The sequence below is a fragment of the Zea mays genome, chromosome 7, assembly GCF_902167145.1.
Source record: "Zea mays cultivar B73 chromosome 7, Zm-B73-REFERENCE-NAM-5.0, whole genome shotgun sequence".
Taxonomy (NCBI): Eukaryota; Viridiplantae; Streptophyta; class Magnoliopsida; order Poales; family Poaceae; genus Zea; species Zea mays.
This window is the reverse complement of record NC_050102.1, coordinates 179,175,384-179,246,788: the sequence shown is the minus strand read 5'-3', so window position 1 is coordinate 179,246,788 and position 71,405 is coordinate 179,175,384. Positions and strand designations below refer to the sequence as shown.

Here is a 71,405-nt window from a genome sequence, read left to right as displayed (position 1 = left end):
GTCGGAACCTCATCTTCATCTACATCATCGAGATCAACTTGCTCTCTTGGAGAGCCATTAGTCTCATCAAATACAATATCGCTAGAGACTTCAACTAATCCTGATGATTTGTTGAAGACCCTATACGCCTTTGCATTTGAGTCATATCCTAGTAAAAACCCTTCTACTGCTTTGGGAGTAAATTTTGAATGTCTACCTTTCTTCACCAGAATGTAGCATTTGCTCGCAAATACACATAAATAAGAAACATTGGGTTTGCTACCAGTTAGGAGTTCGTAGGAGGTCTTCTTGAGGAGACGATGCAGATAGAGCCGGTTTATGGCATGGCAAGCTGTGTGTTGGGAACCTTTCTGTCCGGGCAGGTTAATCCAACGGGGAGACGGAAAGAGTGTTTATAAGGTTTAGTATGGAATGCCAAAAGCTTTTCTCATTACTGTGGCGGGCACTGTACGGGGGTATCTATAGGCACTCGATGTCACACCCGGGTTTTAGGGGTCTAAAGCCCGGGCGCGAACATAATCACCAGGTGTGCTGGGACCAAGTCTCACACATATGATGAATCATGGCACATGATCGAATGTCACATCTTTACTATATAATAGGAGTTCTGTACAAAATAAATAAATAATTACATTATAAGGAGACAACGGTCCAGCAACCTAAAGTTGACTAGGAGGCGACGACCTAGACCTCTCACGAACACATCACAGCATCCTCCAAGCACCTCATCCTGCGGTACCTGTTCTTGACCTGTGGGGGGTGAGACAGCAAGAGTGAGCTCACATACGTTCATCGCTCAACAAGTTGTGGGGAATAATGTGCATGAACTCGCCAAAGGTGGGAGCTCACGTGAAGTGTAAGGCTTACCAAAGAGGATGGTTAGAGCTGAGCATTGCTTTTAAAGTTGGTCAAAATTTTATTAGCAATTACTAAGTATAAGTAAATACCAACCCAATTAAGTAGTAGAACAAAAGTAATAACATCACCTGCGATGCAATGCATATGACAAATTGAATTTAGGTTCCATAAATTAATCATGTGAGTGTCCGAGCTGCTCATGACCGTGAGCACGGCTAGTATACCAGTTTTACACTCTGCAGAGGTTGCACATCTTTACCCACAAGTCATGTTACCCATCTGCCAAGAGACGGCCAATCCCATACACCTCTACCGAGGAGGCGATGCAGGGTAACACTACGAGGCCTTTACAAAGTTCCACTAGCTTCAGAAAACCCGCTACAGTTTATAGGAAGCTCCAGTGCAGGAGTCCCTCGACTGACCGCCATCGCAGCAAAATCAACCAAGGACCTCCCTACACTGACCACTCCCCTACTGCCCTTGCCCCTTTCGGGTAAGGTAATCATCCACTAGCTTTCCTAGTTAATCAGCCAAGGGCGTCCATAAACCCTTGTGGTAGCACTGTTTTCCCGGGTGGTTCTCCATGTTCCCATTAACATAATGATCTTATCATAAACAGTAAATAATGAACAGATAATAAAAATATAATCATGAATAATGTGTATCTCTATACCCAAAACCACATAAAGCAATAGCAAGTACTACCCAAAAAGTTCAGTGGTAATCAAGGTATAAAGATAGTCAAACTGGGGTAACCTATTGGGTCCCATCAAAATTAACCTATGCAGATCATTATGATTAATAAGAACATGACTGGGTAAAAAGAAGTGATCAAGGGCACAACTTGCCTGGGACTTGAGATTCCAGGTACCAACTTGCTCATCAGGTGACTCGTGACCTCACGCTAGTTGTAGCAATACAAACAAACATGGTATAGACAAATTTAACATCACACCAAACATAAGAATAAACAACATAATAATAATCTATGTGTTGCTACGAGATCGAGGGTTCGAGAATCGTTAAATTTGGAGCTACGGTTAAGAAATTATGGTTTTTCAAAGATCGACGTGGTTAAGTATCTAATAGACTAAGTGCAACATTTTAACCTATATCTCATGACAAAACAAAGTTACCAGATGATAATAGATATTATTGTGAGACTAATGCAACTAGAATGGATTAAAACGAAGTTACGGTTATTGAGTTATGAATTTCTGAAATTATTTAGCATCTAGAATAGATTAATTCAATTGAGCAATTTTAATTCAAGTTTCATGGTTAAACAAATGTACTAGGTGATAAACAATATTAATACAAAATTATAGAAACTTGAATGGGTCAATTCAGAGTTAGAATGAATTAAATACGGATTAAACAAGTTTATGGATTTATTTTTATACTAAAAACCTATTTCTTTATTAATTTCTGAATATCCTACGTGTTCTGGACCGAGGACACTAATATCAGAGAGCCTAGGGTTAAATTTATAAAACTCTACCAGACTCAGACTACTCCCACGAGGACGACGGGTTAATTATGACATTCTGCGGGGGCTCATTTGTAAATCTGGCTCGGCTGAAGGGGTATCCGCGATCCTCGGTCGTCCGATCAAAAGCCAATGGTCGCGATTATATTTTAATCTTTATGAATCGGTATGAAATATAGACCACCGGATCAAGATCCGATGACCCAGATCATGAGCTGTGAAGGGGTATCATCTACTTCCCCCAACCGTTCGATTAGAATCGGACGCTCAGGATTTTAAAACGTTAGGATCTAATCCCCATCGTCCCTCCTAGATCAATGGACGGAGTCGTTTCTTCCCCATAAAATACAGAGCGGCGGCGGCCTTTAGTTTGTACGGCGGTGAGCCCTTGTAGCTGGAGGGCGAGGGCGGCTCGGTAAGTAGAAGGGCAACATAGGCTGCTTGGGCGTCTGAGGCACCCTCACCGGCGACACTGGCAGGCCAACGCCCAGCTTTGTTGTTCACCTCTGCTATCGCTGGCTCCCGAACTGCAGCCGACTTGCCGCAACAGGGGCCCTTGGCACCCGACGGATCAAGAAGCGGTGGGAGCACAAAATTTGGAATCGAAAACTAGGCCGGTCAAAGATTTACCTCGTTTTCCAGAACCCACCGTGAAGCACTCACCGGCCACCTGGGCACCGCCCTGGCGCAGCTAGACCATGCGCGACCGGCGGTCGGATGAAGCGTGAGCGGTAGACAGAGGCGCAGAGGTAGAAGTGTCAGGGCGCTAGGGTCCCAGTGTGGGCGCCCAACGCGGCCGTGAGGTCCCGACTTGTTCGCACTGGCTGTCGTGCGGTGGAGTTTTGGAGACACATAGCAACTTCCTCCCTCGGAGAGCGACGAACGGAGTCCAACCATTACACCGCGCTCGATGAAGATCCACAGCACCGGTCGTTCTCTATCTCTCTCTCTCCGTCCTCTTCCTTTGGTTTTGATGCTCAGCTCTACGCTACGATCTCCCAGCCTCGATGCCATACGGGATTGTTGAATCGCAGAGCACCTCAGCCGGTATTTAAAGGCGCAAGGAGATAGGATTGAGGCCCACGAATCCTAACCACCATGATCCGATCGCAACAACCTACTGCAATACCCGATCGAGCTCGGTCACGGTAGAAGATAGAGCTGTCAAATATGGCCCACACGTCAGTGGCTTTGAGTGGATGACGATGCGGACCCTGCGCAATAGAAGAAACTGGAGCTGGCGGCTAGGGTTTTGGGGCTGGTGCGGACTGGGAAATTGGGCCAGCGGGGTGCATTACGGCCCAGGCGCAAGGAGATCTTTCTTCTTCCTTTTTTTATATTTTTTTGTTCTCTATTTTCCATTCCCAAATCAATTCAAATGCAGTTTTAAATTACAAATTTATTTAGAATGCACAGTTCAAGAACTCCAGCATGAATATAATTTGTTTAATTAATTTATTTATTATATTATTTAATCAAATTCTTTCAAATATAAAATTCATACACACTAACACATAGAATGGGTATTTTAAGAAATGTAATCTCTAATATAAAATTCTTTAGAGAATAATTATAAATATTCATTTCAACCAAGGGGTAACAAATTCATATAGAGATTCTTTTATTAGGAACGTGTTTGTTTTAGGTGATGTTTTTCAAATGTAAGAAAATTTTATTGGAAGGCATTCTAATATCAAAATCTTTGGAGAACTTTTACTAAACTTTCAAAGTAAGATTTTGGGTGTTACACTCGAGTGGCCGCATGTCCCTTGTCAAAGACGTTTATGCCCTCGAGTACCCGGTTTATCCCCAGAATATTCCCACGAGAGGAGGTTATAGACAATCATTACGTTAAAGGTTATTACAGACACGACATGGGAGACCCGTAGACTTCAACAAAGCCTTCGTCTTGCAACCTGAGGGCGAAGGGGTCTGCGTAGGTCTCCGTCCGGTCGGCACCTTTGGCTTGTTCGGGCGCGCTCTGTGGATGTGACCATCTACGCGATGGGGAGGCGAAGTCATGGAGCGAAGGGTAGCGTGTTTGCCTTCGCCCCAACACTAAGTTCACAGCTTCCGACCAAAACCGCTCAGGCGTCTTGTACTCTCCAAGCATCATTCTCGCCATGTCTATTAGCGTCCTGTTCTTCCTCTCTACCACACCATTTTGCTGTGGTGTGTAGGGAGCGGAGAACTCGTGCTTGATGCCTTCCTCCTCAAGATATTCTTTAGCTTGTAGATTCTTGAATTCGGACCTGTTGTCGCTTCATATCTTCTTCACCTTTAGTTCAAACTCATTTTGAGCTCTCCTTAAGAAGCGCTTTAGGGTTCCTTGGGTTTCGGATTTGTTCTGCAAAAAGAATACCCAAGTGAAGCGAGAAAAATCATCAACTATAACAAGACCATACTTACTTCCCCCGATGCTGAGATAGGCAACGGGGGCCAAAGAGATCCATGTGTAGAAGCTCCAATGGTCTTAATGTCGTCATCACATTCTTGTTGTGACGAGTGCTTCCCACCTGCTTTCCTGCCTGGCATGAGACAATAAATTATACCCAAGCGACTCTACTAAAAACACATTTGATATTGAGTGCTCGGTCGTGATGGCTATCTTGCTCAATCCTTTAACCTTGCCTTGATTCCCATCTCCAAAAATGATGGTGTCTTGAGAATCTCTGTTCTTGACGTAGGAGGTGAACATTTTCTTCTCCCCCGTCACGTGGTTTGTGCATCCGCTGTCGATAATCCAGCTTGAGCCCCCGGATGCATAAACCTGCAAGGCAATTAAGCTTGGGTTTTAGGTACCCAACTCTTGTTTGGTCCTACAAGGTTAGTTACAACAACTTTTGGAACCCAAATGCAAGTTTTGTCTCCCTTGCATTTAGATCTCAATTTTCTAGCAACTACTTTGGCATTTTTGCATAACAATACAAAAGAAGCATTACATGTTTGATACATAGTAGTTGGACCAATGTAAACTTTCCTAGGCGCACGAGAAATAGTATGGTTGCGCCTAGGCCTACTTTTATCATGAACATATGTGGAACTAGAAGCAAACATAGCATGAGAATCATGATAAGTAGGTAAAGCAGCGTGATTATAACATTTATGAAAGCTCTCTTGTGGGTTTTGGTGTTTAGATGACAACCCAATTAAAGGACTAACAAGTGTGCTCAGTGTTGAACAGGTGCTTAATGCAAAGCTAACAGGGTTCAACACAAGTGAACAAGTGTGATGGTCCAAAGACTGGACTATCTATAGATAATGGGCATCACAAGTAAGATGGACATTGCTTAAGTGAGACTCGATGTGCGTAACTCAGAGACAACCGATCAAGCCAAGGATGGAGGCAAGAAGAGCTTCGAGGTATCGAGTGCACGGGAGAAGGTTAAGGAGACGAGGAACCCAAAGCCATGAGTGAAGAAGAAGACTTGCAAAGTCAAGGTTGATCGAGTTAAGAAGAGTTATGGTGCATCAAGGATCACTACATAAGGACATGACTTACAACCAATGAGGCAACATCTACAGTTATGTGGTATAAGTCATAAGGCTCAAGATCAAGCTCGGGAAGTAAACAAGGGGGTTGGAGCTCAGATATGTCAATCTAGATCAAGTCAAGTAGACTTGATGGTTTAGAGTCCAACATCGACCTCAAACATGCCAAATTGGGTAAAACGATGAAAAAGGTTAAGTATGTAAGGTTTGAGTGTTCAACCATTTTGCATAGACCTCTTACTACAAGTTTGGTGCCTTGGTTTGCTCTCTAACTCTTTCTGTAGAGAAAGTGTCATTCTAATCTCTACTTGAGGAGAAACAGAAAAGCTAGGAGAAGAATAAGAAAGAGGTAAGTTTCTAGGACTAAATCAATTGGATTATACTCTAAATGTGTTTGTTTAAGTCTCAGGAAAATCCTCCCAAAAAGTTGAAGTCAAACGGAGAAAGAACGGAGGAAAAAACACTTAGTGTGCTGTTGGTTGGTGCGCAGGACAGTGAATAGTAACTGTCCGGTGCACAAGATAGTGAATAGTAACTCTGTCCGGTGCACAGGACAATGAATAGTGACCTGTCCGGTGCATAGGGCAGTGAATATTCACTCTATCCGGTGCACAGGACAGTGAATAGTCACTCTGTCCGGTGCATAGGCCAGAAATAGTGACCTGTCCGGTGCACAGGACAGTGAATAGTAACATGTCCAGTGCACCAACGGCTAGCTCTTCCAGAGAAGGAAACTGTCAATCAGATATGTTACTGTTCACTGTCCGGTGCGCCACTGGACAGTCCGGTGCACCCGCAACCAGGGAAGGCTGTGAGCTTCCAAATGAAGCTCCAACGGCTCCTAGGCCCTTTGGGGCTATAAAAGGGACCCCTAGGCGCCTCAAACAAGTACACAAGAGCAGCCAACAAGTGCATACATCATTTTTTATCAATTCTCTCTCTCCCTCTCTTGTGTATCTATCTAGTTTGTATAGAGGCAAAGTTATAAGCCTTTAGAGAGAGGGGAAGTGCTGCTGAGAGCTAGAGCAAAATCTTGAGCGCATTGTTACTCTGCCGGAGTGCTGTCGAGAAGATTGTAAGCAGCCACGGCATCGTTGTAACTGATATCAACATAGTGGAAGGCTCTATCTGTCGCACTGACATATCTGAGCAAACGGAGGAAGGAGTTGAAATAGACTCCAAGCCAAAGTGTGGCTAACTCCAACAAGGACTAGGCAAGCATTTCAGGCTTGGCCGAACCTCGGGATAAATCCCTGTGTCTGTGTGCTCTGCTCTGTGTTGTGTGTTGTTTCTCTGTTTTATTTGTTGTTTATACTTGCACTTCAATATTTATATGTGGTTCAAGCTGTCTTCGATGTGCATGGTATTTTAAGACAGGAACTTCTATTCTGCTGCAACCTACTCGAAGGGTCTTTCATTCCACTGCGATCCAGCCTTCGAGTAGAGTAAGAATTTCCAGTTTTAAAGTGATAATTATTATCCGCCTATTCACCCCCTCTAGGCGACATCCAGATTCTGTTCCCGGGCATAGGGAACTTTCAATTTATCATGATGAGAAACTTGCTTGACATGAGCATAAAGATAAGCATGGTTCTTTTGATCATGTGAAGAACTACTAGCCATAGGAGCCTTCCCTTTCTCCTTGTTGTGACTGAAAGTCCTTTGGCTTGTTAAGTTCTTGGTTTCCTTTTGAAAACCAAGTCCATCCTAAATTAAGGGGTGTCTACCAACAGTGTAGGCATCCCTAGCAAATTTAAGTTTATCATAATTATCCATGCAAGTCTTAAGTTGAGCATTAAGACTTGCAACATCATTGTTTAACTTAGCAATAGTAGAGGCATGTTCATTACAACCATCAACATCAAGGTCTTTACATCTATTGCAAATAACAACATGCTCTACACATGAACTAGTTCCATTTACTTTCTCTAGCTTAGCATTCAAAACATCATTTAAATTCTTTAAGCTAGAAATAGATTCATGACTGGTAGACAATTCGGAAGACAATAGTTCATTCTTCTTAATTTCTATACCAGAGATTTTTGAACACTAACAAACTTATCATGTTCCTCGTAGATTATATCTTCTTGCTTTTCTAAAAGTCTATCTTTTTCATTAAGAGCATCAATTAGTTCATTTATCTTATCTACCTTAGATCTATCTAGTCCTTTAAATAAATCACTATAATCTATCTCATCATCGGAAGATTCCTCATCGCTATAAGAAGAATACTTAGGAGTATCTCGAATGCGTACCTTCTTCTCCTTCGCCATAAGGCACGCGTGTCGTTCGTTGGGGAAGAGTGAAGACTTGTTGAAGGCTGAGGCAGCTAGTCCTTCATCTTCAGAGTCGGATGAAGAACAGTCGGAGTCCCATTCCTTCCCGATGTGCGCCTCGCCCTTGGCCTTATGTAGTTCTTTTTCTTTTCCCTCTTCCCATGCTTTTCTTGTGCCTGGTCACTATCATTATTGGGGCATTGAGCTATAAAATGACCAATCTTACCGCATTTGAAGCAGGAGCATTTTCCCCTTAACTTTTTCTTGTTGGGGTACTCCTTGTGTCCTTTTAATGCGGTCTTGAAGCATTTGATGATGAGCGCCATCTCATCCTCATTGAGCCTGACAGCCTCCACTTGTGCTACCTTGCTAGGTAGCGCCTCCCTACTGGTGGTTGCTTTGAGAGCAACGGGCTGCGGCTCGTAGACGGGAAGTGGACCGTTCAAGGCGTCATCCACATATCTTGCCTCCTTTACCATCATGAGCCCGCTTACGAATTTTCCGAGGATTTCCTCGGGCATCATCTTGGTGTACCTGGGGTTTTCACGAATAAGATTTACAAGATGGGGGTCAATAACCGTAAATGACCTGAGCATAAGTTGGACGACGTCATGATCCGTCCATCTTGTACTCCCGTAGCTTCGGATTTTGTTGACAAGGGTCTTTAGCCTGTTGTATGTCTGTGTTGGCTCTTCTCCCTTATCATTGCGAATCTCCCCAGCTCGCCTTCCACCATTTCCATTTTGGTGGTCATGGTGGCATCATTCCCCTCGTGAGAAATCTTGAGGGTGTCTCAGATTTGTTTAGCGTTGTCCAAGCCGCTGACCCTGTTATATTCATCCCTGCATAGAGATGCCAACAAAACAGTAGTGGCTTGGGCATTCTTATGAATTTATTCATTGATAAACACAGGGTTATCAGTACTATCAAAATGCATTCAACTTTCTACAATTTCCCAAATGCTAGGATGGAGGGAAAATATGTGAGTACGCATTTTATGGCTCCAAAATGAGTAATCCTCTCCATCGAAGTGTGGGGGTTTTCCAAGTGGAATAGAAAGTAAATGAGCATTTGAATTGTACGGAATACGGTAATAATTAAAGGAGTAGTTTTGATTAACCGTTTTCTTTTTGGACGAGGAGTCGTCGTCATCATCCCTTGGTGAAGAAGAGGAGGTGTCGCTGTCGCAGTAGATAATCTTCTTGATGCGCCTTTTCTTCTTTCCGTCCCTCTTCTTGTGACTCGAGCCTGAGTCAGCGGGCTTGTCCTCTCTAGGCTCGTTTAGGAGGGACTACTTCTCCTTGTCATTGATCACCATCCCCTTGCCCTTAGGATCCATCTCTTCGGTCGGTTAGTCCCTTAGATGAAGAGTACGACTCTGATACCAATTGAGAGCACCTAGAGGGGGGATGAATAGATGATACTGCAAAATTCAACACTAATAGCAAAAACTTCGTTTATAAAATGCTAGTTAGATTAAACCAAATTGCTATAGAGAGAGCTTTTGAGAATAAATCAATCACAGAAAAAAACACAAGAGACACGGTGGTTTATCCCGTCGTTCGGCCAAGTAACACTTGCCTACTTCCACGTTGTGGCGTCCCAATGGACGAGGGTTGCACTCAACCCCTTTCAAGTGATCCAATGATCAACTTGAATATCACGATCTTTTTCTTTAGAGTTCTTTTCCCGTTTGCGAGGAATCTTCACAAGTTGGAGCCTCTCGCCCATACAATGTTGATCACAAGAGAAGCACAAGAGTAAGGGAGGGAAAGCAACACACGCAAGACTCAATTCGCAGCAAACACACGCACACAAGCCAAGACGTGAGCACAAAACACGGCGCAGGGAGTTTACAACTCAAACGATGCTCAAATATCTAACACGATGAACCGATTGCGTGATTGCGGAGTCTAGGCGTCTTAGAATGTTTAGTGAATGCTTGGTGTACTGCTCCATGCGCCTAGGGGTCCCTTTTATAGCCCTAAGACAGCTAGGAGCCGTTGGAGATCCAATTGGAAGGCAATTCTTGCCTTCTGTCGGGTGGCGCACAAGACAATTCGGTGCACCACCGGACATGAACAATAGATGTCCGGCGTCCAATCTCCTTCCTTATCGGGCGCACCCGACCGTTGGACCTTCGGTTTCGTTGGCGCACCGAACACTGTGTTTTGGAGCTTGGAGCAAATGAGTTGATTTTGGAGCAACAAAAGAAACACAAATGATCCTCTCTCAAGTCTCTAAGCAAATGAGTTGATTTTGGAGCTTGGAGGGGATTGAATGCTTTGATTGTGTCTTTGGAGTGTTTGCCTTTGCTCTAGTATTGAATGTGAAGATGTGAAGGTTTGCATGGCTTGAATGGTGGTGGTTGGGGGTATTTATAGCCCCAACCACTATTCCAGTCGTTGTTGTCGATGGGCATACTGGACAGTCCGGTGGTGCACCGGACATGGCACTGTTCACTGTTCGGTGCGTGCCACGTCAGCTGACCGTTGGGGTTTAGAGCAATTCACCATTGAAGTGCTTTGTCCTCTTGCGACACCGGACATTCCGGTGTGTTCTGACTTTGCAGTTCTGACTTCTAACTTCTGCACTGTTCATTGTGGCGTCATCATCGCATTTGACCGTTGGGCGCATTTGACCGTTGCTCCGTTGGGTCACCGGACAGTCCGGTGAATTATAGCGGAGTGACTCTGAGAAAGACCCGAGAGCAGCTAGTTCGCGAGGTGCCTCGGCCTGGACACCGGACAGTGTCCGGTGCACCGCTGGTTGCACCTATACTTGTTTTTGCTTCAAACTTTGTAAAGTTCCCCAACTCATTTTCTTTGTTGATTTATGTTAAACTTTATGCACTTGAGATAAAAGACAATTAGGCAAACTAGTTAGTCCACATGGTTTGTGATGGACGTTAAACACCAAAATCGATTATAAGAAATGTTTGAGCCCATTTCCCTTTCACTCACGATTAAGTGAGCATCGTTGGCTTCTCAAAATGAAATCCAACTTAGCCTTACCATCATATGTCTTCTCTAAATCTCGTGTTAGAGTAGGGCTGGAAATGAGCCGAGCTCGGCTCGACGCGGCTCGGTGCAGCTGCGAGCCGAGCCTAGCTCGGCTCGGTCATGTTACGAGCCTGATCGAGAGGCTCGGCTCGGTAACAGCTCGCGAGCCAGCTCGAGCCAGCTCACGAGCCTCACACTAAATCACGTTTAGAGTATAAATTATATATTTTTTTATTATATATAAGATAAAAAATTATGTATAATATATTTTTAGACTACAATATAAGTGTATCATGTATCAAGTTCAAGAAATTCAATAAAACAGTTCAAAACATAATAATAATAATATTCTATAGGGTTAATACCAGCTACCTCGTTCTATAGGCTATGGTCATGTGGGAAAATGGTAGGCGAATGGAATTTGTTAGGGTGAGTGTAGTACATTTGTTTCATGTTCAAACATACATTCCAGTTATATAATACAAATTTGATTTGATAATCTATTGTCTTATGTCTTTGTGTGTAGGATGCAAATATTATTCGAAGGAACTTTGTGATTGATCTATTAAGTTACGAGGACAATTAATGCCGCTATGCCATCCCTGCAAACATACAACATAGACTTATCAATATCTCTACAAACGAATAGATTAGTGTATGATTGTCGATATATTGTTTGTTTTCATGTAATTGTTGTGCACTCGCGTTTTAGTAATAATTTGTTAGTCGTCGCAACGCACAGACACCTAACTATCATATATATAGGTCTGCATGATATTGATGGTTGCAATGTAGTGGTGAAACAGGTACATTAAAATAACAAAATTTATATGTATAGTCATGAACACCAATGAATTACAAAACCTTTTCTCATAACAATATAACACATTTATAGAGCGAGTTGTTCATCAAGCTAATTACCCTCAGTAGTGGACAACTTTACATGGAAGCGAACAACTCACCATCCAGCCTATTGGTGGCCAGGTTTACAGACTCTAGCCTCCTCATTTCTCCAAAGACATCAGGGAAAGAGAGGTTACCAAGGTCACTGCCGAGTTTGCCAGCGAGCTGATTTTCATGTAAGTGCAGCCTTCTCAGGTTGGGCAGCGTGTACAGGTTGTCGAGGTCCCGATGAAATAGTTGTCATCGAGGGAGAGCTCTGTGAGCACCCTACACCGACATCAGAGATGCATGATGTACATGTGTGCTGGTTTTTTGTTTAACCTTGTTTATAATATTTGCAAGTTGCTTTAAAATTGGGTGCTAGATGTAGTTTTGTTGACGCATGACTACTATAAAGTTCTAGAGACAGCTTTATTTTGATTAACAACACAACACATGATCATATATATATATATATTATTGTTACACTCTTTTTTCCGTTGCAACGCACGAACATTCACCTAGTAGTATACTTGACGTTGTTAGCTCGGCTCGGCTCGCAGTTCTGGCGAGCTGTAAAACCAGGCTTGGCTCGGGCTCGTTTTGGCTCGCGAGCCGGCTCGAGCCGAGCCGAACCTCACCGAGCGCGAGCCAAATTTCCACCCCTATGTTAGAGCATTGACCTTTCTTACTAACACATTATTCTCAATAACAATTTGTGAGTCATCACAAACAACATTATCATTAATGAGATAAATATTGCATTTATAAAAAAGAGTGTTAGTAGGACGTGGTTCATATATAGGACTATCAAGTAAGTCATAAGTGTCTTCAACATCTACTAGGTGAGTACCCGTGCATTGCAACGGAACACAAACTATTCGTTAAAATGTTAGCCCACAATGATTACAGTAAGAAAAACAACACATAATTTATAATCAACATCGTAGTCCTCTGTAGAGACAATGTATGCATAGATGAAAAGCAAATGAGACAAAATTGGCAGAGATATATACTTGTAGTTCTATTGTAATTTCTCAAACAAATGGCACAAGCGAGTACACATTTATTAATATAGCAGAAAAATAACACAAAAAATAGCCAAAAAAGGAAAGAAAAAGAAAAACAAATAAAAACTACCAATAGCACCCAAAATAAACTAAGTACTTTGCAATATGGAAATATGGATTCCATTGCACGTAAACCTTTCTATCTAAATAAAAATGATCTGATGAAAGAGTGGAACATAGGTACATAACCTGACCTGAAACCATACTCATAACTCTCAGTTTATCAGGTGAGCGGTCAGTATAATGATAAAGCCAAAATCAGAATTAGCTTGTTACGGGCATCAAAACAACAATCACCGTCACCTTGTTCACGCTACATCAGCCATAGGGCGGCAACATCGTAGCATACTCAGGGTAGTAGAAGCAGCACGCGGGAATCGACTCCACAGCGGGCAGCAGGGACCCGACCTTGTAATGTCCCTCATTTCTAAATGATGAATGTGGTAACCTTTTGTTGCAGCATAGAAATTAGTTTGAAAGCAGCACAAAAAAGCTAATACATATAAAAGAGTTAACACTATAGATTAAGTAGGTTACAATTTGATTTGGTAGAGGCAAATACATCATTGTGGCAGAATCAGCATATGTCCAGGCGGTAGGCACTTCATACATCATATTAGCCTCCTCCACAATACAAAGAGCATGTCATTACAGACAACAAATTCCACTATTAAAATCACAACAATCCTGAACCAAATGTTGACTACTTTAAATTAAGAGGAAAGATGCATAAAACACAACTATTGGAACATGTCATTTACAAGTCTTATAAAGCCATGCAAGTTAAAGCATTGAAACAGAGCATGCTATATGTGGACATATAGAACCTACAAGGTATGCAGGCAAGACAGGCTTCTCAAATATGTGGATAGAATCAATTTATGGGCATCATTTTTAGCCTTACCTTATGTGCTTATTAAAGAAAATAGTATTTTTAATGTCTAACTTGTTCAAACTTGATCCTTTGTTCTCCTGTCAATTTTCATTGTTATATTAAAAGCAAACACATAGTAGAATAGTTGAAATTGGTTAGTAAGATCGGTGAAACAGAGAGACAAGCATATTAGTGAAACCTCTTCGCTCCAATTCTTCACTAAATTTAAAGAATAAAACTTAGAACTAACTTGCAGTAAAGAAATCAACAAAAGGACAATATATTCAAATAAATGAAGTTAAGCAATATATGCAACATCCTTCTGAACTACATATTCAGTAAAATGGTTGGATCATTGCCCTAAAATTCAAGAAGCTAGGTTAAATCAAAGCCAAGCATTATAGTTTTTTATGCTCAACTGGACAAAAGGGTCTGCAACTATATCTATATATTATTAATATGTTTGCATCACACAAATCTAAAAATGGAAGGGAAGTAAACACTTATTGGTTGTTATTTATAAAAATGGGAGGTTATTACATCACAAATCATCACTCAAAGGCAGGTTATTATCAACTACATAATTATTAGATACACATATAATCGATCTCTGCTTGTTTTCTTTTATGCTTCCTAAATGTGAAAGTTGTAGAGTAGTATCCTCTCTCCTGTCCAAAAAATGAGTACTCATACCTGAGCTCAACAGTTCTAGAGTATGAAAGATAAATATAAGAAAACAAGTACTATTCTTACCCAATGATGAGGCATGATGCCACGGATTGATTGCCTCCTCATGGAAATATCTCAAGGCATACAAATTACTTTGAATTGCTAGATATTTTATCCTGTTCAACTCCTGATGCCTAGATACAAGGTGGTTAACTGAAACAAGATGGTATGTGTTTGCAGGGGACGCCAACAAGGTTAATGTCATGTACATACATATTGATTAACGAGCATGAACCAAACCTCTTTGTTGAATGTGATTTTGAGGTAAGAACTTTTAGTTCATGTAGTTTCAAACCATGGTTTGTGAAGATGGATTCCAACACAACAATAGAGAGGCTCGTCTCCCACGACTATTTGTAAATTCCATTTGGTAAGATTTAAGAACCATGAAATAACTGTCACACAGATTAGTCATTTTTTTGCTGAGACTATATGCTCATGATGCGAAATAACTATGGTGATGTCTATTTTGTACTTGCATTTTTTAGTCACATGCAATTCAATGTAATTGACCTTTTGTACTTGCATTTGTTTCATAGAAGCAATCTACTGTTCCTCGCAAGACAAAAGTTTATTTTGTATTGTAAGGTTAACCTTCATTTATTTTTTTCAAATGGTGAAATTCTGGAATCAATAGTGTGTGTTTGTTTGGTTTGGAGTCCTCTGGATTATTTTTAGGCATACTGTGTGTCTAGGGTTTGTGTTTTTTTGTTAGTAGCATAGATGTAATTTTGTTATTTGGTGGGTCTCATCCTCCCTTTACAGGAAGGCTTGTACTTCGGACATTCTTTTCTTTCTTATAAATACAAAGATTTACGGCTCTATTGCAAGTTAGAGGAAAAAATAGTGTATTTGTGCAAGTATAAACTATTTTTTACATAGCATTCACGTTATCGATTCTAGTATATTTTTTGCAGACTGAAAGTTACTGTCGTATGATGGTATATGTGGGATTTGCTTGTCAGTTTTTCCTTTCGAGGTTGCGGGGGCTGCTACCTCAGGTGCTTCTTCTCTATAAGATTCACAAAACCCTCCCCGATCATCCTCGATAAGATTCACATTTTCCCTATGCAGCGTATTTTGTGGTGCTCGAGCTCGAGTGGAGTGCCTTTCTAACCTGGGGTTTCTTTGCTTTCCTATCAGTCGTTTAAGGAGATCACACAACTTTTGACATTGGAGAACTTTAGGTAAAGAGTTGACTGGACAACCTTGTCTTTTTGTATGCATGATCTGTTGTCATTGTTGTCATGGATTTTAGCTGTTTCTAGCTTGCTCAACGAGTGATTTCTGCTCTTGCCTTGTTATTAGGAAAAATGAGTAGCTTTCTAAGTATGGTGTGCAAGAGCAATAATGCTTGTTGGGCCGAAGAAGCTGATTGAAGCTAACCCCTTGTTGCATGACAAGCTACAATTTTCCAGCCCGAAGAATTCTAGGTGGGTTTGGATTGTGGAAATAAACTACTATAAGGATATTGATATGAAACAAATAGCAAGTGACCGATGCAAGATATTGACGTACTCTCAATTGACGTACTCTCAAAGTGAGTGCCCCTGCGTTGCGACGGGAGTAAAAAATTTGTACGAAACATATAAACGGAATGGCAAATATCACTATGATATGCAAAATCCGTGTGGTAAACATTATCAATATCTCTACTACTAATTATGTGTGTAATGTAGGCGTCCACATCTCCGAGATGGTGCACGTTCTGCCTCTTGCGCACCCCGCCCCGCATCGTGGCCGCGGCCGCACCCCGCCCCGCATCCCGCCGGCGGCCGCACCCCGCCCCGCAGCCCCACCGCCACGTTCTGCCTCTTGCGCACCCCGCCCCGCATCGCGCCCGCGGCCGCACCTCGCCCCGCATCCCGCCGGCAGCCGCACCCCGCCCCGCAGCCCCACCGCCAGCACTCCCACGCGCATCTCCCCTCTAACTCTCTACCTCCTGGCCCCCCTCTCCCAGGGACGTCTCTCGACCTCTAGCTCAGGGCGTCGACACCGCTCCCCCTCGGCGCTGCTCCCCCCGCCTCGGCAACGCTCCCCCATGGCCCCATCGACGCTGCTCCCCCCCCCCCCCCCCCCCCCCCCCCCCCCCCCCCCCCCCGCATTAGCGGCATCCAGTCAGTGGTTGTCTGGATCTGGGGGCTCCAAGTGTGGATCCAGTCCTACCTTCTCCAGATCTGTTTTCCTCTCACCTGGGTGGGCTTCGTCTTGCCACTGGTCTCCTCCTCGGGCTCGTCGGCGTAGCCGCGGTGGGCACAACCCGCGGCGTGCAGAAGAACCGGAGGCTCGGCTGGTGTTGGTACCAGAGGAGGAGGCGGTGAGTTCTTGAAAGATGATGGAGGGGAGACAGACTTGGACCACCAACATATGCACGAGGTGGTGAATGGGGTTCCCTATGAGCTTCTCCATCGGCTGGCGTCTCAGCTCCCGTCAGTCGCACTTGGAAGCGGATTTCATTTACCCTTTCTCCTCAAGGTGGCCCTCGATCTAGAGACGCCGTCTATCTCCAGCAAGAGCGATACCGTCGAGGCGCCTATCCACGCCAGACACAACGTCCGCAGTGATGGGCGACCTCTAAGGCCTGAACGGTGCCACCATAGGCTTCTCGGCGGCCGGCGGCCCGGAGGAGGCGACTGAAGAGGAGGACATGCGGGGCTGCGAGGGATGCGCTCGCCGGTGGCCGAAGTTGGGGCTAAGCTGGGGCTGTGCACAGTCGAGAAGACGAAGGCAAGGCGAGTCACTCCATCACGCTATGCATGTCACCAAGGCGCGGCCTCCCAATCTCGGTAACCACCATCCCCTCCTATTCAATGTGAACTCGCCTCAATCCGATCGCTTGCGCTGATCAGTGAATTAAAATCTTGGAGATAGGCTGGACGAGGTAGCTATATTCCTATATCTCACATAGTCACATGCATTACTCTTTGCTAGGCTTTGGTTTTGGATGTCCAGGATAATGTAAGTGTAAAATAATCTGGGCCATTAACCGAGTCAATTGTGATGTGGAGAACTGACGAAGTTGTCTGCATGCACGGATTGAGGCCAAGTCATTCTTTGTTTGCGAACTGCAAGGAGAAACAGGTCAATGCTCGATGTCAATGGCGGCTGGTGCATGCATGTGTCTTTCCTACAGGTCTACAATTGCATGCACTGCAAACTAGGCGTCTGTAGAGCATTAGATATGCATGTAGAAGGAAAGTTCTAATGCGATGGTGGTAATGTGATGCATGGTCAAAGAGAGTAAGGTTTAGTTGTTCGTTTCAGAGAATAAAAGTACCAGTAGAGGTTCATCCCTCCTGGGCAGGCAACGAGCTAATTAGATAGGCACCTAACTTAGGTTAGTAAGTTTTAATTATTACCTTAACACAACATGATAGCGAACATGATGATATTGTAAAGTATTTTGGCAACAATGGTGTATTTAAACTCCACAAATTTATTGGAACTTGAGCTAGCACCTGTATGAGTCAAGGTAAGACCAATTTAATTAATTGGACAAGCCGACAAGCTAGCACTCTCCTAGAGCATAATCTAAATTGTGTACGCCCTTGTTCAAACAATTAATATAGCTAACTGGTTTTTTTTAATATTATCATTTAACAGAGCCTATACTTTTCAATGAGGGTTATGGATTTAGCAGCAGGGGAACTCCCGGAGATTGTGCCTCTTGGAAAAGGCTTCTTTCTTGCCAACTATCCTATTTCAATTTTGGATTGACCATTATCGTTCGCGTTCCTTTGTTCTCCATCTTCAGATTTATTGGAACTTGAGCTAGCACCTGTATGAGTCAAGGTAAGACCAATTTAATTAATTGGACAAGCCGACAAGCTAGCACTCTCCTAGAGCATAATCTAAATTGTGTACGCCCTTGTTCAAACAATTAATATAGCTAACTGGTTTTTTTAATATTATCATTTAACAGAGCCTAGACTTTTCAACGAGGGTTATGGATTTGGCAGCAGGGGAACTCCCAGAGATTGTGCCTCTTGGAAAAGGCTTCTTTCTTGCCAACTATCCTATTTCAATTTTGGATTGACCATTATCGTTCGCGTTCCTTTGTTCTCCATCTTTTACCTCTTGTAGTTACACAAGAACAACTTGATTGTGCTAAACATGCAATCAAATCTGCAGTTCTGATGAACTTGGAATCAAGGGTAAATTATTCTTGCTCCTGATATAATGCTAAGCTGGGTTGTTGATTTTTTTGATCACTTCGTTTCTAGATAGTAGTAGTTCTGATTAAAAGTGAGTTATGCCACAGTGTTTTGAGTCTAAAATAACTTATGTGTAATAAATATAAATATTTAGTTTCTTTAATAAACATGTGTTACATATCACTTCTGCCATAGTTACAACTGAATTTGATATGAGCTACAGATGATCTACCATATCTTTTCAACTTGGTTAAATAATTTCTCTATCTTTGTATATAGGCTCAAGTAACCTGTCTCTTTTTGGTCATTGTGCTCCAACGTGACATCACAACAATCATTGAGGAGGTGACCAATTTTTCTAGAATGCATTGGGATTGTTTTTGTACTAAACTGTAATATGTGCTTATCTTTGTGCTTCATGAAATGGTGTATCTATTAGGCTCTTGTTCAGTTAGTACGTTCAGTTCTCTTAAAATGGTGATGTTAGTGTCTTGTTAGTAGGTGGAGATGTTCTGGGGTCGGGGTTGTGATCTATGCTTATCACTTAAATTATCTCAAGCATAACCATACAAAAAGATGTTCTAGAGTTTGCCACAAGAAAGTATACATGCTTTTTCTGTTAAGTGATGATTAATGACATGCTTTTCTATGATGAGCATAGAAACTATGGATTATTCTAGGCCAAATTCAATAGAGGTTCTAGAGTCTGACATAGGCTATCATTTTGGAATGCTTTTGGACACTCGGTGTAGATGTTATTTTAGCGTAGCAGTATATTGTGTATTGATGCCCTTCAATATTGGATTATGAGTGATGATAACAAACTGAGCATAAGTCATTCATTGCTTTTGTTTGACCTGTTAGTAAATTCTGTGCATATATTTTAGCTCGATCAGTATATTGTGTACCATATTTTAGCTGACAGAAAATATAGGCATGCTGTTAACTGAACCTTTTCATGCAATCACAATGAAGGTACCAATATACTGCTACATATTGTCTTGTTACTGATTTCTTCTTATTTGTTGTCCAATTACATAGAGATAGATATGATTAAGAACTGTTCTTGTTGCACCAGTTACTTAGTCATTTTTGTGGTCAAAGCAATAAAGTAGTGCAGTTTTTAAAACGTGAACATCAGTCAAAACAAAGCACATCTCTAAAAACGATGTATAGTACATGACTTCATTATTAACCGATCATGTGTCAGTTACTTAGTTAATCCCGTTTCATCGTCTGACTGGGCTTTCTTTCTTTCTAATGACTTTCAGTGTAACCGGCAACCTCAGCTCTGAAAGAACCCTAGAGTAAACACTCACATCAAGACACTCCACTGTTCACTCTTGTGCTGCTCCTACCAATGGAGCAAGAGCATCTCCACCTGGCAATGGTCCACTCGTTGTATTCATCACTAAGTCAGCTCGATTCCACCAATGGGTGTTCATGCTGTAAGTATTGTCACAAGTAGGCCATTTATATTATCCTGGCTATCGATTGTTTATATGGCATTGACCTTGCTGCCATTTCAACCTATGGTGTCGCCATCTCTTGCAGGTTGGATGGAAAATGACAACCCCTCTTTGCATCATGCACTGTTTTGTCTTTCTAAAATATTTCTGTTTGCTCCTAGCGGCTTGAACCCCTACAAGTGCACCTGGCATTGGTTACCAATCTGCAGATTCATAACATCTCATGAAAAGGATACGTGTTGGACAACCAGATAAGGTATTACAGAGAATATGAATAATCTGGAGGTTCTACTGATGCATGTAAATTATGGAATTATGGTTTCAATTCTAGATTATTTGATAATGGCACCTCTATATGCTCATTGGGCAATGATCAGAAAGTTGGAGGTCATAGAAATACTGAGAATGGTGAATTTTGTTTACATTTATGGGCACTTTTGAAAAGAAATTATTTTGTATGGTAGTATTGTTGAAAAGATCAATAATTTTAGAGACTTTGATGATCGCTATGTGGATCATTGTGCACGGAATAAGCGGAGCTGCTCATATCTTCTACTAACAAGACACTTAGCATTCGTTGCCCACTCTTAGCAGCTGCCAGGTTTATTTCCCCTCTTCCGATCTCCTGCCCTTATATGTGAATTCCTTTCATCCTCCCAATATTTGTTTCCCTGATCGACTGACTTGTTTCCTCTCTTGCACACCATTAATAGTACCGGTGATCTCTTTCCCCCGACGCCTTCGCCTCTCTCTGCTCTATAATTACAGGATCACGACCTTCTTCCGCCACCACAACCGAGCCACATCTGTTGCTTGCTTCTCCTTTTTGCATCGCTTGTTCCTTGATGCCAGCTCGACGTGTGCCCTTTGTTCACGATGTCAAAAGTCTTGCCGAGCTCGTTGCTCGTGTGTGCCCTCTGTTCATGACGCTAGAAAGTCATTGTCATCGTCCAAGTTCGTCGTCATCACTCACTGCTGCGTGGTCGAGCCGTGTGCGCCTGACGTCCGAAGCTGTGTCGAGTGCCGCTTCTTCGTATGCTGCTCCGCGTCAAGTTCGCCCGCGCTGTGGACCCCGTGGTTGAAGCCCCGACGTGCTCCTCTATCCTGCTGATATTATCAAGATTGGCAAGTAAACTCTCCTTGCTGCTCGCAACAAATTTGTCTCCTGCATATCGTCATCAACGAATTCGTCTCCTGCATATCGTCGTTCTGTTTCTATGTTTAATACAATTTTAATACTCACGTCGCAACGCACGGGCATCTAACTAGTTACACATTAATTCTAAAGAGTTAATTTAGAATTTTGTAATGACAGACAAATATGTCGACAATCATACACTAATCTAATCATTTTTAGCGATATCGATAAGTCGATGTTGTATGTTTGGAGGGATGACATATCGGCACAAATTGTCCTCATAACTTAACAGATCAGTCATAAAGTTCCTTCGAAGATTTTTTGCATCCTACACACAAAGACAACAGAGAACAAAACGTCAAATTTGTATTATGTAACCGGAATGTATGTTTGAACATGAAACGAACGTACTACACTCACCCTAATAAATTGCATTCGTCTGTCATTCCCCCACATGGTCATAGCTTGTAGAACGAGGTAGCTGGTATTAAGCCTATAGAAGAATGTTTGACCAACTATGTTACATACAATGATTATCATAGAAAAAATTTAAACTGTTGAGAAGGTGGTACGAAGAAAATACCCTCTTAAGTCAATAGGAACACCATTCCGAATTGTATGTTCCCACTTAAAAATATCCTTTGCCCATCCAGAACGTTTCTTGTTGTAGGCAATCTTATATTTATTTGAGGCCATGATAATCGCTTCTACGAACCTCTTGTATGGCATGTGCTTATACCAATCTTGGGTCGGTGTAAAGTCGATAAAAGTCACTTGCTTTTTAACATGATTTATTACGAAAAGGGTGTAACATCCGTTGAATTTCCATGGCATAAGAACCTGCAAAATATCAGTCATTAGAAATGCATAGTCCCCTTTATAAATACATTCGAAATGAACACATACTTACATATCTACATCTCGTGATATAATAATTCATTGATGGCCAACAATCGAGTGTTTTGGCTAACTCTTCTGTTGTAGGGTCCTGATGGTACTTTGGAAGTTTACCATAACCAACCATTCTCTGGATAAGTATATATACATTTTCACATAGTTGAGTGTGACATGTCATCCTACAAATAATATATAGCAGCCATTTTTTTCCTAAAGTGTGACATGTCATCCTACAAATAATAAGAAACAATTATTTTAGCATTATATAGTGTACACAAACTGACTGTAGATGTGCATATATATCGTAGTAGTAATAATATACCTGGGTAAAATTGTCAGACAATTCATCCCCTGTCCAGTATTCGATATAGTTCAAAAGAAAGAGGCCACATGAAGAGCTACAGTATACATTAATAAAAACATCAAGATTAGTATGATTGAAGAAATTGGTAAAGAAGATTTATATGCGTACTTATTTGTCTGCTTTACATATGCCATTTCTATTTCTTTGAGCGATCAAGAAGCATCTTGGAGGTCTGGCCACCTGTTGTCTTTTAACTCCTTACGTTGATATATCATATCAATCTGTCTTTGGAGTCCTTTAATCTTTATATATTGTAAAACAAAATCAGAGATTGAGATAAGTTAATAGTGAATTAGTAATTAGCTTGTGCATACTCACAGAGTCAGTGAGGTCGTTGCGGTCTTGTGAAGTACCAAGTGAATCAAGCACTTATATCTCCATATTTCTTGCATTGATCACTTGAAGATACCAGTGCATCTCTCGGATGTTTATCGGAATAAACACCTACAAAACAATTATGAATACTACATAAGAATAAAATACATGTAAACACTAATTGTTTTGTTTAGATTGCAAACTCATATGTACCATGTCATGGTCAAGGTAAAGTAAAACCCTTCGTTCAGCTCTACATATTTGTGCCATGTCTTTAATTGGATATAGCTCCTTTGTTTTAATTTCAACATCACCGTCTCGCTTCAGAAAATTGAACCGAAAAGCATTTTCTATGTGGAAAAGACCTCCAGATCAGTACTTTAGATGCTTTTGAGCTTTTATTAAATTCATGTAACAGTCTATAACCTGCAAGTGTGTAAGTTATGGTTAAAAATACCAGGGTGAGTAAAAAAACTTATACATAACAAGGTTGCCAAATTTAAAAACTAAGCATGGATTACCTCGTCACCTAGATATGCATTCGACTGAAATAAACATTCCATCGACTTCCTTTCAACAAAGGCATCATCAATAAACACGACTTCTACCCTTGGTTCACAGGTAATTTCCTTAATAAAATCGATGAGGACAAGATCACCCTGCGTGCAAATATAGTCTAGAGCAAACAATCGTGAGATAAAACTAACAATATCGTGCATAATCCATTAATCGCTACACCCAAAGCATAAGCACGTGAGGTGAGCTAAATATATTGATAAGGACAAACTAACAACATCGTGCACTAATGTCACCAAAAGAAAGCTTCGAGCAACATGATGTTGTCAAATGCGAAATTTAAGTTTATGCATACCCTTGTAAACATAGGAAAACACTGAGTTGGATGATTCTGTATTAGCCATATTTCTTCTACTTATACATATGGTATAATAGATAAAACCACATAAATTCGAGTAAGTTTGCGGAGGAAATATATGGAAGGGGAACAAAGCTCCAGTACCTATGACTGAATGAAAGGTGGTGCGTCCAAGAAAGAGGCAAATTGATATTTCTCCAAAAAATCTGACGGATCTAATATACACAAGCTTATGCTCCATGACAATATTGATCAGTGTCGTGCTGTTCCTCTTGCTCACACTAATCTCATAGCAGGCCGATAAAACCACAAAAATTCAAGTAAGTTTGTAGAGGAAATATATGGAAGGGGAATAAAGCTCCAGTACCTATGACTGAATAAAAGGTGCATCCAAGAAAGAGGCAAATTGATATTTCTCCAAAAAAATCTGACGGATCTAATATACACAAGCTTATGCTCCATGACAATATTGATAAGTGTCGTGCTGCTCCTCTTGCTCGCACTAATCCCAGAGCGTTTGTCCTCCAGCTTGGCGCCCATGCCGCTGTAGTTGCACACAATTGCTAAATACACAATTGCTAAATACACAATTTTTTACTTCCGTCGCAACGCACGGACAAGATTGCAACTAGGGCTGGAAACGAGCCGAGCCGAGCCAGGCTCGGCTCGGCTCGGTGAGGCTCGGTGGAATAGCGAGCCGAGCCAGGCTCGGCTCGGTCACTTCGCGAGCTCGGTAATGAGGCTCGGCTCGGCTCGATGTAGGCTCGCGAGCCGGCTCGGCTCGCGAGCCTATACACTCAAGTACTCAACAACAGTAATTACAATCATTAGCTTAAATTTGAAGCACAATATGTTCTATATAATAAAAAATTATGTCCATGCACTCTAGTTCCTTGTGAGTTGTGACCAAAATAACACACTGGTCACTGGATTTAGATGACTGGACACTGGTAAACAAACTGACAACTGACAAGTGATAGCTGCAATAGTTTGGACCGAGCCTCGAGGCGGCTCGCGAGCCTCACCGAGCCGGCTCGGCTCGGCTCGTTAGTGTAGCGAGCCATGGAATTAGGCTCGGCTCGGGCTCGTTTAGGCTCGCGAGCCTCACCGAACCGAGCCGAGCCCGAGCCGGCTCGCGAGCCTCGAGCTTTTTTTCCAGCCCTAATTGCAACTGTAACTGGTATATGGACCATCATTCCAAACTATTCACTTAGCCTAACTTGAAAGTTGCATCAGATAAATTTAAGTATGAATCCTGAACATGAACAAAGCAAAATGTTATTCAGGTTTATGATGATAGCTAATCGGTTGAATAAACATCAGACAGATTCAGACCTTGAGAGAGGACAAATAGTGAGCATCTAGCTGGCGTATATGCAAGTGATATTTACAACAACAAAAAACTTATATTATACTAACATAAATTTAGAGCTCTTACCTTGTTAAGTAAAAGAGGCTGACCTGTATCTTTCCTTTAATATCAATAGACTGCAACTCATAATTGAATTCTATAGTCCAAACTGAACGACAACTGCCATTGCTGGATGACATAAGGCCTTCATTAGAAGCTAATTGATTAAAAGATCAAATCCTTTTGGAGCATGCTTAACAGATCTATGGAGATGATACAAAGCAATTCCTTTGATAGAGAAATAGAAAGAATGTGCATGCATTAAACATGTCACAACAGGCAATGCAGTTGAGCAGACCTTGGAGTCATAGCAAATGGGAAGTTTGCTGGTACTGCACATGGATCGGTGCCTGCTTCTTATAGAGAATGTGGTAACCACATTCATGGTACTGGATGACATCTCCTAGCTTCAAGGTGTTCTCAGCTCTGCAATCTGAAGAAAGAACTCAGTTGTAAATTGAAACTATAGGTGTACAAGCTATTGCTCCAGTCTATTTGGACAGTTCACAAGAAAGGAGCCCTCAACATACATCTGTGTGTCAGGTAAAGGAACTCTCGGGTGCATCACAGGGCATACTTACAAAATCAGCCTGAACAAAATAGGTACATAATCTATAAACATGACAAGGGCACTAATATACAATTTCTTTGTCCAAATTGGACAAAGTCAGCATGCATATGCACCACAGGTCTTACTGCACAAACTCAGTGTATGTACAAAAGCAGGGCCCTCAGTTGTACGCATGACAGAGAAGACTGCACAAAATTACTGAGTGGTCCGAACAGGACCAGCATGTATATGCATCACAGGTGTTACTGCTCAAACTCAGTATCTGTACAAAAAGCAGGGCCCTCAGCTCCATGCATCATAGGGCAAACTACACAAAGTCACTGAGTTAACAAAATAGGGTCATCACATCTCCAAGTATCACCGCATTCTCTAAAAGAAGCGCACATGCTGGATTAAGACCACATCATTGCTTATCTTTTCATTCGAATATGTAGTTTGGACAGTTCACAAGAAAGGAGTCCTCAGCATACATCTTTGTGTTAGGTAAAGGAACTCCCCCAGTGCATCACATGGCACACTTACCAAATCAGTCATAACAAAATAGGTACATCATCTATAAGCATGACAAGGGCACTAACATACAACTTCTTTGTCCAAATGGGACAAGGCCAACATGTATAAGCACCACAGGTCTTACTGCACAAACTTAGGGTGTGTTTGGCATGGCTCTGCTCCACCCCAGAGCAGCTCTACTCTAAAACTCTGGGTGGAGCAGCTCTGCTCCAGAGTTTAGATTGTTTCTCATAACCAGTGCCAATGGCGGGTAAATAACTCAAAACTCCATGACTAGGTTGCTTTTTTGGAGTTTTCAGAGCAGCAAAAGAGGTACTCCAAAAAATTGTACTGCAGCTCCAAAAACTCCATAGAGTTTACAACTCTGGAGTTAGGGTGTTTGGCATGCTCTGGACAGCTCCTCCTTGGAGTTTTGCTCTGGAGCCATGCCAAACAGGCCCTTAGTGTATGTACAAAAGCAGAGCCGTCAGTTGTACGCATGACAGAGAAGACTACACAAAAATACTTGAGTGGTTCGAACAGAACCAACATGTATAAGCATCATATGTGTTACTGCTCAAGCTCAGTATCTATACAAAAAATAGGGCCCTCAGCTCCATGCATCACAGGGCAGACTACACAAAGTCAGTGAGTTAACAAAATAGGGTCATTATCTCCAAGCATCATAGGGCCATCACAGGGCAGACTACATATACAAGGATAGGATTTGTGCAGCTTTAAAAGCACAAACTCAATGGCTATGCAAAGCAGAGCCCTCGGCTATATGCATCATAGGCAAACTGCACTAAATGAGTGACAATGGAAGCCATTGGGTACAAGCAGATGGCAAAGAAGTGAGCTTTACGGAGGTACCTTTTCGTCTATCTAAAACCAATGGTACACAAGTTGACAAGCATTCTCAGATGGCATGTGCCTGTAGCTGTTGACTATCTACCTATCTATCTACCCGGGCTCGTTGTGAGGCGGGACCCAACCCTCCTCTTCACTCCACTGCTTCAACAGAAATGGATCCATCATCTGCTACCCATGAGTAATAACCATGGTTATTAAAGCGTCGTTTAAACGACGATTAAGCGTCGTTTAAGCGCCAAAACGTGATTAGGAGTTAAAACGTCCGTACGTTTTAAAAAAATCGCGTAGAACGTCCGTTTTGGACGTTTAAGCGACGTTTAAAAGTCGGAACACACGTTTTGGACGTTTTAACCGTTCTGCGGACATTCTAAATGTTTGTGGGCCTTAATGGGCCTTTACCCAACCAGCCACCAACTCAGACGCCAGCCCAGCTGCCTTGCCTGTAAGGATCACGCCCAGCCGCCAGCCAGCCGCCAGAGCCAGCCGCGGGATGCCAGACGCCGGCCGTCCTCTACCGCCGCTCTGCAGGTAAGCGGCCGGTCCCCCTCCTCCCTCCTCTGGTCCTCCCTCTTCCCTCCACCTACAGGCGCCATGGTGCCATTGCTTCAGGTCTAGGCGCCGCCGCCCAGTGCAGCAATGCTCCAGCCGTTGCCCTTGCCCCCAGCCAGTGCGCAGTGCTCCAGCCGCCAGACACCAGCCAGTGCGTAGTGCTCCAGCCAGCCGCCAGCAACCAGCCAGTGCGCAGTGAAGCAGCCACCAGCCAATTCGCAGTGCTCCAGTTGCCGCTGCCCAGTGTAGCTGCAATAGTATAAATGTATAATACAATTCTACTGTATGTGTTGCAGGAAGCCACAAGCTAGGCATTGTCTGCCATTCTACTGATTTTGGGGGCATTTAGCTAAAGTGTGGCAGTGAATTTCAATTTCAATGGCAACAAATAGCTAAAGTGTGGTTGAACTTGTGTTGTTGAACTTGATCTGTTTCTTTTTATGCTAATGCTATTTGGTTTGTGAACTCAACTTATGTATGAACTTATTCTATATTTGAAATTCTTGGTCAAGTCTGAAAAGACGTTTCAACGTTCGCTTAAACGTTTAAACGTTGAAAAGTTGGTTCATAACGTTTTAACGTTTTACCGCTTTAATAACCAGGGTAATAACGTTACGAATCTACCACTGATCCCGAGGGCAAGTATGAAAAAGAGAGTCAAGCAAGGTTGGATTCGTATGTTCCATTTGAGTAAGCCTCTGATGCCCTGCGCACATAGCTTCTTGCATGCCCGATGGCAGATCTCCCAACCTGGAGTATATTCCCGGCCCCGTAGCTTAGCTTAAGATCTTCGTATTTCAAGTCCAAATTAATATCTGTCTGCATTAGCTGCAGGAGATTCCAGTTGCCAAGTGGTCATCATCAGAGAGCTCTGACAGAGGGCTGATTGTGGCGTGGAACAATCCAAGCAGTGCTTTACATGTTGGAGTTCTGCCTTCTTTTCTGTATGGAAGAGGAGCACAGAATTGGTGGCTGGCTCACAAGGTTCTGTCGTCTGAGATGAGGCTTTTCTTTGATGCAAGCAGTTTGGTTCTTGGACTGTATCCTGAGAGCATTAGCTCCATGCAGCATGTCATGGCCTCGAGTAAGAATGGCAGGTTACCTTCTGTATCCTAGGAGTACGACGTCAATCACCATCTTGCTGCGGTTGATGGCTCGTATTGCTGTCGATCACCAGCGAGACACTTTCCTATGCTGCAGAGTGGTAAAGCAATCTGAAGATTATATGCTCAGCAAAGTTGACACACTCGTATCATCAGATTTCTTCATTAGTAAACATTGTGGAGAAAATGAGAAGCACAAAACCTATGAGGCCACCCATTTCATTGTCTATACGATTCTGAAGTATTCTATTGAAAGCTTGTGTACTCAGCGTCTAGAAAGGAAGAAACGAGGGTCTAGCTGTACATTACTTGCAACTACGGTGATCCCTTGGTCCTTATACCGCTCAACGAATAGTTCGATGGTGTCACCAAGCAACTGTACGCTCAATTAGAACAAAAGGGATCGAGTATGGAAGTCGGGGTGACACCCACCTGGCTTGGGGAAGTCAGGGATTTGGGGGTCGGCGGACGCAATCGGTACCGCCACCACCGCCTGCCCTCGCCTCTCCCAGGTGACACGCACGCTCATTGGAGACACAACGCTGATGCGGGGGCGAAAAGGCGGTGCGGACACGGAGAGACGCGTGGCCTTACTCGACGGCGAGCTGCTTGTTCTTCTTCTGCTGTGCCGAGCCCGCCGAGTGGCGAAGCAGATGAGAGCAGATCCAGATCTCCGCCTGCCCACAAACGTGGGGACGCAAACCTAGATAGCCATCGTCGATGGCTCTCCGGGCGTGCGCGGCGACGAGAAGGGTGGGGAGCAGACGATGGTGTAGGGATTTGGGGGTTGGGGCGTGGCGAGGGACGCGGAGGCGGCTGTTACGACGGGGAGACACGAGAGCGAGGGAAGCGCAGAAGCATGATGTGTCCTCGACGCGCTCGCGCCGACACAGAGGAGCCAGGCTTGGTCGTCAGCGTCGGTCTTGAGCAGGCCTGGCACCACCACTGTCGCTTTGCCTGGGGGCCAAAGCCGTGCAGGAGCACCAGGACGCTAGGACCTCTTGGGCAGCCCATTATTGTCGGAGGCAGGGCGTGCCGCGTGGGGCAGAGGTGGTCGAAGACAACGACTAGGGTTCTGTTGGAGGAGTGTAGAGCGAGATTGTCGCGGGGGCGGGGGGACGCGAGGTCACAGAGGCAGGACGTGCCGCGTGCGTGGAGGGGCATTGGGGCGAAGCCACGGTGAAGCATGTGGACGTCTATGTTACACCCTTATAGAGTAGTAAAGATAAAGATAATGATTTATAAGATGAAAATATTGAAATAAGAATAGGAAGTAAGAATTTGGAATCAGAGAATTTGGAAGAGGGAATGGTTCGAGACCGGTCCTTGTATAACCAGAGGCCCATCGCCCTCGTCTTCCTCCAAGTCCGTCCCCGTCTCTACCCCCACCCCAAACCCTCGGCTCGCGAGCGCGAGGGAGACCCCTTCCTCCGAGTCCATAACACGGGGTTGCCATTCGCGTCGGGGGAAACGAGCCCGCGCCTCCTGCCCCTGCACTCTTACGGTCCTACCTCCAGCCATCCGCTCCTCCGCCCAGCTCGCGGAGTCTTCCCAGCGCCGATCTTCAAAACCCTAAGCTCTGGCGCGGTAAGGTTGGAGCCGGACGCGCACGGGCGGGGCGCCCGCCATGGCGCCCATCAACAGCGGCAACATGGAGCAGCACTCGCAGCGGCTCCTCGAGCCCGACCTCCGTACGTCCTGTGATCCTGTCCCCTGTCCCGACTTCCTTTCCCATTGCGTTTGTTTTGTTCTCGGTGTAGCTTCGCAGGTAAATTCCCGACTACTGATTTCCTTCCCATGGGTGCTGTGTGTGTGGGTGGGGGGGGGGGGGGTGAGCTTTTGAGAATTTTCTGTCGTTTGATTTAAAGGACATTAGATGCCTCTTGCTGTTTCCTCTTGTCACTATCACTCCGGCACTTTGTTTTGTGAATTTTGCTTAAACATAAGTCTTGTCTATGTTGTCTTGCAAAACAATCGCGCACAATCTTCGCTTCAAACCATAATGCTTTATCTATCTAAATGGCCTGATCTGATCGTTTCCTCTAATACTCTGCAGCTGTGCAAGTCCGACTGCAGCTTGCCATGGAAGTTCGGGACAGCCTGGAGATGACGCACACTCCAGACTACCTCAACTTTCTTCGCTGCTATTTCAGAGCCTTCTCAGCAATTCTCACCGCTTACACCAAGCCACAGGCCACAGAGAATGCTGAGCACAAGCTACGGAATGTTGTGATCGAGATACTCAACCGCCTTCCACACAGCGAGGTGCTCAGACCATTTGTGCAGGATCTGCTCAAGCTTTCTCTCCGTGTGTTGACACAGGACAACGAGGACAATGCTCTCCTTGCCATCCGAATTGTGTTTGACCTCCTCCGTAACTTCCGCCCTACTGTCGAGGCGGAGGTGCAGCCATTTCTTGACTTTGTGGTTAACATATACCATAAATTTCCCACAACCGTTAGCTACTTCTTCGATAATCCCAACACAAGTGCCAGTATGGCTGCCTCCATGCCCATGCAGCATTTGGACCCCACTGCCGATGCCTCAGTCATGATGCAAGTGCCTGGTGGTGGTCAACTCAACCCAAGCGCACGTTCCTTCAAGATAGTCACAGAGAGCCCTCTTGTTGTGATGTTTCTCTTCCAGTTGTATGCAAAGCTTGTGCAGACAAATATCCCGCACTTGTTGCCACTCATGGTGGCGGCCATCTCTATCAAGGGTCCCGACAAGGTGCCGCCACACCTTAAGACACCCTTCAACGATTTAAAGGGTGCACAGGTCAAGGTCGGTCTTCAGATTTTGTTTTTAGTTGCTTTTCTTTTAGTTCATGATGTATTGATGATTTTTCTTGCAGACCTTGTCATTTCTGACGTACCTCCTGAAGAGCAATGCAGATTACATAAAGTCATATGAGGAAAGCATATGCAAGAGCATTGTGAACTTGCTTGTTACGTGTCCTCCTGATTCTGTCTCCATCAGAAAGGCAAGATACGACCTGGTGCTTTCTTGAAATCATTTAACTATATGACCATTACTTTGAAAATGCTAATATCCTTATCTCTTACACTGGATTTCAGGAGCTATTGGTTGGTCTGAAACAAGTTCTCAACACCGAGTACAAGCGAGGGCTGTTCCCCTTGATTGACACACTTCTTGATGAAAGGTAAACCAATTTTCTTTTTCCATCAATTCCGTGATCCAACTTTTCTAGTTTGTTTTCAAATGTGCTATTTCTGGGATCTCATTCAGATTAAGTTTGATATGGCCACATCTTGATTTCCTGATACTATGTACTTGCTTTGTAATGTGTAACTGGTAAACTGATTAACTTTCCAAAGTGCTTCATTTTGACCTATGATCAACTCATTTAATCTATTTTCCCCTTCTTTTCGTTGGTGTTTTGCTATTTTTAGTTACTTTTGGTAGGCTGAATAATCCTACGATAAAGAATGCCTGTAAAAGTTAATAAGATTTTCTCCATTGACCTAACGGGTATTGCAAAGATGAACAGCACATGCTAATGAACCAGGTCTACTTTTCTGCCTGAAATATGAGGAGTCTAATTTTCACCATCAAGGCATCAACAATAAAATAGCTTCAAATAACTGCCCATACTTAAAACCACTCATGTGACAATTCAAGGGGAGTAAATGAACTTGTTTAAAAACACAACCTTTCCTGATTTGTATCTATTCGAAATCAATCGGTTTTAGTTGTACTTTTCAGGAACTTACTATGGAATTGTAATTAGCAAAAGACTTCATCCCTTCACGATGTCTTGTCGTTTTCTTATGACAGTTTTGTATTGTTTCCCTTTACTATTCTTGTAGCATTTATTGTTCTACATGTATTAACTCTTAGAGTTTCTAGTCATGCTTGACACCTTACTTTTGGCGTGTCAGGGTTCTGATTGGCACAGGTCGAGTTTGCATCGAAACTTTAAGACCTCTTGCTTACACCCTTCTTGCTGAATTGGTGCATTATGTTCGAGAAGATATTTCTCTTCCACAGGTTGAACTCGCCTCTTGTATCATTTATATTGCTTACAGATTTGGGTTAGCATTCTATTTGTTAAAATTGCATGTACAGCTGTCACTTTTGTGCCCCCTTCCCCTCCCCATAATTATACCCAAACACATCCTTTGGGAATTTTAGGATAGATGCATCACTTAACGGACCTTGGCAAGCGAAGCTGTTATCTGATTTCTTCATTGCAGACACCAGACCATATCCAAACAGTATTATGGATGAGACATGCATTAGGCATTGGATTTATTAGTAAAGCTAGGTGGCTTGCCAGATCTCTGCCTGGTGTTGAGCTACTATATAACTTTCATGGATATGATATGAGCTACTATATGACTTCAATACATGTGGTATTACACGACTATTTAGTCACTTCAATGATACTGTGATCCTTAGTAGATAAATCTCTCTTTAAAGGCTTACATAGTTCCACTTATCAGTATTATTTATGCCTTGGTGTTGATCATGTTGCTGCTGAACTAATGTAAGTTCAACTTATTGCAGTTGTCACGGATCATCTATTTGTTCTCTCGGAATATGCATGATTCTTCTTTGACCCTTATAATTCATACAACATCTGCCCGCTTGATGCTGAACCTGGTATATTTGATATTCTGAAATTTTTTATTAGTGAAAGTAGGATTATTACATTTTGGTGCAGTTTATGATTCTGAACTTTTCCTTCTCTAATATGTATGAGTATAAAAATCATCAAATTTATATCTATAAAATAAGGTGGTAGTGTAGTGTTACCTAAATCAGTACTAGTAAGTCACTACCTTTTGCTTTAGGTTGAGCCCATATATCAAAAAGGTGTTGACCAGCAAAGCATGGACGAAGCACGAGTTTTATTGGTAAGAAGTAACTTTCATAATAGAATGCAAGTAATTTTTCTTTTTTCCTAATCAACTATACTTATTACTTGAAATGATCAGGGGCGCATATTGGATGCATTCGTTGGGAAGTTTAGGACCCTGAAGCGAACAATCCCTCAGGTATACAACATGTTTTGTGATACTTTCGGTTGATTAGGTTTTAAAACGTGTTCCTAATTTATTAGCTGATGACATGCAAACTTGGGCACTTGCGTTAGATGCTGCTACACCGCAGAATATAATTTAAAAAATTAATGTTTGAAAGAAATGGGGATTGAAAACATATAGAGAAAATATACTGTTACATTGCAACATGTCGTGTGATTCTATACAGAAACATCAGTGTTATCTCCTTGTGTTTTCTTGCTGATATGGTCTACCTTACTCCTCTCACTCTATAGTTGCTTGAAGAAGGTGAGGAAGGGAAGGAACAACCGAATCTGAGAATGAAGCTTGAAGTCCCATTACAGGTATGCTATGTGAATGTCTCTTGGAGGTAGCATGCAGCAATACCATTCTTTTTTGGCTGACTGCACTCCTCTTTCCTGAGAAAATCACAAATTTATGCTTTATTTGATTTTTTTGGCCATATAGCTGTCTAGCTCAAATTTCTCAAGATAAAAAGACACAGCAACTTATAAATATCAATAGCCTTGGCCGGTTATGAAAACCATAACTAATCTCTTAGTCATGGGCAGATAGATAATTTATTTAAGCTTTGCTTGTTAACAAAATGTGAGAGGGCTTAGTCGCGTTGTACTTATAAAATAAATGGATTTTTTCCTGAGATAGGTTAAGTCTGATACAAATTGAAGTTGTTTATGACTGATGATTTGATGGCCTTATTTTTTTGGTGAACTTTGCAGACTGTGCTGAATTTGCAGCAACCTTTGGAGTATACTAAGGAAATCAACGATTACAAAAGTCTGATAAAGACTCTTGCTGTCGGTATGTATTAGTTGTTGTAAATTATTGCTCTGTTCCTTGTCTTTCAGCATCTCATTTCAGTTATTGTTTAAACTGCTATTTCATACTGACCTCATACAAGGAATGAAGACAATAATATGGAGCATAACCCATGCTCACTGGCCACGCCCCCAGGTATTATAAACCTCCCAAATGCGTGGATATCTTTTGGTGATTGTGATATTATACTTGAGATCTAATTAACCCTTTGATGCTGACATTTCTATTATGTGGTGAACAGCAACAAAATCAACAGTCTTCCAATTTGTCACTTCAACACTTCAGGGGGCTGAGGGAGGATGAGGTCCACCACCTTAAAACTTTCTTCCTCTTTATTTGGCTGAACTGTTACTAATCATTTTTAATTGTCTATTCTAGGTGCGGAAGACATCTGGTGTTCTGAAGTCTGGCGTTCACTGTCTGGCTCTTTTTAAGGAAAAAGACGATGATAGGGAAATTCTGCAATCATTTTCGCAGATGCTGGCTATAATGGAAGCTCGTGATATTATGGATATGTTCTCCTTTTGCATGTCTGACCTCTTTGATTCTATGATAACCAACAACCAGCTATTGCACATATTTTCAACCCTTTTGCAAGCTCCCAAGGTTCTGCGGCCTTTCACAGATGTATTAATTAATTTCCTTGTTAGCTCAAAGCTTGAAGCCCTGAAGCAGCCAGATTCACCTGCTGCAAAGCTTGTTTTGCAACTTTTCCGGTTCTTGTTCATTGCTGCAGCTAAAGCTCCAGAAAGCTGTGAACGCACACTTCAGCCACACGTGCCGGTTATAATGGAAGTCTGCATGAGGAGTGCCACTGAAGTTGAGAAACCCCTAGGTTACATGCACCTTCTTCGAAACATGTTTCGTGCATTGAACAGTGCTAAATTTGATTCATTGATGCGTGATCTTATACCATCTCTGCAACCCTGCCTCAATATGTTACTCTCCATGCTTGATGGTCCGATAAGTGAAGATATGCGGGACTTGATTTTGGAGCTTTGCCTGATTTTACCTGCCCGCTTGAGTTCTTTATTGCCCCACATACCTCGTCTAATGAAACCTCTTGTTCTTGCTCTAAAAGGTAGTGATGACCTTGTGAGCTTAGCTCTACGTACACTTGAGTTCTGGATTGATAGTCTGAATCCTGACTTTTTGGAACCTAGCATGGCAAATTTAATGTCAGAAGTCATTCTTGCTTTATGGTCTCATTTAAGGCCTCCTCCATACACATGGGGCACAAAGTCTTTGGAACTTTTAGGGAAGCTGGGGGGACGAAATAGGCGATTTTTGCGGGAGCCTCTTGCACTTGAATCCAAGGAAAATCCGGAGCATGGATTACGTTTAGTTCTGACTTTTGAGCCTGCGACACCTTTTTTGGTTCCTCTGGACAGATGCATACACCAAGCTGTTGGTGCAGTTATGCAAGGCAATGGCTTGGAAGCATTCTACAGGAAGAAGGCTCTTCAATTCATTCGGGTGTGCCTCGATTCTTTGTTAAATCTGAGGGAAAATGTACCTGGCGAGGGTGTGAGCCCTGGTGTTCTCGGTACATTGCTAATCTCTAACCTGGATCCCTCAAGACGTCGGAATGATGCTTCAGATATGAAGGTTGGTAGAAGTGATTGATAATTAATGTTCTTTATACATTGCTTTTACTGTAGTTTACTAACTCCTATTAGAAGTTGGAAGCTTGCACTAGCTCATTTTTTAATTTTTTACTGTTAACATAAAGTTAGTATGTTAAAGTGTCATATTATATTGGAGACTCTGCCAATGTCGAAATTTATGATTGGGCAAAGTAGCAATTTTCTGTCCATGCCTCTGTTTTCTTTTGGCATTTTACCCTTGGATCATGATTGCTTGATTTACATTTCATGTTATTTGTTGTCATCAATCTAAAGTGAACTTAGTGTTTTGACTTACATGTAGATGAATTGTTATGAGCGCTGCACTGTAGGCCATAGGGTACAATATCATCGACTGCCAAGCAGTTGAGTGTAAGCATGCCAACTTACATCACTTTAATCAACATAGTATGATAGTAAATTCTTCCATTAAAAGATAAAAACAGTAGAACAATGTATATTATGGTCGATATAATTCTAGCCTGATGATTGTTGCCAAATTAATGTAAAACCAAAGAAAATTTCCGTTCTTCTGATTATAGTTGAGACGGTGGTGTATCTGTACTACTAGAATTGGATCTCTGTATTGTTAGTTATTACCAGGTACCAAATGCTAACAGCCCATTCGTGGAGTTTTTGGTGGCTTGGTTGCAATTTCTGGAATGTCCTTGTAACTATCTGCATGTATTGTGAGTTGCAACAGTAGCATTGCTAGATCATTGTTACTCAATAAAACGATATAAATGATTGCCGCGATCGGTGATGTTTAGATGTCTTTTAATAAACCATCACATATTACCTAGTTTTTAGTTATTCTTGTCTGAGCAAACAGCAAAATGAATTCATAGATTGTTGAACTTATAGTTTCTTTCTGGTGTTCTTGTGCTTTAGTTATCTTATCAACACCATGCTTGTTTTCTTTGGTTTATTTGTAGGGAGATTTAGGTGTGAAGACAAAAACACAACTACTGGCTGAAAAATCTGTTTTCAAGACTCTTCTTGTAGCTATCATTGCAGCTAATGCTGACACCAGTCTTCATGATGAGAAGGATGATTATGTTGTCGATATATGCCGGCATTTTGCTATGCTTTTCCATGTTGACTCACCATCCTCCAGCCAATCTGGATTTATGCATCCTATTGGTTCTTCACTCCCATCTATCATCATGGGATCAAGATCAAGATGCAACACTTCATCTAATCTCCGGGAGCTGGACCCTTTAATATTTTTGGATGCTTTAGTTGAAGTGCTATCCAGCGAAAATCGTCAACATGCAAAAGCTGCCCTATCTGCTTTGAATATTTTTGCCGAGACATTAATCTTTCTTGCACGGATGAAACACACTGGTATGCTAAGGGGAGGTCCTAGCACCCCCATGCTAGTCTCTAGTCCATCTTTAAATCCAGTATATTCACCTCCCCCAAGTGTGCGGGTTGCTGTATTTGAGGAATTGTTACCTCGGTTATTGCATTGTTGCTACAGTAGCACATGGCAAGCTCAGATGGGTGGTGTAATGGGTCTCGGGGCATTGGTCGGTAAAGTGTCTGTGGATACCCTATGCATTTTTCAGGTCAGAGTCGTGCGTGGTCTTCTTTTTGTTCTTAAGAGGTTACCAGTGCATGCAAACAAAGAGCAGGAGGAGACAAATCATGTCCTAACACAAGTACTTAGAGTAGTAAACAACGCAGATGAAGCAAACAGTGAACCTCGACGGCAAAGTTTTCAGGGAGTTGTTGAATTCCTTGCACAGGAGTTGTTTAACCCAAACGCTTCAATGGTTGTGAGAAAGAACGTGCAGGCTTGCTTATCACTGCTTGCAAGCAGAACTGGCAGTGAGGTTTCTGAATTGCTTGAGCCTCTCTATTTGCCATTGCTTCAGCCTCTGATTTCACGACCTCTTCGTTCGAAGAATATTGAGCAACAGGTGCCTTAGATTTTTTAGTGCTGAATCCCTCAAACTCGAAATCCTTATCATTACTGATTTTTCTCTCTTTTATGACAGGTGGGCACCGTTACTGCTTTGAACTTCTGTCTTGCACTCAGACCACCCCTTCTAAAACTATCTCCTGAACTTGTCAATTTTTTGCAAGAAGCACTACAAATTGCCGAGGCTGATGAAACTATATGGGTCACTAGGATGATGAATGCGAAAGTAGTTCTCACATGGAACAAACTCAGAACCGCATGCATTGAACTACTCTGTACTGCAATGGCATGGGGAGATCTAAAAGCTCAAAATCATACTGAATTGCGAGCAAAGATTATTTCAATGTTTTTCAAATCTCTAACATGCAGAACAACAGAGATTGTCAATGTTGCTAAGGAGGGACTTCGTCAGGTACTCTTATGTCTGTACCTCTTTGTATATTGACATGAAAATTCAATTGCTTTATTATGAGAAAGTAATGGAGATTGGGAGGAATAGTAGATTAATTGATGAGGAGATGATACATGTACATATATAGGGGAGGAAGACGAAAGGCTAAAGGAAACCTCCTACGTCTAGGGGACCCGGCAGGATATGATATGATCCTGCAGGATCAGATCACCTCCATATCTATCTCTAATCAATACTACCATAATCAACATTACCATATAGAGCTGGCCTGCCATCAATCAGGCACTAGCCATATATACAGCCAGACACTAGCCATATTCAGCAATCTGTCTAACACTATCTTTTTACTTGGTTTCTATACTTTGTTCTCACTATTCCGATCTTCTCATGTTCTAATTGATAACTTCATTTATGTAGGTGGTTCAACAGCAAAGGATGCCAAAGGATCTTCTACAGAGCAGCTTAAGGCCCATTCTAGTAAACTTAGCAAACACAAAGAGCCTTAGCATGCCATTGCTACAAGGATTGGCTCGCCTGCTTGAATTACTGTCAAATTGGTTTAATGTCACTTTGGGTGCCAAGCTATTGGATCACTTGAAAAAATGGCTGGAGCCAGAAAAGCTTGTCCAGACTCAAAAATCTTGGAAGGCTGGAGATGAACCAAAAATAGCAGCAGGTCTGCATTTCTTATCTTGCTTTGCTGGCTTTACTTTTTTCATCAACATGAGTCTCAAAATAAATGTGCATACCTGGAGCAAGTTATATGTTGGATTACTTATTTAGGGCTGATTTGGTGATCAGAGAATTGGAGGGAATCCATGGGGGAGGAATTTGAATAGCAAGGGGATTCCTCCATGGATGCCCTCCATTTCCTTGGTCACCAAACCAGCCCTTATGGTTATCGAATTACACTAGATTTGTGGAGTAGATGATTCTGGTCGGCTTTTAGAAACATAATTATTAAAAAAATACCAATCTCGTAACAAGATTGAAGTTGACCTCTTCTTTTCTTGTATGTGCGAAAGGGCCTTTAGCCGAGTTGGCTAGGTGGTCTGAGTAGCACTCCTCAGGTCCTAGGTTCGCCTCCCCGTGGGAGCGAATTTCAGGCCGTGGTTAAAAAAATCCCCTCGTCTGTCCCACGCCAAAGCACAGGTCTAAGGCTCAACCCCAGTCGCAGTCATTCTCACATGGGCTTCGATGCTGCTGCGTATGGGTGGGACAAGGGTTCGGGGGGTTTTATCGACCTGTGTGAGAAGGTCTTCTTCTTAATACAATACTTGGCGGGGGCTGTCTTATCCCCCGCATGTCGAGTTTTTTTGTTGTATGTGACCTTCTCTTGTAACTAATCTTGTCCCGTGTGCTCGAGTTGGAGTTATTCTTATCTATTGTCTGATTGTACTTCCTTTCTTGGGCAGCTATGATCGAGCTGTTTCACCTTCTTCCCCCGGCAGCAAGCAAATTCTTGGATGACCTTGTTACCTTGGTAATTGATCTGGAAAGGGCACTTCCTGAAGATCAGTTTTACAGTGAGATCAACAGTCCATACCGTGCTCCACTGGCAAAATTTTTGAATCGTTATGTTCTGGAGGCTGTTGACTATTTTCTTGCTCGATTAAGCCATCCAAAGTATTTCAGGAGGTAAACATTTGGCAAATTCAAGTTGTCTTTTGACATTGCACATATGTTCTTCAGTGTAGTCATATTTACCTGAAAACACTTCCGTATATGGTTCATTAAGTGCCACATACTGGTTATTTTTATGTCTGTGTGAACATTCTTTTGCTAAATGCTTTAGTTTTTCCCTGTTTGTTGATGGCTTGATGCCATACCAAACTTGACAAGTTCAATGGTTTGAGCTGTCCTAATTCCAAAGATTTTTTGGGGTATACAGCCTGCATTTATTTTGACACGCACCCTGTTGCTACTGTTTTTCTTTGCTATAGTGCTTATTTCTTGTTTTCCTTGTTCAATTTTTAGTTTGAATGATGATTGATAAACAATTTGAATGGTTGTTGCATAGCATTAAATTGTCAATCTGATTTGTATTGTGTGTTCTCATTCTCATTCTTGGGTTGTGTGTACTATAAGAAAAAACATCACCTTACTGTTCTGGTGTACATACATTTTATTTAACTAAGTGAATAGCCTTTTGTTTTGTAGAAGATATAATCTCTGAGATGCACTACCTAATCTCTGGAAATTGTTTCGTATTATTTCTTGAAAATTCAGGTTTATGTACATAATCTGCTCGGATACTGGGGACCTAAGGGATGCACTTGCAAGGTCACCTCAGAAAATACTTGCAAGTGCCTTTTCTCAGTTTTACTCTCAAAGTGAAGCATCTGCTGCTCAATTATCTTCTGTAAAGGATGAAGCCCTTACTGGGGCTGTATCTGAGAGTATTACTGTACAATCTTCATCAAACATGGTTACTACTTCTGAGAGTTACTTTAATGGATTAGAGCTTGTCTCAGCCCTTGTGAAATTGATGCCAGAGTGGCTCCGTAACAACCGGGTTGTCTTTGACACCTTGCTACTTGCTTGGAAATCACCTGCAAGACTTGCGAGGTTGCAGAACGAGCAGGATTTGAGTTTACCCCAGGTAGCCATCAAAATTGCTATAACAGTTTGTACAGTGCTCATGTATGGAGTCTGACATATCGGACTTATACTTTACTAATTTAATGCTAATACCTATTGTTTCTCATGGAACTTTAGTGCTTTCATGCCAATATCTGCACTAGATTCTTTCAACACTGTATTTGGCAGCATTGAACTGTTTTTGGGTAATGATCTTGTTTTCTTAACAGGTGATGGAAAGCAAGAGGCTGATCAAATGCTTCCTGAATTACTTAAGACACGATCGAACTGAAGTTGGTGCACTCTTTGATATGTTATCAGTATTCTTGTACCGCAGTCGTATAGATTATAGCTTTCTTAAGGAATTTTATGTCATAGAGGTAATGCCATTTCTTGTTTCTAATTCATGAGGATCTTTGTGTGTATTTATTGACTGCTTGTCTCATCTTTACATGTTCATTTTAGGTTGCTGAAGGATACTCCCCGAATTTGAAGAAAACTATCCTTAATCATTTTCTGAACATTTTCCAGTCAAAACAATATGGACAAGATCATTTAGTTGTTACCATGCAGATTCTTATACTTCCAATGCTAGCTCATTCATTTCAAAATGGACAAAGTTGGGAAGTTGTTGATCCTACTATAATTAAAACTATTGTTGAGAAGCTTCTTGATCCTCCAGAAGAGGTAACGATATGAATCCTGTCTGCAACCAAATTACCTTCACTCATAGCACATGGATGATGAATATTCATTTTCTTCATTTCTCTAGGTCAGCGCTGAATACGACGAACCATTGAGGATAGAACTTCTTCAGCTAGCTACATTACTTTTGAAGTATCTACAGACTGATCTTGTTCACCATCGAAAGGAACTCATAAAGTTTGGTTGGAATCATCTCAAGCGTGAAGATAACTCGAGCAAACAGTGGGCCTTTGTGAATGTTTGTCATTTCTTAGAGGCCTATCAAGCTCCTGAAAAGATTATTTTACAGGTATTGTGGCATAAATTTTTCTTACATTCATGTTGTATCCTTTTCATTTTCTTATATCCAGCTGAAGGTGTGCCATATCATTTTCCCAGGTCTTCATTGCTCTGCTACGGACATGCCAACCAGAAAACAAGCTGTTGGTGAAGCAAGCTCTCGATATCCTCATGCCTGCCCTACCTAGGAGACTTCCTCCTGAAAAAAATGATAGCCGCATGCCGATATGGATCAGATACACCAAGAAAGTTCTCGTAGAGGAAGGGCATTCAATTCCAAATATGATTCACATATTCCAGCTTATTGTTCGCCATGCGGACCTCTTCTATAGTTGCAGAGCCCACTTTGTTCCTCAGATGGTCAACTCTCTTAGTCGCCTTGGATTACCATACAACACAACAGCGGAAAATAGAAGGCTTGCAATTGAACTTGCTGGGTTGGTAGTGGCATGGGAAAGACAGAGACAAAGTGAGATGAAAGTGGCGCAGGAAAGTGAGAGCCAGAATCAATTAGGTGACATGCTTAATCCTTCTGTTATTGGTGGTGATCCAAAACGCTCCTCTGATGTTCCGTCGTTTGCTGATGATTTGAGTAAGAGAGTGAAAGTTGAGCCTGGTTTGCAACCTCTTTGTGTAATGTCGCCGGGTGGGGCATCTATACCTAATATTGAAACACCTGGATCTTCAGGTCTACCTGATGAGGAGTATAAACCTAATGCAGCAATGGAGGAGATGATCATTACCTTCCTAATTAGGGTGATTATCGTTTACCTTTTGTCCTGTAAATACATGCTGAACTGCATCAGTAGATTCTGCCTTTTAAGCATCTAGCTGAGAGGGATCCTTTAGTTGTGTGTTACGATGCTTGCTTGCTTTTGTGGTATATGCGATATATTCCAAACTTCTGGTTGGGACATTTTGCAAAAGGGCCTCTAGCTAAGTTGGTTAGGTGGTCTGAGTAGCACTTCTCAGGTCCTGAGTTCGACTCCCCGTGGGAGCGAATTTCAGGATGTGGTTAAAAAAATCCCCTCGTCTGCCCCACGCTAAAGCACAAGTGTATGGTTTGGTCCTGGTTGTTTCTCACATGGGCTACGGTGCCACTGTGAATGAGTGAGGTAGGGGTTCGCGGGTTTTCTCGACCTTCGTGAGAAGGTCTTCTTCTTAATATAATGCGCAGGAGTTGTCTTCCCCTCCCCCCCCCCCCCCCCCCCCCCCCCCCCCCCCGAAGGTCGAGTTTTGGTTGGGACATTTTGGCATATTTCATTAGGGATGAAGACATTTGTGTTCAATTGTCCATCAGTCTCATCTGAGTATTGGTCACATAGTGGTGTCATGAAGCTACTATGTTCCACAATCAGCATATGCACAGTTGTAGTTTTAGCATTAAAATTGTTTTTGTTTCTTGCATAGGAGTTGCATATATTAACAAATTTGTTCATTTGAAGAACAGGTATCACTTGTGATTGAGCCTAAGGATAAGGAATCTAGCTCAATGTACAAGCAAGCTCTTGATCTACTGACTCAAGCTCTGGAAGTCTGGCCAAATGCCAATGTTAAATTCAATTATCTGGAGAAATTACTTGGGAATCTGTCACCCACTCCTCAGTCCAAGGACCCTGCATCAGCCCTCGCACAAGGACTTGATGTTATGAACAAAGTCTTGGAGAAACAACCCCGTCTCTTCATCCGAAATAACATCAATCATATTTCTCAAGTAAGTTACTCCAGATTGTTCTTGTTCTCTCGACATGTTCTTTGTTGCAATTAATGTTTCACTGATCAGGACATTCTCATGCTTTGCTTTTGTTTTATGGGTCATTTTGGTTAGATACTGGAACCTTGCTTTGGCAACAAAATGCTGGATGCTGGAAAGTCACTTTGTTCCTTGCTCAAGATGGTGTTCAGTGCTTTTCCTCTTGAAGCAGCAACAACGCCACAAGATATAAAGTTGTTGCATCAAAGGGTTCAAGAACTCATTCACAAGAATCTTGCTGCTGTTACAACTCAGCAGATAGCACTTGAGCTCAACAATGCTCACTCAATCATTAGCTTTTCATTGTTTGTCCTCAATGCACTTGCAGAAGTACAGAAGAATTTCATTGACCCGTTCATTGGCTTGCTTTTCCGTGTTCTGCAACGTCTTGCACGTGACATGGGGTCTTCTGCTGGCAGCCATATCCGACAAGTATGTTACATATATTGATGTCTACGCGCAAACCAATCTGGAGTTCTCTTATATCACACTTACATTTTTTTTTTGCAAAGCCTTTAGCTAACCTGAATACTATTGATTGCTTTTAGTTATTGAACACTTATTAGCTAATCTGAATACTATATTACTATCTATTAGTTCTTTTTTGCCTCTTTTACACGAAGATGTCCCTGAAGTTTTGTTTTAATCATGTCTATAAGAGTATAAGCTCTGTGCTCTGTTACCATTTCAAGGTGCCATTGACTTTTTGATAATTGCAGGGACAGAGGCCTGAACTGGATTCATCAGTTAACTCACGGTCTACCATAGATTCTACTGTCATATCTAACATGAAGACTGTCTTAAAACTTATAAGTGAGAGGGTGATGTCCTCTTCTGACCACAGAAAATCTATGGGCCAAATACTTCAAGCTCTTCTTTCAGAGAAAGGCACTGATTCCAGCATTCTTCTGTGCATGCTAGACATGATAAAAACTTGGATTGAGGAAGATTGTAGGCTTGCTTCATCAACTGGTTCTGTTAGTTCACTTAACCCAAAGGAAATAATAACTTATCTTCATAAGTTATCATTAGTTGACAGAAAAAGCTTTCCTCCAGCTGCACAAGAAGAATGGGATGCAAAATACTTGCAGCTTCTTTATTCACTGTGTGCAGATTCAACCAAGTAAGGATATCTCTACAAAGCAAGCCTTTTTGCCTTCTGTGATTTTTTCTTTAATCTTCCTGTTCCTGCAGGTATCCGTTGTCTTTTCGGCAAGAATTTTTCCATAAGATTGAGAGACAGTATATGCTTGGACTTAGAGCTAAAGATCCAGAAATGAGGAAGCGATTCTTCAAGCTTTACCATGATACAGTGGGAAAAACATTATTTTCTAGATTGCAATTTATAATACAGTTACAGGACTGGGAAGCTGTGAGTGATGTTTTCTGGTTGAAGCAAGGTCTTGATCTCGTTTTGGCAATATTAGTAGAAAATGAACCAATTACACTTGCAGCAAATTCTGCTCGAGTACCAACGCTTATGATAGCTGGGCCTGTTCCAGATCGCATCACCATGCCACAGCAGGTTCCTGATGCTCAGGAAAGCATGGATGGTACAACACTATCGTTTGACTCTCTTGCTGCAAGGCATGCTCAGTTCTTAAATGACGCGAACAAGCTTGTGGTAATTTCTTGTGCTCTGATCTATGTGGTGCCCACAATACCTGTGTGGCTGCATATTGTACATTTTAAATATTTTTAGTTAGGTCAGGTCTGAATGTTTGTTCTGAAATCATGTAGGTGGCAGATATCATGGCTCCATTGAAGGAACTTGCATTTGCTGATCCCAATGTTGCATATCATTTGTGGGTGCTTGTTTTCCCAATTGTTTGGGTCACCTTACATAAAGAGGAACAAGTTGCCCTAGCTAAGCCAATAATCGCGCTTCTATCGAAAGATTACCACAAGAGGCAGCAGGGCTGCAGACCTAACGTTGCTCAGGCACTTCTTGAGGGTCTTCATTTGAGCCATCCCCAACCACGCATGCCTAGTGAGCTTATCAAATATATTGGAAAAACTTGCAATGTGTGGTATATTGCAATTGCATTACTCGAGAGTCATATAGTGCATATGAATGAGGCCAAGTGCTCCGAGTCATTGGCTGAGTTATACAGACTTCTTAATGAAGACGACATGAGGTGTGGATTATGGAAGAGAAAATCAATCACTGCAGAAACAAGGGCTGGTCTTTCACTTGCCCAGCATGGTTACTGGCAACAAGCACAAAATCTATTTTACCAGGCTATGATTAAAGCTACTCAGGGAACATACAATAATACCGTCCCAAAGGCTGAAATGTGCCTTTGGGAGGAACAGTGGTTGTCCTGTGCGTCTCATTTAGGTCAGTGGGAAGTCTTAGCTGATTATGGAAAAGGGGTGGAGAATCATGAAATTCTTTTAGACTGTCTTTGGAAGGTTCCTGACTGGGCATATATGAAGGATAATGTAATTTCCAAAGCTCAGGTAGAAGAGACACCAAAGTTACGCCTGATTCAAGCATTTTTTACTCTCCATGACAAAGGTACTAATGGTGTTAGTGAAGCAGAGAACCTCATCACCAAAGGTGTTGAGCTCGCACTAGAACAGTGGTGGCAGTTGCCTGAAATGTCTGTACAGCCACGAATGCCTCTGCTGCAGCAGTTTCAGCAGTTGGTTGAAGTAAAAGAATCATCCAAAATACTGCTTGACATCGCAAATGGTAACAAACCAGCTTCAGCAAGCTCTGGTACCAATTCCAACCAAAATAACTCATTTGCTGATCTCAAGGATATTCTTGAAACTTGGAGACTTCGTACACCCAATGAATGGGATCATATGACTGTTTGGTATGATCTGCTCCAATGGAGGAATGAGATGTACAATTCAGTAATAGATGCATTCAAGGACTTTGGTCAAACAAATCCTCAACTTCATCATCTTGGCTACCGAGACAAGGCTTGGAATGTGAATAAGCTCGCTCACATAGCTCGCAAGCAAGGTCTTCCTGAAGTTTGTGTAACTATACTTGATAAGATGTATGGTCATGCTACTATGGAAGTTCAGGTCTGTCTCTACCATCGTCACGATAGTACTTCTTGCAGTATCTCCTTATTTGATCACTTCACTATCTGCTCTGGTTGCAGGAAGCATTTGTGAAGATATGTGAACAAGCTAAGGCTTACTTAGAAATGAAAGGAGAACTAGTCAGTGGTCTTAACTTAATCAATAATACCAATTTAGAATTTTTCCCTGTGAAGAACAAAGCAGAAATATTTCGTCTGAGAGGTGATTTTCTGTTAAAAATGAACGAATGCGAGACTGCAAATCAGTCTTATTCAAATGCCATAACTCTTTTTAAGCATTTGCCCAAAGGATGGATTAGCTGGGGAAATTACTGTGATATGGTACGATCCTTTATGTTGTCAATAGTAACCATTCAAATTTCCACATTTGTTGACCTTAAGTTTGATTGTTCTCTTTGCAGGTTTTTAAAGAAACAAAAGATGAGGTTTGGCTTGAGTATGCAGTCAGTTGTTTTTTCCAGGGCATCAAATATGGAGTTTCAAACTCAAGGAGCCATCTAGCTCGAATTCTCTACCTTCTTAGCTTTGATGGACAAAATGAACCTGTTGGAAGAGCTTTGGATAAATATCTTGAGCAGCTGCCTCACTGGGTTTGGCTTTCATGGATACCTCAGTTGTTGTTGTCGTTACAGAGAAGTGAAGCCCAACACTGTAAATTGGTTTTGATGAAGATAGCTCAAGTTTACCCGCAGGTATAATCATTGTCAGCTGTGTTATTTGTATTTCTTGTAAAGTAGCATATTCCCTTTTTTGCATGTACATATCTGACACATGCTTTTACAGGCATTGTATTATTGGCTTCGTACATACTTGATGGAACGCCGTGATGTTGCTACTAAAACTGAAATAGGAAGAAACATGTTGGCTCAGCAGCGCATGCAGCAAGCTATGATGGCAAACAATGCGGCCAATAACTTACCTGACGGAAGTGCAAGGGCATCTAATCATGCAGGTAGTAACATGACTTCTGACAACCAGTCTCATCAAGCCTCCCAATCAGTTGGTGCTGCAGGTTCTCATGATGGTGGTAATGTCCAAGGACAAGATCCGGAACGATCTACCCCTGAAGGTGGCACAAATACCAGCCATGATCAAGGTCAACAGAGTTCTACAGGTGCTGAGGGCTCACAAGTTCCGCTTAGACGTAATAGCGGACATGGGTGGGTAACTTCTGCAGCAAGTGCATTTGATGCTGCAAAAGACATAATGGAAGCTCTTAGAAGCAAACATACTAATCTAGCCAATGAGCTTGAGGTAGGAAATAATGGCATATTATATTCTCTGCATTCATGTTAATGAGGATAATTGGACAAGCATTAGTTTATTTATTTTGCTTCATTTTTTGTTTTCTTTTACGGTATTAGGCTGGATGTTTGGTAATTACTGAATTTGAAGGCTGATTTGTTTGCCTGTCTAGAAAAACAAACATAACAGAGTGGATAAGATTCTTAGAGTACAAGCTATTTGTCTTAGTTTAGCAAAACAATGAAGCATTTAGAAACGTCAGATGGTGATGAATGGTCAATTTATAGAATAACCAATCTAGAAAAACAGAAAGTGATGATTACTCTACTCGTGATTATAGAAGCTCATGAATTTTGCAAGAACAGTTTCATTAGATGCGCTGATTGGTGGTTATCTAATGTGGTTTATTTCTGGTCCAGCTTTTACTGTCAGAAATTGGATCACGGTTTGTTACTCTGCCTGAGGAAAGACTTCTAGCTGTGGTTAATGCTCTGCTTCATCGCTGCTACAAATATCCAACTGCAACCACTGGCGAGGTTCCACAGTCTCTCAAGAAGGAACTCTCTGGTGTATGTAGAGCTTGCTTCTCACAAGATGCTGTTAACAAGCATGTTGATTTTGTGAAGGAGTACAAGCAAGATTTTGAACGTGATCTTGACCCAGAGAGCGCTACTACTTTTCCTGCAACCCTTGCTGAACTTACGGAGAGATTGAAACACTGGAAGAACATTCTTCAGAGTAATGTAGAGGATCGGTTCCCAGCAGTATTAAAACTGGAGGAAGAAAGTAAAACACTTCGGGATTTTCATGTTGTTGATATTGAACTCCCAGGGCAGTACTTCACAGATCAGGTTGGTTTCATTTTTACTCTAGCAGTAAACATATCACTTGCAGGCAGTGCATAATCAAATGGATGCTTCAGTACATTGTTTTTGAAGTAACTTTGTTCTATTATGGAAAAATGTTGGTCTTAAACTATCTATTTGCTTTAGGAAATCGCACCGGACCACACTGTTAAGTTGGACAGAGTTGGACCTGACATTCCAATTGTCCGGAGGCATGGCAGTAGCTTTCGACGGTTGACACTCATTGGTTCTGATGGTTCACAGCGCCATTTTATTGTTCAGACATCACTGACTCCGAATGCTCGGAGTGATGAAAGGATGCTGCAGCTATTCCGTGTGCTAAATAAAATGTTTGACAAACACAAAGAATCTAGGCGGCGGCATCTGGCTATCCATACTCCAATAATTATTCCTGTTTGGTCTCAGGTGAAATATTCTTTTCCTCCCTTCTCTTACGTAGGACTGCAACAATAATTTATTATTGTGAACTTATTTGCTTCCAAGTACCTAGTACATGGAGTTCTTGGCATGACACATTTTTTTTTAGGTTCGGATGGTTGAGGATGATTTAATGTATAGCACTTTTCTTGAGGTGTATGAAATTAATTGTGCACGGCATAATAGAGAAGCTGACTCGCCTATTACAATTTTCAAAGAGCAGCTTAATCAAGCCGTTTCAGGGCAGCTCTCTCCTGAAGCAATTGTGGAGCTACGTCTGCAAGCATACAATGAGATTACAAAAAATATTGTTAATGATAATATTTTCTCCCAATATATGCACAAGATTCTGCCAACTGGCAACTACCTGTGGACCTTCAAGAAACAATTTGCAATCCAAGTGGCTCTCTCCTGCTTCATGTCGTATATGCTGCAGATTGGCGGCAGGGCTCCTAACAAAATTCTATTTGCTAAAAATACTGGGAAGATCTTCCAGACTGACTTCCATCCAGGTATTATTCATGACAGTAATTGATATATCTGAATTCACCCCAAGGAAGTTTCTGATTGTTCATTTATTCCTTTGTATAGCTTATGATCCAAATGGGATGATTGAGTTCAACGAGCTTGTTCCATTTAGGCTGACACGCAACTTGCAAGCTTTCTTCTCGAATTTTGGTGTTGAAGGTCTCATTGTGTCTGCCATGTGCTCTGCTGCCCAGTCAGTGGTTTCTCCTAAAGTGAGCATTCACACTCAGCATGCATTTACATTTGGACATCAATAAATGGTTATTGTACGGTAGGCCACGAGCGTGAATAAGAAATTATTTACCATGCTTTCATGGGAGAGGCAGCGTATGCCACTGAATGGTTTCCTTGTCTCACTTTTGGGCCTCCACTGACCTTGTGAATGCATGAACAGGTTCCTATTCCAGTGTCATATAAGGAATTTATCCCTACTTGTGGTTGTAGTTGACCTTGCATGAGTTTCTGTTGATGCCCCCCACCCCCACCCCCCTGATTGGATTGTTTTCTTGTGTTTCAGCAAAGCCAGCACATTTGGCATCATTTGGCTATGTTTTTCCGAGATGAACTGTTATCTTGGTCGTGGAGGCGGCCTCTGGGCATTCCATCAGTCCCTGTCGCTGCTGGAATGATCAACCCATCAGATTTCCAACAGAAGGTGGTAAACAATGTGGAGCATGTCATCAGTCGTATCAAGTCAATATCGCCACATTGTCTGGCTGAGGAGGTATGCTGTTTCTTGACTATTGATTTGTGCCCCTTTTTTCTCTGAAGGAAGTGTTTCGAGATGAGATTAATATTGTATCATTATGGTGCTTCTGATTGCCTTAGAATAAAAAAATGTTTTTGTGGGAGTATCAGTATGGATGTAGTTCTAGTTAGGTATTTGGACATATGGCTACATGGTTTTCGCATAATCTTACTGGTATCTTGGGGGCTTAGATGTTTTGCCAATGATAACCCTGAGGTGCATATCGTTTTATGTTTTATATATGCCCCATCTGATATCTGTTTGACGATTCATGTCTTGTTGTATCAGGAGGAGAATGCAACCGAGCCACCTCAGTCGGTACAAAGAGGCGTTACCGAGCTGGTGGAAGCGGCATTGTCGTCCAGGAACCTGTGCATGATGGATCCGACGTGGCACCCATGGTTCTGAAGGCATCCAGCACCTCTGTAGCCTGACCAAACTGACGGCGTGTACAGATTTTCATGTCCGGCAACGCTGGTTGAGACTAGAAAACTCGTTGCGTTATGTAGATAAAGCCAGGGTGTCATCATGTGTTCGCTGGTGTAATGGAGCAGATTAGCTTGGTAATTAATGAGACATTGCATTTCTTAACTTACTTTTAGGCAGACGGTTTCGGTTCCAATATACTCTCGACGGTAGTTCGTCGACGTCCTTGCCGAACTAACCTAGCACCTTGGCAGAACCATAAAAGTGGCCTACAAAATCACTGCTTGGAAGTATCGTTTATTTATTTAACTTGGGTCTATTTATTGCCTGTTGTGCAAAAGAAAAAGATGACAAGGAACGCGTAAGGGTAATGGCGGTGGTTGGTGACAGCAACAGGCGGCGCTTCCGCCTCGGCCTGTATCTGTCGCCCCTGCCTCACCCCATCGGCAAAGTAAACTTCCTACATAGAAACTTCAAAGTTTCTATCCATCTCCCAAAATGGTACGTCAGACAGTCCGCACAAAGGCCCAGACAGTCCGCCAACCAATATTTAGGTCACCTAAATTTTTTCATGTTTTTGTTCACCACCAAAATAGATTGTTAGACATTCTAGGCCCTAGGGCTGGACAGTCCACTGTTCTATGTTTGACTCAGGACAGAAACTCAGTTTGTAGCCATTCTTTAGTACCTTGGTAAACAATCTAGGCCCTAGATTTAGACAGTCCATCGTTCTATGTTTGACCCAGGACAGAAACTCATAGTTTCTAGCCATTCTTTGGTATCTTGGTAGACAACTGTTCCTCTGAGCCAGACAATATGTCGTACACAGATTAGCCCTTTTTAAAGAAGCCAATTGAAGTGTTCCACTAACTTGAGTATGTGGGCTATATTTTTCATCTAAACTTTCAATTGGGTTTTCCCCTCTTAATAGCACTAGATGACCGATATACAAACGAGTTTTCCCATCTTAATAGCACAACCTGATCAATTACTTCTCTACACAACCTTTGAATAATAAAATGAAATGTTCTACAAATTATACATGTTTTGTGCATTCCATTTTATCTCTTTCTCTAATGGTGATGGTACAGAAACATGCAATCAACATCATGAATGATATGATCCACTTCATGTCATCATGTGTCCTTATTGGTTCATCAATCAGAACTTCACTTGCTCTTCACTGTTGCTTTGTTCTATCGGCATCAAGTCTTTGCTCAAGCTTCTCTGCCACGTGTGGTCTATCGCTCCAAAGGCTCTCAACCTCCATGGCTACAATTGCTCACACTAGTGTACTTGTGGACTGAACCCTGAGTATATCAACATAAACATGTATTAGTCCTCCTAAGTATAACTCAATTACTAAAACCAAACAAGGGCTCTTCACGTGGTCCCTCACTGGTGCACGAGTTCACCCAAAGATGTGCACACTGTCGTCAGAGTGGCCTCGTGGCGGTGCTTTAAGATAGGCTTTATTAGATAGTAATAGTGGTAAGATGTGGATATATTTTACCTATAGGTACACGGGTATAGATAGTATCCACTTGTACCCATCTATTGACGAGTAAAGATTCTTGTCCATTAACATATTCACGGGCAAAAGAATCATCTCATACTTGTCTTCATATTTAGTAAAATCTATCAGATATTTATATTCAGTAAAATCTATCAGGTATTCAGGTACCCATTGTCATCTTTAGATTAAACCATGTTTTAGGATTTTTAATTGTATTACCTTTAGTTATATAAATATATTTGAATATTTTTTTTTAAAAAAAATTCAAACATATATATATATATATATATTCTAATCTAATTTACCTTTTTGAGTATTCAACTTAGTCTGATTTATCACATCTACGTGGCGCCACATCAATAAAATCACCATTAAAAGTTTTAAACTATCAAGGTATAAAAGCGAATAGTTTACCGAAGATATAAAATCGAGCCAGAACGAGCATAAGCCAGTTTGCGAGCCGACCTAATGATATAATGCTTTGTTGTTACACTATCATATTATTATATTATTAATTTATTTTCTTATTTTTATAGGCTCATTGCTAGATATAGATTAAAATAAGTTGCTAGATATATATATTTTTAATTTATATATAATAAAAAAATATGTTCTAAATGAGACTTAGGGCATCTTTGGTAGGGCTTATTTTTCAGCTTCGGCTCTGGCTCATGCAAAAGTTGTGCCAAACACCTCTTTTTCAAATGGCTTCATCAGTGAAGTGTTTTTCCAAAATGAACTAGAGGGCATGAGCCAAAAAAAGTGGCTCACCCGGCTTCAGCTCACGTCATTTTTTCACAATAGCCCTCCCACCAGTCCAAATTATTTTTTTGGTCCTACCCTCAATCCCTAGCCACATATAAAAGTATCTATAAAAAGTAAACTATACAAGGGTCTTTCTGAAAAACAACCTATAAGCCGTTTTGGCAAATAATTTTTCAGAATGGCTTTGGCTCATCTAAAGAAGTGACTTCACCTCGTGAGCCAGAGCCAAAGCCATTTTTTGAGAAGCCAGAGCCCTGCCAAAGGGGCCCTTATTGTGGCGGTTGCTCACGAGTCTGAGCCAAACCTAATCTCCTAGCTCGCAATGCGATAGAGCCGAGCTTGAGCTGGCTTGCTAGTTCATAGCCCGAATTGAAACCGTCAAGGTATAAAAGTGAACGGTTTACCAAAGTTGGGGGATATTGAAAAACTTGTGCAGATCAGAAGAAAAAAAATAGGACGGCGTGATAGTTTGAGAGATAAATCGAACTTCCAGAATTAGCATAACAAAACAACACAAGCATATCACTTCGCTGTCACGTTAGGACACTATACGTGATAGGTGAGCATGGTTGATGTTGTTACATTCATCACGAAAATGTTTTCATAACATGTAATTCCTTTTATACAAAGGATCATAGTGATGGTGTCACCCTATAGATTGTGCAAATGCGAACCATCGTTTGGATCAGAGGGTCATGCAGTATTAAACTATGAAATGTTAATGTTGGTTGGATAGTAGAACAAACACAGCAATTAGACGGGAAGCAAAATGCAATACTGTACATGAGACGTTGTAATTTTCAAAAAGAGAGAGAGAATCACATCTATTCGACGAGGAAAAATGGAAAGCTATCCCCATTATCTTGCACCTAGTTGAGGGCATCCAGTGGGAAGGGGCAAATCCAAGTTCTCGACGACCCTGAATGTCCTTGCTACCATCTTGTCAACATACAGCGTGCCTTCAAGATGATCACATTCATGCTGGAGGATGCGCGCTTGCCATCCTGAAGCCCGTACCTTCATGGTGCTCCCATTCCGGTCCAGACCTGAAACTTCAACGTCCAGATGCCGCTCCACGACCGCCCTGTATCCATCAACACTGGCATCCCCGGGAAGGCAAGCATGAGATCATAACATACACATCACAATTCGGTGCAGCTTTTGTATTCACAGAATAAAAGTATCTTCGTATACAAAGCGCCAATTGCAATACAGAGGAGCATTCTACTGTGTACCTGAGACATCCCTCAAAGAACAGCGCGGTTCTTTTACTCGTGCTCTTAATCTTTGGATTGATAATGACCTGTGTGTGTCCAAGGAAAAGCACAGAGCGTGAGAAGGGTTCCAGATGCTTAATGGGCGGCCGCGAACGAGGCAAGATGTACCGACGAGAAGATCAAAGGGGCGGCGGTCTTGTGCTTCGATGTCCTTCTTGGGTGCATAGCTGATGTACTCCTGCGTATCCTCGAGAACAATAATCTGCAATTCCATGGTTAGTTCCCAGAAACATCAGCATGCTTGTAACAGGACAGCAGCTTCGGTGATTAATTGGGTGCCATTGGCGATTGAACGCCAGCGGCAGAACTCCCAAGGCGAAGCGAGGGATCAGCCATACCCTGAGCGGGACGCCGATCTGCGGGGCGGCGAGGCCGACGCCTGGGGCCCTGCGCATGACGTCGACCATCCGGTCGATGACGCCCTGCACCTTCTCGGACAGCACGTCCCCCGGCGCCACCTCCTGCGCGGGCTCGTGCAGGACGGGGTCGCCGGCCTTCACGGTTCCCGGCGTCACCATCATCGCCGTGGACGCGCCGCCGCCCTTGCCGCCCAGCAGCCCGGATAGCCAGCCCCCGCCGGCGTCCGCCCTCACGCTTCTCCACCGCCTGCCGCCGACGGAACTAGCGGAGACTGAGGAACCAGTGAGTGGCGTGGCGGGGGCGAGGAGTAAGGTGGCGGCGGCGGAGAGTGGACGGAGGAGCCCAACCATCTTCTTCACGTAGCTTAGCTACCAGCTACGGCGGCGGGCAGGATGGAGTGGGTGACTGGGTGATTGCGACGTGGCAAGTGGGCTGGGCTTTCGAATATACTGGGTTGGAGGCCCAACAAAATCCTTTCATGTCCCAGCTATACTGCTGCCCGAGTGCCCGTGACCGTGAGCTGTGAGTAGTTGAGCACGCCGATCGCCGATGGAGCTGGAGGCGTCGCTAAGGTAGTAGTGTTTGGTTGAGGAGCCAAATAGAACGGAGCCGTTTTATCTCTGATTCTAGGTACGGAGCCGATCTGTTCTGTGTTTGGTAATCTGGAACGGAACGGCTCTGTTTTTTGTTTGGTTGCAGAGTGAACGGAGCGGTGTGAGAGCGGGATGAGAACGGAGCGACACCGTCCGATTGTTTTTTGGAGCAGAATGGTTCCGGATCTGAGGAGAATATTCCCTAATTGGAGCCATTCCGTTCTAGTTCCTTTGTAACCAAACAGCAACAAAACTGGGACACAACGGTTCCATTCTACTTGGCTTTTCAACCAAACACTACCTAACTCGCTGAGGAACCAGCAAAACCGTTGGCCCTCAGCTTCCTCGTGTATAAGTAGAACACGGAAGAAAGCAAGCACGACATACTCACACAGATATTTCACAAATTATGTTCGAAGCAACAGCCTCACATGTTTATATTATGCAAGTAAAGACATTATATTACTGAGGTGTTTGGTTTGATGAATCACTCTATCCAAAATGAAGTGGTGCATCATGAGTCAATTCCTTAAATTTGGTCAGATGACTTCATTCCACATATTAGTACTAAACAACTAACTATGAGGAATAAGGTGGTGATGGATTAACTCACAACATTACACAAACTAAACAAAAAAAAGAGAAGTGAGAAGATGATGGACTACATCATTCCTCAAACCAAACACTCCATACATTCCCCAACCTCCGTTTTATGCACATCAGCATACACCTCGTGTGATGTAGATGTTATTTGGTTTGTATGGACTAATTTTAATCCCTAAAATCTCTAAAACTTTATTTTAGTTTTTTTTAAAATTTTACAATTTAAAAACTAAAATAAAATAAAGACCATATGCCGGTTTAACACTAGTAAAAATAGTATATCGGCTGATTGGTTAGGCAGGCAAGTGGCGTGTGGCCCACGAGAAACGAGATTTTCTGGCGTATCCACGCATGCAGCTGGAGAATATGTTTTTGGCCTGCATTGCATGTGTGGGTACAGACTCACCCTCGTTATAGACAATTAGCCAAACAAGGGATGTTGCTTGGTCAACTCACACACTCAGTCTAGATAGACTCACACAGAATACCCATCATGTGGATAGTGAAAGGGAATTAGGCTTACACCTAGTCCCTAATTAATTTTTGGTGGTTGAATTGCCCAACACAAATAATTGGACTAACTAGTTTGCTCAAGTGTATAGATTATACAGGTGTAAAAGGTTCACACTCAGCCAATAAAAAGATCAAGTTTTGGATTCAACAAAGGAGCAAAGAGGCAACCGAAGGCACCTCTGGTTTGGGGGCACCGGACTGTCCGGTGTACACCACCGGACAGTGTCCGGTGCACCAGAGGACTCCAACTCGAACTCGCTACCTTCGGGAATTTCTCAGGCCGGCGCGCTATAATTCACCGGACTGTCCGGTGTACACCGGACAGTGTCCGGTGCTCCAAGGAAGCGCGGCCTCCGGAACTCGCCAGCCTCGGGAACGCGCAGCAGCCGCTCCGCTATAATTCACCGGACATGTCCGGTGTGCACCGGACTGTCCGGTGCATCCTCGGAGCAACGGCTATTTCGGCGCCAACGGCTACCTGCGATGCATTTAATGCGCGCGCAGCGCGCGCAGAAGGCAGGCGTGCCCATACTGGCGCACCGGACATGGAACAGTACATGTCCGGTGTGCACCGGACATCCAGGCGGGCCCACAAGTCAGGAGCTCCAACGGTCAGAATCCAACGGCATTGGTGTCGTGGCTGGGGCACCGGACATGTCCGGTGTGCACCGGACTGTCCGGTGCGCCATCGAACAGACAGCCTCCACCAACGGTCAAGTTTGGTGGTTGGGGCTATAAATACCCCAACCACCCCCACATTCATGGCATCCAAGTTTTCCACTTCTCAACCACTTACAAGAGCTAGGCATTCAATTCTAGACACACCAAAGAGATCAAATCCTCTCCAATTCCACAAAAGGCTTTAGTGATTAGCGAGAGAGATTTGCCGTGTTCTTTTGAGCTCTTGCGCTTGGATTGCTTCTTTTCTTTCTCACTTGCTCTTGTGATCTACACTCAATTGTAATCAAGGCAAGAGGCACCAATTGTGTGGTGGCCCTTGCGGGGAAGTTTTATTCCCGGCTTTGATTTGAGAAGAGAAGCTCACTCGGTCTGAGGGACCGTTTGAGAGAGGGAAGGGTTGAAAGAGACCCGGCCTTTGTGGCCTCCTCAACGGGGAGTAGGTTTGCGAGAACCGAACCTCGGTAAAACAAATCCGCGTGTCACACTCTTCATTTGCTTGCGATTTGTTTTGCGCCCTCTCTCGCGGACTCGTTTACATTTCTAACGCTAACCCGGCTTGTAGTTGTGTTTATATTTGTAAATTTCAGTTTCGCCCTATTCACCCCCCCTCTAGGCGACTATCAATTGGTATCAAAACCCGGTGCTTCATTAGAGCCTAACCGCTCGAAGTGATGTCGGGAGATCACGCCAAGAAGGAGATAGAGACCGGCGAAAAGCCCACTACAAGCCACGGGAGCACCTCATCGGAAGAGTCCCGCACCAAGAGGAAGGAGAAGAAGAAGAGCTCCTCCAACAAAGGGAAGGAGAAGAAATCTTCTTCTCACCACAAAGAGAAGAAGGAGAGATCTTCCTCTCACAAGCCGCATCGGAGTGGGGACAAGCACAAGAGGATGAGGAAAGTGGTCTACTACGAGACCGACACCTCATCAACATCGACCTCCGGCTCCAATGCGCCCTTGAAAGGGAAATGTGCCTTTGGGCCATTTCTAAGTATTTTGGTGATTGAGTGCCAACACAAGTGCTTAAATGTGAATCTATACCCATGGATGGACAAAGTGAAAATCAAGAGTAAAGGTATGTTTCTAAGCCTTAGTACATTGTTTTGAAGACTAATGTATTGTGTCTAAGTGCTTGAAACAGGAGAAATCAAGTCAGAGAAAAGTTGGCTGTGTACAGCCAAAAGGCTGTTCGGTCTGGAGCACCGGACTGTCCGGTGGTGCACCGGACAGTGTCCGGTGCGCCAGGCTGCCTCGAGCGAAGTGGCCGCTCTCGGGGATTCGCCGACGGCGTACGACTATAATTCACCGGACTGTCCGGTGTGCACCGGACTGTCCGGTGAGCCAACGGTCGGCCGCGCGATCTGCGCGAGACACGTGGCCGAGCCAACGGCTAGAAGGGGGCACCGGACTGTCCGGTGTGCACCGGACATGTCCGGTGCACCAACGGCTCCAAGTCTGCCAACGGTCGGCTTCGCTAATTAAGGAAGGAAATCGGGCACCGGACAGTGTCCGGTGTGCACCGGACTGTCCGGTGCGCCCGACGACAGAAGGCAAGGATGGCCTTCCAGATTTGTTCTCAACGGCTCCTAGCTGCCTTGGGGCTATAAAAGGGACCCCTAGGCGCATGGAGGAGCACACCAAGCAACCTTAGAGCATTCTTGATCATCCACACTCAGTCTTTGCGCATTCGTTTGTCATTCTCAGTGATTCGAGCTCCGTTCTAGTGAGAACTTTGAGATAGTCTTTTGAGCTCGAGTCTTGGCCATGTGTGTGCGCATATTTGCTGTGGATTTGTGTGTGTTGCTTCCCTCCCTTACTCCGTATTTCTTTGTGAATCTCAAGTGTAAGGGCGAGAGACTCCAAGTTGTGGAGATTCCTCGCAAACAGGATATTGAAAGGAAAAGCAAAACAATATGGTATTCAAGTTGGTCTTTGGACTACTTGAGAGGGGTTGATTGCAACCCTCGTCCGTTGGGACGCCACAACGTGGAGTAGGCAAGCGTTGGTCTTGGCCGAACCACGGGATAAACCACTGTGTCACCTCTGTGTTTAATCTCTTGTGGTATTGTGTTTTGTTGAGACTCCTCTCTAGCCACTTGGCGATTATTGTGCTAACACTTAACAAGTTTTTGTGGCTTAAGTTTTTAAGTTTCCCAGGATCACCTATTCACCCCCCCCTAGGTGCTCTCAATTGGTATCAGAGCCGTTCTCTTCAAGAAGGGACTAATCGCCCGAAGAGATGGATCCTAAGGGGAAGGGAATCGTGATCAACGACAAGGAGAAGGAGTCCTTCGTCAACGAGCCGAAGGATGACAAGCCTACTGACTCGGGCTCGGGCCACAAGCGTAAAGATGGGAAGAAGAAGAAGACAAGGCGCATCAAGGAGATCGTCTACTACGACGATAGCGATGAGTCTACTTCTTCCCAAAAGGACGACGACAACGACTACAGGAAGACGGTCAATTCGAACTTTTCATTTGATTATTCTCGTATTCCACATAGTTCGAATTCGCATTTGCTTTCCATTCCTCTTGGCAAACCTCCACACTTCGATGGGGAAGACTACGGATTTTGGAGTCACAAAATGCGTAGTCACTTATTCTCTCTCCATCCAAGCATATGGGAGATTGTAGAGAATGGAATGAAATTTGATAGCTCGGATAGCCCTATGCTTATAAATGAACAAATCCATAAAAATGCACAAGCTACTACTGTTCTATTAGCATCTTTGTGCAGGGAAGAGTACAATAAGGTGAGCGGCTTGGACAACGCCAAGCAGATATGGGACACCCTCAAGATCTCTCACGAGGGGAACGACATCACCATGCTCACTAAAATGGAGTTGGTGGAGGGCGAGCTTGGACGATTCGCAATGATAAGGGGAGAGGAGCCAACCCAAACTTACAACCGGCTCAAGACCCTTATCAACAAAATAAGGAGCTACGGAAGCACGCGATGGACGAACCACGACGTCGTCCGCCTAATGCTAAGGTCCTTTACCGTTCTTGATCCTCATCTCGTAAACAATATTCGTGAGAATCCCAGGTACACGATGATGACGCCCGAGGAGGTACTCGGAAAATTCGTAAGCGGGCGGATGATGATCAAGGAGGCGAGATACGTCGACGACGCTCTAAACGGTCCAATCAATGAGCCTCAACCTCTTGCTCTCAAGGCAACAAGAAGCAAGGAAATGCTACCTAGCAAGGTGGCACAAATTGAGGCGGCCGGACTTAATGATGAAGAGATGGCTCTCATCATCAAGAGATTCAAGACGGCACTAAAAGGCCGCAAGGGACAACCAAGCAAGACCAAGACAAAGGGGAAGCGCTCATGCTTCAAATGTGGTAAGCTTGGTCATTTTATTGCTAACTGTCCCGACAATGATAGTGATCAGGATCAAGGGAACAAGAGGGAGAAGAAGAAGAACTATAAGAAGGCAAAGGGCGAGGCGCATCTAGACAAGGAGTGGGACTCGGACTGCTCCTCTTCCGACTCCGACAATGAAGGACTCGCCGCCACCGCCTTCAACAAGTCATCCCTCTTCCCCAACGAGCGTCACACATGCCTTATGGCAAGGGAGAAGAAGGTGAGTACTCGAGACTCCACTTATGCTTCTTCTAGTGATAATGAGTCTAGTGATGATGATGACATAGACTATTCATGCTTATTCAAGGGCTTAGATAGATCTAAGATAGATAAGATTAATGAGTTGATTGATGCTTTGAATGACAAGAATAGATTACTAGAAAAACAAGAAGATCTTTTATATGAGGAGCATGATAAATTTGTTAGTGCACAAAATTCTCTTGCTCTAGAAATTAAAAGGAATGAAATGCTCTCTGGTGAATTATCTACTTGTCATAAAACCATTTCTACTTTAGAAGGTGTCAACAATGATTTAAATGCTAAATTAGAAGTGGCAAATAAATCTAATTCTTGTGTAGAACATGTTGTAATTTGTACTAGGTGTAAAGATTTTGACATTGATGCGTGTAGTGAACACCTAGTTTCAATTTCCAAGCTTAACGATGAATTGGCTAGTCTTAATGCTCAACTTAAGACTAGCAAGAATGATTTTGATAAGCTAAAATTTGCAAGGGATGCCTACACGATTGGTAGACACCCCTCAATTAAGGATGGACTTGGCTTCAAGAGGGAAGCCAAGAACTTAACAAGCCATAAGGCTCCCATCTCCGCCAAGGAGAAAGGGAAGGCCCCTATGGCAAGTAGTACTAAAAGGAACCATGCTTTTATGTATCATGATAGGAGACAAACTAGAAATGCTTATAGGAATTATAATGCTTATGATGATTTTGACTCTCATGCCATGTTTGCTTCTAGTTCTTCCTATATGCATGGTAGAAATATGTCTAGGAGAAATGATATTCATCATGTGCCTAAAAAGAATATTATTCATGCTCCTAGGAAAGTAGTGAATGAACCTTCTACAATTTATTGTGCTTTAAATGCTTCCTTTGCTATTTGTAGAAAGGATAGGAAAATAGTTGCTAGGAAGTTAGGGGCAAAATGCAAGGGAGACAAAACTTGCATTTGGGTCCCTAAGGATATTTGCACTAACCTTGTAGGACCCAACATGAGTTGGGTACCTAAGACCCAAGCCTAAATTTGCCTTGCAGGTTTATGCATCCGGGGGTTCAAGCTGGATTATCGACAGCGGATGCACAAACCATATGACGGGGGAGAAGAAGATGTTCACCTCCTACGTCAAGAATAAGGATTCCCAAGATTCAATCATATTCGGTGATGGGAATCAAGGCAAGGTAAAGGGTTAGGTAAAATTGCAATTTCTAATGAGCACTCTATCTCTAATGTGTTTTTAGTAGAGTCTCTTGGATATAATTTGCTATCGGTTAGTCAATTATGCAATATGGGATATAACTGTCTATTTACAAATGTAGATGTGTCTGTCTTTAGAAGAAGTGATGGTTCACTAGCTTTTAAGGGTGTATTAGACGGCAAACTTTATTTAGTTGATTTTGCAAAAGAAGAGGCCGGTCTAGATGCATGCTTAATAGCTAAGACTAGCATGGGCTGGCTGTGGCATCGCCGCTTAGCACATGTAGGGATGAAGAACCTTCACAAGCTTCTAAAGGGAGAACACGTGATAGGTTTGACTAACGTTCAATTCGAAAAAGATAGACTTTGTGCAGCTTGTCAGGCAGGTAAACAAGTGGGAGGAGCGCATCACAGCAAGAATGTGATGACCACTTCAAGACCTCTAGAGCTGCTACATATGGACCTCTTCGGACCCGTCGCCTATCTGAGCATAGGAGGAAGTAAGTATGGTTTAGTTATTATTGATGACTTTTCCCGCTTCACTTGGGTGTTCTTTTTTGCAGGATAAGTCTGAAACCCAAGGTACCCTCAAGCGCTTCCTCAGGAGAGCTCAAAATGAGTTTGAGCTCAAGGTGAAGAAGATAAGAAGCGACAACGGGTCCGAGTTCAAGAACCTTCAAGTGGAGGAGTTCCTTGAGGAGGAAGGGATCAAGCACGAGTTCTCCGCTCCCTACACACCTCAGCAAAATGGTGTGGTAGAGAGGAAGAACAGGACGCTCATAGATATGGCGAGGACTATGCTTGGAGAATTCAAGACCCCCGAGTGCTTTTGGTCGGAAGCCGTGAACACGGCTTGCCACGCCATCAACAGGGTCTACCTTCATCGCCTCCTCAAGAAGACTTCGTATGAGCTACTAACCGGTAACAAACCCAATGTATCTTACTTTCGTGTATTTGGGAGCAGGTGCTACATTCTAGTAAAGAAGGGTAGAAATTCTAAATTTGCTCCCAAAGCTGTAGAAGGGTTTTTGTTAGGATATGACTCAAATACAAAGGCGTATAGAGTCTTCAACAAATCGTCGGGTTTGGTTGAAGTCTCTAGCGACGTTGTATTTGATGAGACTAATGGCTCTCCAAGAGAGCAAGTTGTTGATTGTGATGATGTAGATGAAGAAGATGGTCCGACGGCCGCTATACGAACCATGGCGATTGGAGAAGTGCGGCCACAGGAACAAGATGAACGAGATCAACCCTCTTCCTCAACAATGGTGCATCCTCCAACTCAAAACGATGAACAGGTTCATCAAGAGGAGGAGTGTGATCAAGGGGGAGCACAAGATGATCATGTGATGGAGGAAGAAGCACAACCGGCACCTTCAACCCAAGTTCGAGCGATGATTCAAAGGGATCATCCCGTCGACCAAATTCTGGGTGACATTAGCAAGGGAGTAACTACTCGATCTCGATTAGTTAATTTTTGTGAGCATTACTCCTTTGTCTCTTCTATTGAGCCTTTCAGGGTAGAGGAGGCCTTGCTAGATCCGGACTGGGTGTTGGCCATGCAGGAGGAGCTCAACAATTTCAAGAGAAATGAAGTTTGGACGCTGGTGCCTCGTCCCAAGCAAAATGTTGTGGGAACCAAGTGGGTGTTCCACAACAAACAAGACGAGCACGGGGTGGTGACAAGGAACAAGGCTAGACTTGTGGCAAAAGGTTATGCCCAAGTCGCAGGTTTGGACTTTGAGGAGACTTTTGCTCCTGTGGCTAGGCTAGAATCAATTCGTATCTTGCTAGCATATGCCGCTCACCATTCCTTCAGGTTGTTCCAAATGGATGTGAAGAGCGCTTTCCTCAACGGACCGATCAAGGAGGAGGTGTATGTGGAGCAACCCCCTGGCTTCGAGGATGAACGGTACCCCGACCACGTGTGTAAGCTCTCTAAGGCGCTCTATGGACTTAAGCAAGCCCCAAGAGCATGGTATGAATGCCTTAGAGACTTTCTAATTGTTAATCCTTTCAAGGTTGGGAAAGCCGATCCAACTCTTTTTACTAAGACATGTGATGGTGATTTGTTTGTGTGCCAGATTTATGTCGATGACATAATATTTGGTTCTACTAACCAAAAGTCTTGTGAAGAGTTTAGCAGGGTGATGACGCAGAAATTCGAGATGTCAATGATGGGCGAGTTGAACTATTTCCTTGGGTTCCAAGTGAAGCAACTCAAGGACGACACCTTCATCTCCCAAACAAAGTACACGCAAGATCTGCTAAAGCGGTTTGGAATGAAGGATGCCAAGCCCGCAAAGACTCCGATGGGAACCGACGGACACACCGACCTCAACAAAGGAGGTAAGTCCGTTGATCAAAAAGCATACCGGTCAATGATAGGGTCGTTACTTTATTTATGTGCTAGTAGACCGGATATCATGCTTAGTGTATGCATGTGTGCTAGATTTCAATCCGATCCTAAGGAGTGTCACTTAGTGGCGGTGAAGCGAATTCTTAGATATTTGGTGGCTACGCCTTGCTTCGGGCTCTGGTATCCAAAGGGGTCTACCTTTGACTTGGTTGGATACTCAGACTCCGACTATGCTGGATGCAAGGTCGATAGGAAGAGTACATCGGGGACGTGCCAATTCTTAGGAAGGTCCCTGGTGTCATGGAACTCTAAGAAACAAACTTCCGTTGCCCTATCCACCGCTGAGGCCGAGTATGTTGCCGCAGGACAGTGTTGCGCGCAACTACTTTGGATGAGGCAAACCCTCAGGGACTTTGGCTACAATCTGAGCAAAGTCCCACTCCTATGTGACAATGAGAGTGCTATCCGCATGGCGGAAAATCCTGTTGAACACAGCCGCACAAAGCACATAGACATCCGACATCACTTTTTGAGAGACCACCAGCAAAAGGGAGATATCGAAGTGTTTCATGTTAGCACCGAGAACCAGCTAGCCGATATCTTTACCAAGCCTCTAGATGAGAAGACCTTTTGTAGGTTGCGTAGTGAGCTAAATGTCTTAGATTCGCGGAACTTGGATTGAATTGTAGCATACATGTGTTTATGCCTTTGATCATATTCATTCTGCATTTTGTTGCTTAATGTGGTGCTCAAGTTGTACAAACACTCCCTGGACCTCACAAGTCCTGTTTGCAAGTGATGCACATATTTAGGGGGAGCTGTGCTACAACTTGACCCTTTGAGACTAACCATGTACTTGAGTTTGGTTGTTTTAGTCTCCAAGGAGAGTTGAAAGGAAAAAGGTGGACTTGGACCATGCAAGACTTCCACTGCACTCCGATGAAGAGAGTAACTTTTCCAAGTTCATCTTTATACTCTTATTGCCTTTGTGTTCTTATTTGAAGATTTTGGTGAGGCAATGGGGTTAAAGGGCCAAGATTGATCCCGTTTTGGTGCTTGATGCCAAAGGGGGAGAAAATAAAGGCCAAAGCAATAGATGGATCAGCTACCACTTGAGAAATTTTGAAAATAGTAGAATAGAGCTCTTGGTTTGTCAAAACTCTTGCATTGTCTCTTTTGTCAAAAGTTGGCCTCTTGTGGGGAGAAGTGTTGATTATGGGAAAAGGGGGAGTTTTTGGAATCTTGAATCAATTTTCTTTGGAAAACCTCTCTTTATGTCTCTACAAGTGGATTTGACTTAGAGATAGGATTTTGAGTTTGATTTGCAAAAACAAACCAAGTGGTGGCAAAGGATGATCCATATATGCCAAAAATTGAATCAAAATAAATTTGAGTTTTATTTGAAGTGATATTGCACTTGTTCTAGTTGCTTTATGTTGTGTTGGCATAAATCACCAAAAAGGGGGAGATTGAAAGGGAAATGTGCCTTTGGGCCATTTCTAAGTATTTTGGTGATTGAGTGCCAACACAAGTGCTTAAATATGAATCTATACCCATGGATGGACAAAGTGAAAATCAAGAGTAAAGGTATGTTTCTAAGCCTTAGTACATTGTTTTGAAGACTAATGTATTGTGTCTAAGTGCTTGAAACAGGAGAAATCAAGTCAGAGAAAAGTTGGCTGTGTACAGCCAAAAGGCTGTTCGGTCTGGAGCACCGGACTGTCCGGTGGTGCACCGGACAGTGTCCGGTGCGCCAGGCTGCCTCGAGCGAAGTGGCCGCTCTCGGGGATTCGCCGACGGCGTACGACTATAATTCACCGGACTGTCCGGTGTGCACCGGACTGTCCGGTGAGCCAACGGTCGGCCGGGCCAACGGTCGGCCGCGCGATCTGCGCGGGACACGTGGCCGAGCCAACGGCTAGAAGGGGGCACCGGACTGTCCGGTGTGCACCGGACATGTCCGGTGCGCCAACGGCTCCAAGTCTGCCAACGGTCGGCTTCGCTAATTAAGGAAGGAAATCGGGCACCGGACAGTGTCCGGTGTGCACCGGACTGTCCGGTGCGCCCGACGACAGAAGGCAAGGATGGCCTTCCAGATTTGTTCTCAACGGCTCCTAGCTGCCTTGGGGCTATAAAAGGGACCCCTAGGCGCATGGAGGAGCACACCAAGCAACCTTAGAGCATTCTTGATCATCCACACTCAGTCTTTGCGCATTCGTTTGTCATTCTCAGTGATTCGAGCTCCGTTCTAGTGAGAACTTTGAGATAGTCTTTTGAGCTCGAGTCTTGGCCGTGTGTGTGCGCATATTTGCTGTGGATTTGTGTGTGTTGCTTCCCTCCCTTACTCCGTATTTCTTTGTGAATCTCAAGTGTAAGGGCGAGAGACTCCAAGTTGTGGAGATTCCTCGCAAACAGGATATTGAAAGGAAAAGCAAAACACTGTGGTATTCAAGTTGGTCTTTGGACTACTTGAGAGGGGTTGATTGCAACCCTCGTCCGTTGGGACGCCACAACGTGGAGTAGGCAAGCGTTGGTCTTGGCCGAACCACGGGATAAACCACTGTGTCACCTCTGTGTTTAATCTCTTGTGGTATTGTGTTTTGTTGAGACTCCTCTCTAGCCACTTGGCGATTATTGTGCTAACACTTAACAAGTTTTTGTGGCTTAAGTTTTTAAGTTTCCCAGGATCACCTATTCACCCCCCCCCCTCTAGGTGCTCTCAGCCCTCCGTAACTTCTAAACGCCAAGAGCGCAAGAAGTTTAGTAAGATCCCCTTACACTATCCTCGTACATCTAGACATACTCCATTACTTTCCGTTCCATTAGGCAAACCGCCAACCTTTGACGGTGAAGATTATGCTAGGTGGAGTGATTTAATGAAATTTCATCTAACCTCACTCCACAAAAGTATATGGAATGTTGTTGAGTTTGGAGCACAGGTACCATCCGTAGAGGATGAGGATTATGATGAGGACGAGGTGGCCCAAATTGAGCACTTCAACTCCCAAGCCACAACCATACTCTTGGCCTCTCTAAATAGAGAGGAATACAACAAGGTGCAAGGATTGAAGAATGCAAAGGAAATTTGGGACCTACTCAAGACCGCGCACGAGGGTGATGAACTCACCAAGATCACCAAGCGGGAAACGATCGAGGGGGAGCTCGGTCGCTTCCGTCTTCGCCAAGGGGAGGAGCCACAAGACATGTATAACCGGCTCAAAACCTTGGTAAACCAAGTGCGCAACCTCGGGAGCAAGAAATGGGATGACCACGAGGTGGTTAAGGTTATTCTTAGATCACTCATCTTCCTTAACCCCACTCAAGTTCAATTAATTCGTGGTAATCCTAGATATACTAAAATGACCCCCGAGGAAGTTATCGGGAATTTTGTGAGCTTTGAATGCATGATCAAAGGCTCCAAGAAGATCAACGAGCTTGATGAACCCTCCACGTCCGAAGCACAACCGGTGGCATTCAAGGCAATGGAGGAGAAGAAGGAGGAGTCTACACCGAGTAGACAACTAATTGACGCCTCCAAGCTCGACAATGAGGAGATGGCTTTAATCATCAAAAGCTTTCGCCAAATCCTCAAGCAACGGAAGGGGAAGGATTACAAACCCCGCTCCAAGAAAGTGTGCTACAAGTGTGGTAAGCCCGGTCATTTTATTGCAAAATGTCCTATATCTAGTGACAGTGACAGGGGCGAAGACAAGAAGGGAAAGAGGAGAGAAAAGAAGAAGTACTACAAGAAGAGGGGCGGCGATGCCCACGTGTGCCGCGAGTGGGACTCCGACGAGAGCTCCACTGACTCCTGCTCCGACGAGGACGCCGCCAACATCGCCGTCACCAAGGGACTCCTCTTCCCAAACGTCGGCCACAAGTGCCTCATGGCAAAAGACGGCAAAAGGAAGAAGGTAAAATCAAGATCCTCCACTAAATATGAAACCTCTAGTGATGAGGATGATGCTAGCAATGAGGAGGATAACTTGCGCGTTCTTTTTGCCAACCTTAACATGGAACAAAAAGAAAAACTAAATGAACTAATTAGTGCCATCCATGAAAAGGATGACCTCTTGGACTCCCAAGAGGACTTCCTAATCAAGGAAAATAAAAAGCATGTTAAGGTTAAAAATGCTTACGCTCTAGAGGTAGAAAAATGTGAGAAATTATCTAGTGAGCTAAATACTTGCCATGATACTATTACCAACCTTAGAAATGAAAATGCTAGTTTAAATGCTAAGGTTGACTCACATGTCTGTAATGTTTCAATTCCAAATCTTAGAAATGATAATGATGATTTGCTTGCTAAGATTGAAGAATTAAACATTTCTCTTGCTAGCCTTAGAGTAGAAAATGAAAATTTAATTGCTAAGGCTAAAGAACTAGATGTTTGCAATGTTACAATTTCCGATCTTAGAGATAATAATGATATCTTGCGTGCTAAGATCGTTGAACTTAATTCATGCAAACCCTCTACATCTAGTGTTGAGCATGTTTCCATTTGTACTAGATGTAGAGATGTTGATATTAATGCTATTCATGATCACATGACTTTGATTAAACAACAAAATGATCATATAGCAATATTAGATGCAAAAATTGCCGAGCATAACTTAGAAAATGAAAAGTTTAAATTTGCTAGAAGTATGCTCTATAATGGGAGACACCCTGGCATCAAGGATGGCATTGGCTTCCAAAGGGGAGACAATGTCAAACTTAATGCCCCTCCTAAAAATCTGTCTAACTTTGTTAAGGGCAAGGCTCCCATGCCTCAGGATAACGAGGGTTACATTTTGTACCCTGCCGGTTATCCCGAGAGCAAAATTAGGAGAACTCATTCTAGGAAGTCTCACTCTGGCCCTAACCATGCTTTTATGTATAAGGGTGAGACATCTAGCTCTAGGCAACCAACCCATGCTAAGTTGCCTAGAAAGAAAACTCCTAGTGCATCAAATGATCATGCTATTTCATTCAAAACTCTTGATGCATCATATGTTTTAACTAACGAATCCGGCAAGGTAGTTGCCAAGTTTGTTGGGGGCAAACACAAGGGGTCAAAGACTTGTGTTTGGGTACCCAAGGTTCTTGTATCTAATGCCAAAGGACCCAAAACCGTTTGGGTACCTAAAGTCAAGAACTAAACTTGTTTTGTAGGTTTATGCATCCGGGGGCTCAAGTTGGATACTCGACAGCGGGTGCACAAACCACATGACAGGGGAGAAGAAGATGTTCTCCTCATATGAGAAAAACCGAGATCCCCAACGAGCTATCACATTCGGCGATGGAAATCAAGGTTTGGTCAAAGGATTGGGTAAAATTGCTATATCACCTGACCATACTATTTCCAATGTTTTTCTTGTAGATTCCTTAGATTACAATTTGCTTTCCGTATCCCAATTATGTCAAATGGGCTACAACTGTCTATTTACTGATGTAGGTGTTACTGTCTTTAGAAGAAGTGATGATTCAATAGCATTCAAGGGAGTGTTAGAGGGTCAGCTATACTTGGTAGATTTTGATAGAGCTGAACTCGACACTTGCTTGGTTGCTAAGACTAACTTGGGTTGGCTCTGGCACCGCCGACTAGCCCATGTTGGAATGAAGAATCTTCATAAGCTTCTAAAGGGAGAGCACATTTTAGGACTAACAAATGTTCATTTTGAGAAAGACAGGATTTGTAGCGCATGCCAAGCCGGGAAGCAAGTTGGCACTCATCATCCACACAAGAACATCATGACTAGTGACAGGCCACTGGAGCTCCTACACATGGACCTATTCGGCCCGATCGCTTACATAAGCATCGGCGGGAGTAAGTACTGTCTAGTTATTGTGGATGATTATTCTCGCTTCACTTGGGTGTTCTTTTTACAGGAAAAATCTCAAACCCAAGAAACCTTAAAGGGATTCTTGAGACGGGCTCAAAACGAGTTCGGCTTAAGGATCAAGAAAATTAGAAGCGACAACGGGACGGAGTTCAAGAACTCTCAAATCGAAGGCTTCCTTGAGGAGGAGGGCATCAAGCATGAGTTCTCTTCTCCCTACACACCTCAACAAAATGGTGTAGTGGAGAGGAAGAATCGAACTCTATTGGACATGGCAAGAACCATGCTTGATGAGTACAAGACTTCGGATCAGTTTTGGGCCGAGGCGGTCAACACCTCCTGCTACGCCATCAACCGGTTATATCTACACCGAATCCTCAAGAAGACATCATATGAACTCCTAACCGGTAAAAAGCCCAACATTTCATATTTTAGAGTCTTTGGTAGCAAATGCTTTATTCTTGTTAAAAGAGGTAGAAAATCCAAATTTGCTCCTAAAACTGTAGAAGGCTTTTTACTTGGTTATGACTCAAACACAAGGGCATATAGGGTCTTTAACAAGTCCACTGGACTAGTTGAAGTCTCATGTGACGTTGTGTTTGATGAGACTAACGGCTCTCAAGTAGAGCAAGTTGATCTTGATGAGATAGGTAATGAAGAGGCTCCATGCATCGCGCTAAGGAACATGTCCATTGGGGATGTGTGTCCTAAGGAATCCGAAGAGCCTCCAAAAGCACAAGATCAACCATCCTCCTCCACGCAAGCATCTCCACCAACTCAAAATGAGAATAAGGC

General features: G+C 43.0%; 2 protein-coding genes and 1 long non-coding RNA gene across 11 annotated transcripts; 2 read left to right on the top strand and 1 right to left on the bottom strand.

The window, feature by feature from the left end:
- The first annotated feature begins 16,359 nt into the window (after positions 1–16,359).
- On the top strand, positions 16,360–21,023 carry LOC103633500 (uncharacterized). 2 transcript variants are annotated; one of them, XR_556541.3, is made up of 7 exons: positions 16,360–17,458; positions 18,276–18,464; positions 18,595–18,826; positions 19,106–19,171; positions 20,098–20,274; positions 20,381–20,896; positions 21,009–21,023. It is a non-coding gene; the product is annotated as an uncharacterized lncRNA (long non-coding RNA). The 2 variants fall into 2 exon arrangements; XR_002263445.2 differs by lacking the exon at positions 21,009–21,023 and adding an exon at positions 17,604–17,753 and having other exon boundaries at positions 16,533–17,458; positions 20,381–20,802.
- Positions 21,024–30,225: 9,202 nt separating this feature from the next.
- LOC100382790 (transformation/transcription domain-associated protein) lies at positions 30,226–51,491 on the top strand. 7 transcript variants are annotated; one of them, XM_020541495.3, is made up of 38 exons: positions 30,226–30,573; positions 30,939–31,666; positions 31,737–31,865; positions 31,960–32,045; positions 32,785–32,893; positions 33,413–33,508; positions 33,700–33,762; positions 33,844–33,903; positions 34,185–34,253; positions 34,650–34,731; positions 34,832–34,884; positions 34,991–35,053; positions 35,128–36,357; positions 37,310–38,299; positions 38,378–38,713; positions 39,131–39,389; positions 40,129–40,351; positions 40,943–41,315; positions 41,524–41,673; positions 41,759–41,980; positions 42,066–42,287; positions 42,377–42,869; positions 42,966–43,033; positions 43,728–43,991; positions 44,106–44,462; positions 44,750–45,153; positions 45,225–45,654; positions 45,771–47,072; positions 47,153–47,413; positions 47,494–47,784; positions 47,876–48,044; positions 48,105–48,346; positions 48,757–49,188; positions 49,330–49,608; positions 49,730–50,132; positions 50,212–50,360; positions 50,666–50,872; positions 51,185–51,491. In XM_020541495.3, exons 1-38 carry the CDS (start codon positions 30,510–30,512, stop codon positions 51,302–51,304), a joined length of 11,478 nt encoding a protein of 3,825 aa, XP_020397084.1. In that variant the 5' UTR covers positions 30,226–30,509; the 3' UTR covers positions 51,305–51,491. The 7 variants fall into 7 exon arrangements, with proteins under 7 accessions (XP_020397084.1, XP_020397085.1, XP_020397083.1 ...); XM_020541496.3 differs by having other exon boundaries at positions 48,093–48,346; positions 49,844–50,132; XM_020541494.3 differs by having other exon boundaries at positions 48,093–48,346.
- A 778-nt stretch (positions 51,492–52,269) lies between these two features.
- Positions 52,270–55,736, bottom strand: LOC100272955 (uncharacterized). Of its 2 annotated transcripts, XM_035960411.1 has the most exons (5): positions 55,219–55,736; positions 54,993–55,082; positions 54,839–54,906; positions 54,426–54,702; positions 52,270–52,632 (listed from the first exon to the last, which is right to left on the bottom strand). In XM_035960411.1, the coding sequence occupies exons 1-4, from the start codon at positions 55,588–55,590 to the stop codon at positions 54,462–54,464; spliced, it is 771 nt and encodes a 256-aa protein (XP_035816304.1). In that variant the 5' UTR covers positions 55,591–55,736; the 3' UTR covers positions 52,270–52,632; positions 54,426–54,461. The 2 variants fall into 2 exon arrangements, with proteins under 2 accessions (XP_035816304.1, NP_001140879.1); NM_001147407.1 differs by lacking the exon at positions 52,270–52,632 and having other exon boundaries at positions 54,286–54,702; positions 55,219–55,617.
- Positions 55,737–71,405: the final 15,669 nt, after the last annotated feature.

Bases quoted from the DNA above. Each gene is read 5' to 3' on its own strand.
- LOC100382790 (NM_001362455.1), top strand. From the start codon at position 30,510: ATGGCGCCCATCAACAGCGGCAACATGGAGCAGCACTCGCAGCGGCTC. The intron at 34,254-34,649 runs GTATGCTATGTG...TGAACTTTGCAG, and splicing joins AGCTTGAAGTCCCATTACAG to ACTGTGCTGAATTTGCAGCA. The intron at 35,054-35,127 runs GTCCACCACCTT...TGTCTATTCTAG, and splicing joins GGGGGCTGAGGGAGGATGAG to GTGCGGAAGACATCTGGTGT.
- LOC100272955 (XM_035960411.1), bottom strand. From the start codon at position 55,590: ATGGTTGGGCTCCTCCGTCCACTCTCCGCCGCCGCCACCTTACTCCTC. The intron at 55,083-55,218 runs GTATGGCTGATC...ATGGAATTGCAG, and splicing joins AGATCGGCGTCCCGCTCAGG to ATTATTGTTCTCGAGGATAC. The intron at 54,703-54,838 runs GTACACAGTAGA...CGGGGATGCCAG, and splicing joins TTCTTTGAGGGATGTCTCAG to TGTTGATGGATACAGGGCGG.